Consider the following 71,194-nt stretch of genomic DNA (forward strand, 5'->3'; position numbering starts at 1 on the left):
GATACAGCATAGGTAAACTGCGCGCACCGAGCAACAGCCAGCTCATCTGTAACAACATTAGAAGCCACAACTTCGAGCGACCTCCACGCCGGCGACGCGCCGCGTGTGCGCTGCCAGTGCTATCATGTTTCTGCAAACCGCGAGTTGACACTCCAGACAGACGACAGCTGTGTCGAACACAACAAGATCGGTGCTGGTGTTACTCATACATGTTGCTTCATGTGAAAACTTTACCACTTAAACGCACCGTAATGAACTTTACAAATCGCCGCAGAAGCCAGACTACTCAACGCGCCAGAAAAGTCACGAGCCGAAACGATGACGCGAAAACCTAGTTATAAAAAAACGTTACATAACTTTTTGCTACGCCTACCGAAAATGGCAAGCAGTGGCCATGGAATATTGAAAAATACAAAATTCACACTGGGTTTTATGTGCCTTGACCTGGACAATGAAACGCATGGAAAAATGCAATTTCTTTACGACACCACGGTACTCTTTACGGCAACGGAAGTGCATCACATGTGCAATCGTTTTCATTTTTCGCCTGGATCCCAAAACGGCCGTCGCACAGGGAAACCAAATCATCTCTATAAAGCCCTTCAAATTTACCGTAAGGCCCCGGGTATCGGAGAACGGTTTTGGCGCGGGCTTCTTACGGCGACGAAAAAGGCATAATTTCATGGCCTTTACTAATTGTCTGCAAACACCTATTTTTTACAGTCTGCGCCCCCCACCCCTCGAACAAAAAAAAAAAAACAAGAAGTCCAGGGATCTATCCTTTCGTGTTCAACCGGGCTATGGCCGCAATACACACATGAGCCGGCTTGAAATGTCGTCGCTGTTCGGCTTGCGTGACCGGTGGCCCTAATATTCCCATCGCATTTGCAGTTGTTTCCACTGTTGCACGAACCTCGAAGCACACATTCGATGTCAGCGGAAGCGAACGTGGTCAAGGAAGTGTGAACGCTCGGAACTAAGTATGAACTACACAGACCAGAAGTCAAAGCGCGGGACCCCAACTTGTTCCGCGGTCAAATTCCTCGCACGTGCGCGATAGAGACAAATCACCGTACGACAACTCGCCGCGCGCGAACTTTTTCCACTCCTACTGCGCATGTGCGCGCGAGACATTTTTGAAGGTTTTTCGGCTTTCGCCGCGTCGTCGGCCACCGCAAAAGTAGCTCGTGGGCGATTGTGTGAGGAGGAATACGCGCATGCGCCGCAAGCCACACATATCGCTCGGAGCTTCACGATTGCCTCCCTTTTTTATTTTATTTCTGGCGTCAGGCTGTCTGCTAGTTTATAGCCGTGACACTGGCCGTTGGTGCAGCATATAAGCGTGATGCAACCACCTGAGGTTTTGTCACGGAAAAGAAACCTGTCAGGGCCTCTTATATCACGGTATTGAGACTGCCCGCCGCATACAACTAGGACGCCATCCGGGACGCGACTAAGAGTGTAACCTAACTTTAAGGCGCTTATTATGTTTCTGCTTACGCCATCTACGCTGTATGCTGCGATAAGCGTCCCACAGATGATACAGGTGGGCATCTACTAATTCAGCAGGTATTTCGGGGTCTACGGGATTGAGTGCGTTTGTTATCGAGAATTTGGCTGACCCAGGTATGATACGATTCAGAGGATATTTCAGGGGACTCTGACACTGCACAGGTTTTCCTAAAGGCATCCCAATCTGTCAGGTATTTCTGTCGGGGTCGGCGCAAGATTTCAGATTGGAGGCGTAGATCGAGTCGTATAATGAAGTGGTCGCTGCCGAGCGTATGTGGTGTGCAGAGCCATTTAACTTCTGGTATCCCGCGTGAGAAAGTAAGGTCCGGGGAAGTATCTTTTTGCACGCTATTGCCAATTCTTGTGGGGGTGGAGGGGTCGGACTCGATTGTAAAGCGCTGACCCTGGCTGAGCTCCCATAAGAGAAGGCCCTTGCGGGTAGTGTGTGTGTAACCCCAGGCTGTGTGGGGGGCATTGAAATCACCTAATACGAGCAAAGGGTGAGGTTGCGAAGCTTGAATAGCAAGGGGAAAAAGTTGCTTGAATTTGTGTGAGTGCGCACGGGGGCTACTGTACACGTTGAGAATATACAATCGGGAGGCTTTGCGCTTGAGGGGGTAGAGGACAACCAAATCATATGGAATATCAATGCTGTCAAATTGTGAGCGTTCACCGGGAATATTACGTTGAACCAATACTGCAGTGTATGGGTTATCCGGAGATTGGAAGGCCTGATAGCCCATCAACTTGACGTTAGATCCAGGTTCTTGTAGTGCTATTGCAACAGGGGCTTTTTGTTCAGTGGAGAGAAGTAACTGCAGGTTGGGGCGTTTGCGGGTAAAGCCTCTGCAATTCCACTGCCAAACAGAACACTCGGGGTCCCGCTTATTCATCGTAAAACTCACTAGGCGGAAGGGGGGTATTTTGCGGCAAAGTGTGGCCGCTGGTAGTGGCGGCGATTCCCCGCATGCAGTTGTGTATATCGGCACGAAGAGATTCACTGGTGGCCTGCATGGCTGCCTGGCTGGCTAAGAGAATTTGGTGGAGCTGTAAGTATTCTTCTTTCTGCTGCGCGAGAGCTGTCTTGCATGCCGCCTCGATCCCTGCGAAACGATCGTCTGTTAGGGTGGGTGTAGTGTCGGAGGTAGTAGGGTTAGCCGTGGCTTTCCGCTTAATTGGTGGGGGAGTGGAAACCTCCTGGGAGGCCGGAGTTGATTACTGCGCTGATTGCACAGAGGGGATAGCGGGACTAGTGTGCAGTTGTTGTTTTAGGAGGCTGTTTTCGCGTCTCAATGCTGCATTTTCTTGCTTCAAGGTTAGTATTTCTGCCCTGATAGCTTGCAATTCTTTGAGAATTTCAGCTTGCGTATCAGAGGAGGTAACGTACGAGGGTAATGATGATGGCGATGGAGCACTGAGAGGCGAGCGCTGGCAGCTCACCTTTTTCTTGTCGATGCCCGATGGAGGGAGGTGTGCAGCGCCGGCGCGACACGGAAGGTCTGGTCGTCCACAGGAAAGAGTACCTGAGGCCTTGGCAGGTTGCAGCGGTGGAAAGTCCGTGGCACAAAGAGTCCCTGAAGAAGTTGCAGCCTTAGCGTATGACATGGCAGGTCGGCACGGTTGGTAGCGCTTGGGACACGCCGCCGTTCCAGTAGCACGAGGCCCTCACAAACGATGCATTTTGGAACACATGGGTGATTTTCGGGGGCATTGACGATTCCGCAAGTTGAGCACCGAGAGAGGGCTTGTCCAGTTGGGCAGACGTCGGGTCGATGTCCTGGCCGCCAGCATAAAGTGCAGGCTTCTGATTTCTTGCGAAATGGCTTGCAGCGGTATGTTGCAGCGCGATACCGAACCCAGTAAGGGACTGTAGTTCCATCGAAGAGAATTTGAACTATGTTAGAGTCACTCAGCCTCCTGGCGTCAAGGACTCCGAGTCCAGGGTTGAAGTGGCAGATGCTATGGAGTATTTGTTCTGGGGTTTCTTCGGCTGGGATATCGAAAATGACACCCGTCGCTGTATTAGACGGGGCGGGTACGTGCGTGGACAGCGGGTATTCTTTGCCATTCAAAGTTAACGCCTCGAGCTTCGTATACTTCTGCGCTCGGCTTTCGTCCGGGATGCTAGCGATGATGAAATTCGCCATCGCGTGAATGCGGATTTGATCTTCTTCATGGAGAGGTAGTCCCGCTTGCTTCTGCACGGTGCCAGCCAGAGTAGCCAGAGGGACTTGGGTGAGGGATAGACCACCTCTCGGTCGAAAAATCACTTTGATGTCGTCCTCCGGCAAGGGGAGCACCGGGGGAATCGATCGCGCCGGTCGACGGCGGCGTCGGCTGGAAGAGGCATTATGAGAAGAAGATGCGATGGTAGAGTTGGCGCAACGTGGGTGACAGCACAGGGGCGACGCGACAGGCTTTTTGGTGTTCGAGTGGAGGAAAAAAAAACAATTCTAAGCGGGCTTTGTTTGTGTGACGGGGCGACTTAGGCCTAGGGGTTGGCCGAACGATGGCCCCGAGGACTAGGGACGAAGACCAAGTGCAGTGCCAAGAGTGCCTGCGCTGGTGCTACTTGGGAGAGACCGAGTTTGAGCGTGTGGCCGACGCTAAGAAGGCGCCCTTCGAATGTAGTCTTTGCGAACGAACAAGACAAGGCTTCGAGCGCCTCGAGAAGCAGTGGAATGCTAAGGTGGAGGAGCTGGAGGGGTACCTAAAGGTGTTGTGCCACCAAATTTTAACTCTGTAAAAAGCCGGCTGTAGGCTTCCTCTGCATGCAACGACCCTCAACACGAAGTGCTGGGTACAGCAAGCGCTTAATATATATTTTAATTCGCTTCTAAAAATTACCTAAATGCTCTTCTGGAAATCGGGACCCATCGCTAGCGCTACTAACCATGACGTCAGTGAATTGCCAGCACAGCAAAGTTTGTGACGTCATACAACGTTAGCGACTCGAGCGACGTCAACGTGAACTCCAGTTACCACAGTTTGGTCGCTTGGTCGTATCGACACACTATGCCGATACGAAGGCGACGACGACGCGACGCCGACGAGTCGCCAAAACCTCGGCCAACTGCCAAATTGCCAGACCGCGTTGTCACACTACGCCGACGCGACACAAACACGTCGGCCGATGGAAAGTCGCCGTAGTGTGACTGACTCGCCGACCGAAGACGCCAACAGAACCGGTCGCCTGACTGGTCGCACGACGCGTCGTCAATCGACCGAGAAGCGAAAACTGCGCCCCGACAACATTCGTGCCGCAATGAACGCGGCTCTATTTTGTTAGTTTCTGGAGGGTAATAAACTCAGTAAGTTCCATGAAGCCCATACAACTCAACACTAGCGCTAATGCGATCCGTATTTTGGCGTTCGACGCTTCGGCCGTGCTCTCCGGCGACGCCGCTACCCCGGAATGCGTGTGCGATCGGCTCGCCTGTAGAAAATATAAGGTCAGTTTCGTGCAGAAGAACAGTTACGTAGGGTAATTTGGGTAATAAGAGATCAGTATCGGCAAAGGTTTTTAACGTAAAACGTAAAACCAAAGTACGGCAAGCACTATCCCTTCAGTGCAAAATCGCAGTCGCAGCCGGGCACACGTATTTTTGCGGGCGCTTTCGCAGAAGAGCAGAGTTGATGGCGATAAGCTGTCGCGGGGGCTTCGCGGAACCTTGCTGCGCAAGCGCTATTTAAGAAATTTGAGTTTACAAGCCAGGAATTCTGTAAACTAGCTAGTAAACACCGACGTACGACTGCAAGGATGGTCCTCCATCTAGTACACCGGCTATATCGCGGTGAGAAACCGTTTGTTCGTTGGCCCAGACGACTAGGCTGGACGCATCGGGGGAAGTTAACCAGCCAGTGTTGGCGGGACCTCCCGAGGCTGTGCCAACAAATCCTGCAGCGGGGAAGAGTGAGCAAGTGGAGCCCCATACGGTGCCACCTGGTCAAGTGATAAGTGGATCGACAAGTGATGAGCAGGGGGAGGCGATTGGCATGGATTCCGCGACTCCCATTGACGCCTTGGAGGAAGACCATGCTTCAGTACCACTGCCTGCCAGCGATGATGAAAGGAGCGACTTGTCTCCCGGTGACGTTGGGGGCGATGCTTCCGTTACTTGCCCCATGGAGATTGCTTCATCATATTGGGCGGATGCTGTGGCTTTGCCTGACGACGTTCCGGGTGGTAGCAGCGGGCCGATGAAAAGGCCTGCTCCTGTGGATGGCGAGAAGGCATCCATCGCGGGCAAAAAGCAGGCGTCCACCGTACTGGACTCCTCAGACGCTGCTGTTCTGGCTAGTGGTCTTGTGCCACTGGCTGGTTCCAAGAAGCCAGGAAAGGTACTGTCATCCAAGGCCATCCGCAAGGGTGGTTTATCTGGAGGTGACAAGGACACGTAAGATGCTCCCACAGTATGGCAAGTGTCACAGCACTGCACGCTGCCACACTTAATGTGAGAGGCTTGAGGAACAGGAGACGACAGTACCAGCTTTTGCGCCTCCTTAAACGGATGGACGTGAGCATTGCGGCCATTCAGGAAACAAAGCTCTGTGGAGATGAGGACATATCGGCAGCATTAGAGCCCTTCTTAGAGCAGTACAGTGTTTGTGTTAGCCACTCCGCAGGCTTGTCTGGGGGATGCTTTGTCTTCATCAGCAAGGGCATAGGGTTTTCTTGTCTCTCGTGTAGCACCGATACTTCGGGGCGGTTTATTTGCTGTGACCTTGTCATTGCAGGTGTTGAGTGGCGTGTCATTTGCCTCTACGCCCCCGTGAACTGTCGTGAGCGTACGTCGTTTTTTCTGTCGGTTCGGGATTTTCTACGTACGCAAAGAAAAGTCCTCCTCATGGGGGACTTCAATTGTGTATGTAATGTGCAGGATCGTTCTAGGCTTAGCGTGCAATATGACCGCAGCGCAGCCATCCTGGCTGATCTAGTGCACGAGCATGGTCTTGTTGATGTTGGAGAGAGGAAAGGGAGTTCCGTGCACTTCACTCACTTTCAGTGTACCTCGAATGCACGCCTGGATCGAATTTACATTTCTGCAGAAGAAGTTTCTGGGATTTCCGACTATACTGTGCGCCCTATTTTTTTCACCGATCACTGTATGGTATCTGTTTACTTCGGTAGCTCAAAGCCGCGTGGTGTGCTGCCTCAGTGGGATCTATGGAAGCTCAACGTCTCCTTATTGGCCGATGAAATCTTTTGCAGAAGTATTTCGGAGTGTTTACACAACACTTTTGCAATAGCTGAGCTTTCATTATATCAACATTGGGATCTTTTTAAGCAAGAGGTGCGAAACTTGGCTATAGAAGAGGCAGCTCGTCTTGCGTTTCTAAAACGCTTTCATGTTCGTGAACTTTCCCGTACACTGGTGGACCTTCACGAACTGGAGGCAGCAATGCCTGGATCAAGTATAGATGAAATTGGCGTAACTAAAGGACAATTGCAGCAATATGTTACTGAAAAATACCACGGTGCATTAATTCGGTCCAGAACACGAAGGTTTTATGACAGTTATCCCACTCGCCGTTCGCTGTGTGATGAGCGCCAATCGGCTCTTGCAAAGGAGATAATTGAGATTAATTATAATGGTACTAGGTATACTGACTCAGCTGATATTGCCGGTGCATTCCATGCTCATTACAGCAGGTTATTTGGTGGGTCCAATGTCGTGGGTCAAGAGCGTGGCTTTCATTCTCTCATTGGGGCACTTCCAAGGCTTGCGGATGATGAGTGTGCCGGGGTTTCCGGCCCTATTACACTGGAAGAGGTTAAGATTGCCATCTCTTCGCTTAAGACAAACAAGACCCCTGGACCGGATGGACTGAGCGGGAAATTTTATCAGAAGTTTTCTGATATCCTCGCTCCAGTCCTCTTGGACATATTCATAGCCGCATACGATCACGGTGTTTTGCCCCCTACCTTTTACTTAGGGCACACAGTGTTAATACCAAAAACTGCGGATGAACACAAGCTGAGATCTGTAGAGGGCTATCGGCCAATCTCTCTCTGCAATGTTGACTATAAAATATTCGCCAAAGTTTTATCTAACCGTCTTCAACACGTAATTTCTAGTTTAGTTGGTTCTCACCAAACGTGCGGTATTCGGAACAGAAGTATTCAAACGAATATACATATTGCTCGTTCTATATTGGAATGCGTGTCTGATTCGGTTGAACAGGTGGCCCTTATCCAAATTGACCTTGCAAAAGCATTTGATCGGGTGTCTCACGACTTTTTATTTGCACTTTTGGAAGCGGCTAATGTAGGTGATGTGCTATATAGAGGCATTCAGCTTTGCTACAAGAATTGCACTACACAACTTGTCGTCAATCGCATCCTCTCGAAGCCAGTTCAGATCAGATCGTCTGTTAGACAGGGCTGTCCTCTATCGCCGCTACTGTTTTCACTGTACATAGAGCCTCTTTGTGTTAGCATACAAAAGAGTCAAAGAGTACGTGGTTTTTCGTTAGCGTCATGTGAAGTTAAAGTTCTTGCGTATGCTGATGACATTGCCTATTTTTGTGTTTACAAGCGTAGTGTTCACGAAGCCCTTGCATTGACTAAGGAGTTTTGTGACGTGTCTGGAGCGGTCATGAATATGGAGAAAACTAAGGGGTTTTGGCTTGGCCTGTGGGGAACCAAACCTTCCAAATTTGCAGGTATTAATTGGGACAGCACACCGCTTGAGTACCTTGGCGTGCCTTTGCACCAAATAAGGAACTCAGGACCACACTGGTCTTCAGCACTCACGCATGTCAAGCGTGCCTCGCAGGCATGGATGGGGCGAGAACTTTCTGTATTTGCCCGTGCGCAAGTCTGCAATGTCTTCTTGGTAGCAAAGCTTGTTTATGTGCTTCAGGTACTGCACTGTGCGCGGGCGAAAGTCCAGGCTCTACACAGAGTGTTTGCTACCTTCGTGTGGGGATCTGAATGGGAGCCAATGCGCAGAGATAATTTGTTTCTTCCTTTACGGTCTGGTGGTGTTGGGTTAATGCATTTGTTTGTGCACCAACTTGTGTCTCGGTTTTTCTTCTACAAGTCGGCGGAGCATCCATTTTTACGTACTGTAATTCAAGAGCGCATAAGTTACCATTTGCCGTTTCTCCTTGTTTCTACGGGTGAGGTCAACCAAAAGCCGCCATGGGGTTTTCTAAAAGAAGTTGTAGATACTTTTCATTTCCTTACTGCGCGGTTTTCTCTGGAGTACCTGTTTAGTCTTTCAAGGACAGCTATGACGAACACTTTAATTCATAATCTATTCCCCGTGCCTCTTTATCGCCAGCCATACTTGCGGGACCATACGAATAATGTTTTAGACCGTGTCAAGCGTATGTGCGTGCCGCCAAATGCCAAAACGTTTTTCTTTAAGCTTCATTCGCAAACGCTTCCAGTTAAAACATGGCTGCGAGACAAAGGAATGTCGATCCCTTGGTCAGACAATTGCCGCTTGTGCAACCAACCAGAAACTATTGACCACTGTTTTGTGCTGTGCCGTGACGCGGTGTTTTTCTGGGACGTTTTGCAACGGACACTAAAAAAGGACATTGACATCACCCCATACACCATTCGCTTCTTGCCATTTGAGGACGTTAATCGGGTGCCGTATGACGTTTTTGTGCTCCTAGGTTTGTTTAGCTTGTGGAAGTGCCGCATGACTGATCGGCATGCTGAACCCCCTAGGCCGACCAAGGTCATTTTTCGGGAACAGGCGGCGTTGGTACGGAGCGTTTACGTCGCGCAGAGTGATCCACCAGAGTGGCTGCATCTTTTGGATGCGTGCGTTTGCTTGCCTGAGTTTTGAATTGGTGCCGACCTTTGTTAGACTGACGGGCTTACCATTTTCTGTCTGTTAGTGTTTATATTGTGTGTCAATTGTCTTGGCTGACTTCTCGCTAAAATTTCCATGTATTAAAGAAAAAAAAATTGTTCGTTGGCCCAGTGGTCTCGCGCGTTCCGCCCGTCCGGTCAACGTTGTCGGTTCGATTCGCGGCGGGGGCAGCTTTTTTTTTTTTTTTGCGTTTTTTTTATCATTTTCATGGTTTGCATATCCATGGTTTTCATTTGTCGGCATCCGAGGATGCAAACAAAGAATCCGCGTCGGAGCTGTCGCGGCTTGACGTGACGAGTCGGCGTGTTTACTTCCGTGGTGAAGCACGTATGTGGGGGAGCAGACGCCGCAGTAAAGTCGCAACGTACCGCAGCGCCGCTGTGGCAGAGTCTCCTCGCAACACTGTGACGTCACTGCTTGAATCGGCGCCCAGAAACCGAAACCGAATCCTGTTCACATGAATCGTGCGATAATAAATTTTTCACTCAGAATATGTGCATGTGAGAGCATGTATCATGCTTTCTAACGAATTATAAAACGTTTGCAACAAAGAATGCACAAGCAACAAATTTGGTGGCACAACACCTCTAAGGGAGGAGAGAGAAGCGCGGGTGGCTCTCGAGGCGCGGGTTGCCGAGCTTGACAAGGCGGGGCAGGCGAAGACCGCCCAGTTGGTGCGCACGATGGCCGAGATGGGCGAAGCGCGAGAAAGACAGGCCCAGTTGGAAAAGCGGGTGGGAGAGCTCGTCACTCCGGCGGTAGGAGATGACGTGAGTGCGCGGCATCAGCACGATGAGCGGCACGCCGGCAAGAACGAAGAGCCACAGGGAGCGACTGATGCTGCGCGCAAGAGCGGTGTCCGTCAACGCAGAGCGGACTCGGGTCGCAAAGAAAGCCCCGAGGCTTCGCCGGAAAGTGGTGGATCGCCAGCCAGGTCGTTTGCTGCCGTGGTCAACCACAGTAGCCCCCGAACACCTGCAAAAGGGCCGGTTAAAGGCGAGAGGGGGCGCCAAGTCATAGTTGTCGGCGACTCCAACATGGCCAGGGTGGGAGAGGTGATTAAGGGGAGGGTGGGAGACGACGAACGCGTGAAGGTGAGTAAGCTTCCCGGAAAAAGAGTCGGGGAAGTAATGCAACAGGCAAAGGGGCAACTCTGGGATAGAATAGGACCGCAGCTTGGTAGTGATAATGGGGGGTGTGAACGATGTGTTGCAGGGAGGCGGGGGAGGGTTCGCAAAGCAGATTGCGAAGGGGGTCACCGAGCTGAGGGCGGTCTCGGAGGATGTGCAGATTGCGGTTTGCACGGTGCCGGAGGTGCAGAAACAAGGGGTCCACGTAGAAAGGGCGGTGGTTGCAGCAAACAGGGAGCTTTGGACCCTGGGTAAAACGATGAAGTTTGAGGTGGTCAACCTGAACCGGGACCTGGTCCGTGCAGGCCGCAACGGGGCGTTTGTGTTCGACGGCATACACTTCAGTAGCCATCTAGCTGAGCATGTAGGGCACCGACTGGCAGCCCGCGCACTGGTTTTTTTAGGGGGGCCCCGAACGTTCAAGAAGAAGGCGGACTGAGTGGAGGCGGTAGCGAAGGGCAGGAGGGAGGGGGCACTGATGCACGGCGGCGGAAACGTAAAGCAAAGAAAAGGAAAATAAATCGCGGAACTAAAATTAGTTATATAAACATGCAAGGTGGCCGCAAGCAGGAAAAATGGATTGAGATACAAACCCAACTCGAGAAAGAAGAAATTGAAGTGTACGCCCTGACTGAAACCCACCTGAGAGATATGGAGGAGCCACCAGTGATGGATGACTACGTATGGGTGGGGTGCAACAGGGCAGCGGGAGAGAGGAAAGGTGGGGGCGTGGGCATGTTAATTAGGCGAGGAGGGAATTGGCAAAGGGAGAATCAGGGCTGTAAGGAGCACTTATGGGTTTGTGGAACGGTGGGTGGAAAAAAGACACGGTTGGAAGTGGCCTATCTGTGGACAGGGAATGACGCCAGAGAACAAAATAAAGAGTTGGTGGACTGCCTCAGGTAGGACATAAAGAAATTTAAAGAATCCGGCGAGGTGATAATGCCCACATTGAGGATCTAGATGGATATACGGGCTATAACGGCTCGATGGTCCTAGATATGTGTGAAGAACAGCAACTAGTAATAGTTAACCGGGAGCATAAATGCGACGGGCAGATAACGTGGCAAAGCGGCAATAGACAGTCTTGCATAGACTACGGCCTGGTCTCGGAGCACACGTACGAGCGGTTGAACCAAATGACGATAGATGAAGAAGAAGAAAACAGCCTGGGCAGCGACCACAGGCGTATACTCCTGAAATTTGACAGTGGAGGGGCTAGGCAGGAAACACCGGAGGTTGGGCTCCCGAAATTGAGCGAAAAGCAGGTAGCAGACATTGTCAATAGCATCGAAAGAGAATTAGAGGCCGAGCCCACGAAGGTGTGGGAATATGACGAGGTTGTGAATTGTATACAGAAGGAAATACACAAAGTAAGGAAACAAAACCGCTGGAGGGGTAAAAGGAAACCACGAAGCTGGTGGGACAAGGAAATTAAACTGGCTATTGTAGAGCGACAACGGGCTTCTAGATTGCACAGAAAGGCAAAACAAATGGGATATCAGGATGAAGAGGTGCAGTTACGGTGGAGCCGGTACCGAGAAAAGAAATTTGAGGTGCAAAAACTAGTACAAGCAAAGATTAAAACTGCGAGTGAGAAATGGGTATCAGGTATACGTAAGAAGGATAAGAGCGCCCCCCAAAAATTCTGGAATCATTTAAAAGCATTGGGAACAACGACTAAAGAGGTGCAGACTCAGATACAGGACGGGGACGGTAACGTTCTGGGGACAGCGCAATAAAATACCTACATGGAGTCATAGCAAATACTTTCGGCCAAACACGCGAGATATCGGCTACCCGGACACATGTGGCCAATAGAAGAGCGACAGATAAAGAATTTAATATCGAATTTTTGGACTGGAAAAAGGCAGAACACAGTGTTCCCAGAAGTACGGCAACAGGACCGGATGGTATCCCAAGAGAGATCATCAACCATTTGGGACCAGCGGGAAAGACGCACTTGTATAGAGCCATCGAGCGCGCTATAAAATCCGAGAGGATTCCCACGCAATGGCGCGAAAGCAGAATGAGTTTGATTTATAAAGGCAAGGGAGAGAAGGACAAGGCGAGCTCTTACAGGCCGATTACAGTCACGTCAGTGCTCTTTAGATTAGCTATACAAGCCATCAAAGTCGAGTTGTTGAAGTGGGTGGAAAGTAACGGTATTTTAGGGGAACTGCAAAATGGATTTAGGCCGGGTCGACGCTTAGAAGACAATATTTTCGTAATAACCCAGACCATCGAAATTTCGGCAGCACAGGGCAGACCAACATGGCTACTGCTTCTGGACATAAAGGGAGCCTATGACAACGTAGATAGGGGATTGCTGTGGCATATATTGGAAGAAGAGGGGATTGGGTCAGAATTTGTGGGGCTGCTAAGGGCAATATATGAGGATAACAAGGCGCATATTACGTGGGAAGGACGTACAGGCACAGAGCCCGTGTACATTCGAAGAGGTTTAAAACAGGGGTGCCCCCTTTCGCCATTGCTGTTCACACTGTACATTAGAGGAATGGAAAGACGATTGGAGGAGAGTGGATTAGGCTTTGACTTGTCGTACCGAAGCAATGGAGAGTTGGTGGAGCAACGGATTCCGGGATTGATGTACGCGGACGATATAGTGTTGCTGGCAGATAATGCGGAGACCTTCAAAAACTGGCCGACATTTGTTTTGATGAGGCAACGTACCTAGGCCTACCTTTTAACCCACAGAAATCTGCAGTCATGGTGTTCAACGAGGAAGCTCATACAGCACCAATAAGAATTCGACAGGAAGCCATACCATTAGTAAATAAGTACAAATACTTGGGGATCTGGCTTAATGAAGGAAAAGGCTACCTGAATGCCCATGAAGAACACCTCAAACTGAAAGAGAGACGAAATGCAGCAGTAATGAAACATAGAGCACTTTGGGGTTACAAGGTAGTGCGAGGCATCTGGAAAGGGGTAATGGTGCTGGCGCTCACGTTCTCTAATGCCGTATTATGCTTAAAGTCCGATATCCTGTCGGGACTGGAGATTAACCAAAAGGCAGTCGGCAGATTAGCACTGGGAGCTCACAGTAAGACTACAAATGAAGCGGTACAAGGCGATATGGGTTGGGCTTCATTTGAGGCGAGGGAAGCGCAAAGTAAGATACGTTTTGAGGAGCGGCTTAGACATTTAGATGAGAAGAACTGGGCAGCCAGAGTGCACAGGTACGTGTACCTTAAAAGTGTGGACACCCAATGGCGAAAGAGGACGCGAAAGCTGGCGACTAAATATACCTTGACCGCGGCAAATAAACAAGGGAGGGCAGTTAAAAAGTAAGTGAAGGAAACAGAGACGCTCATGTGGAAAGAGAGGATGGAAAAGAAGGGATTGCTGGGAATCTGCAAAGCAAGCAAACAAGAGATCCGGAAAGAGAACTTTATGACAACAATAAAGGTAGTGCGTTGCTCTTTGAGGCGCGGGCTGGCTGCTTGAGAACTCGAACTTACATGAGCAAATATTCGTCCCAGGATGAGACGTGTGTTGTATGTGGCAGGGATAAAGAAACAATCGACCACATAGTAATAGGATGCCAAAAGATTCAGCCGGATAGAATTGGGGGGAAAGTCCTACTTCCTGAGGCACTGGGCTTCGCAGTAGATGGAAACATTAACTGGTCAGCAGTAGGTATTACTAAGCAGCGGCTAGAGTATTGGTGGAAAAAAAGCAGGGAAGTCGATAAAATAACATCCCAGCCAGGGGTAGCGGCAGGGCAGAATTAAAAAGAAATCTGAGTTGAGGGACTAAATTTAAATTCAAACTACTAAGATAGGCTAGACGGCGCACGCCGTCACCCCGATTCAAAGGGGAGGCCTTTAATCATCATCATCATTATCATCATCACTCCAGCGCAGGAGGCCTATAATCCCCAACCACATGGAGCGATTTTGCAAGCGACTAGGGGAGCGACGCGACTAGCGACGAACTACTTTTCGCCGCGGACCAAGTCGCTCATCAAATCGCTCGGTTCTGGTAGAGTGAACTAGAATAGTTCTGGGCCGCCAGGAACAGTCACTCGCCTCCCGGAAGTGGCCTCAGCGACTAGCCAATAGGAGAGCCCCTACGTAAGCACGCAACCTCCGGTTTTGGAAGAGAACGGGGGGAAGATTTTGCAAATCCAGGCAGACGGCGTTTGCGGTGCAGCGGCAAAGAAAGCTTTGCGTGGCAAAGCTTGTGTACACGCTGAAGCAGAAGCAAGAAGGCTCCCGCTCACACTGGGTGAGACCTGTGTGAGAAAAACGACGTCAAGAAAGCGAATTCTTCACGGCGTTCATGTTGGAGCCGAGAAACGAGGCGCAGAAGGAAAAGCGTGCGCTATCGCTAACCCAAACCAGTTTTAGAGATGCAATGAAGTGCAAAAAGCAAGGTAGAAAGGCGTAATACTTTTTAGTCGCGATAGCGCACGCTTTTCCTTCTGCGCCTCGTTTCTCGGCTCCAACATGAACGCCGTGAAGAATCCGCCTCTTGCATTGCGGTGTGCTGCCACCTAGCGTGCCTAGCGGAAGTTGAAGCTGTAGGGTTTGCCGGCGTTTCCTCCGGCTGCGTTCTCGTTGTATGCACGGCAATCCCACATTACGGCGAGGAGCAGCCGAAGTTTTTCTTCTGTGTTGGTGTTATAACGCCTTAAGACGACAGCCTTTGGTCATCACATAATACCAGGCGGCTTCTTATCACTGAATGAGGGCTGGCAGAGAAATCTCGGACAGATCCGTGTGCCGTCCGAGTAGCAGAGCGAGCAGTACTTGGAGTCGTCTGGCATGAAGTGCGATCGTCAGTTCAACAAAGGCCGGCAGTTCGCAAAATGCCTTTAAGCGCTGGACACATGTACGATTGGTACACGCGATTCGCATGCGACTGATCGTTACGACTGTCGCCACTAGTCGTACGCGTGAATTTGAGACGGCCCGATGCGCGCATGAGATGCGTCGTCGGCGGCGCTCCGCCCACTGTTTTTGCTCCATGGTCAACTACGATGATCGCTGAGCTGAATTTGTAGATTCTGCGCGTTTGTTCGCAAGAAATGAATAAAGCAAGCAATCGTGAAGCGTTTTCTGCCTTCGGAAACAGTCCGCGCACAGAGGAGAGAGAAGAACTTTATTTATAGATCCGGCAAGATGTAGTCAGCGGCCACGCAGGGCTCGCACTACGACTCTAGTGTGATTCGAATAAAGTCTCTTGTCACACCGGGCCTTGGACCCGAGGGAGGGGGGTGCCTTGACAGGGGTATTTGGGTCCCGCTGCCGGTGAGTCCGGCGTGTGGTCTCCCGTTCTTCTCTGTCTTGCCAGAGCCTCCTCGAGTTGCTGGATCGCCCACTTTTGCTGGTGGTAATTGTCCGAGCGAATGCACCGCTCTAGTCCCTCCGGGAGCCGGTCTCCTGGCACCCCGGCTCCCGCCACGCAGTCTTCGGCTTCCTCGCCCCGTGCGGGATCGCCCGTGTTAGCATTTCTTCCACACCTAGTGATGTGGCACAGAGTCGCGAGTTCACTGTCACATACACTGCACACAGCACTCACGAAAAGTTCGGGACACGCGTGCCTGGCCCACGCGGGAGTCAAAGCACACTTCACTTGCAGGTGTCTTAGGAGCACCGTCTCCGCTCGAGAGAGGTCTCGATGCGGGTTCGGGTACTCCCTCCTCGCCTCCCGATGTCTTCTGAGGATATCCCCGTAGTCCGTCAGGACGGCGCTCGTTGCTTCTTCGTCAGGATCCGCGGTGACTTGCGTTTCGCCGGCCCGGCACATGGTGAGCTCGCGGGCTGCAGCGTCTGCGTCGTCGTTGCGGTTTTCGACGTTTTCCAGCCGGCCCATGTGAGCCGGAAACCACTTGATGGTCGTTACGGGGCTGTGGGCTCGCGGATCCCGCGAGGCCCGTCCGAGTCTCACGATTCGTTCCGCTCCTTCCCATACCGTACTCCTTGCAAAATTCCTGATCGCCGTCTTTGAATCGCTCAGGATCGTCTTGACTCCGGGTGTCGCCAGCGCCAGGCCGATCGCCGCTTCCTCGGCTTGGCCCGGGGTCTTCGCCCTCACCGACGCGGCGTTGATCAGCTCGCCCGTGGACGATCTGACCACCGCTACGGTGAAAGCGTTCGCTGTAGTCGGGTATTTCGCCACGTCCACGTAGGCCGCGGCGTCGTCGTGTCTGTAGATCCTGGCCAGGGCTGTCGCCCTTGCCAGGCGCCTTTCCCTGTCCCTCTCCGGGTCTACGTTCTTCGGCATAGGGAACACGATGATTCCCCTCGCCTCCTCGTCTCCGAGCGGTATTCTGTCGCTCGTGTCGCTGTTCTCCCCTCCTTTGGGCGGGTTGATGCCAGCCATGTCGAGGATGCTCCTGCCCGTTCTCGTGCAGCTCAGCCGCACCAGTTGGGACATGCGTTGGGCCTCGCTGATCTCCGAGAGTGTATTGTGCACTCCCAGATCCAGCAAGGCCGACGTCTTCGTCCCCGGGAGAAGTCCCAGGGCACTCCTGTACGCTTTGCGTATGGCTGCGTCGATCTTGCCCTCCTCCGATCTCGTCCATCGGTGGAAGGCTCCTGCGTATGCGACCTGGCTAACGACGAAGGTCTGCAGAAGGCGCAAGAGCCCTCGCTCGTTCATGCCGTTGTATCTCGACGACACTCGCTTAACCAAGCGGGTCGTTATTCCAATTTTCGTGATCATGTTTCTCAGCGCCGTGGTGTTGGTTTGGACACCGTCCACGTGCATGCCGAGAATCTTGATGCCGGGGACGTGCGGGATGAGTTCGCCGTCTTCCGTTCGTAAGGCGATGTTCTTGGCCGCCTCTTGCGCCGCCGTCTTCCTGTATCGCCCCGGTGGCGGCAGCACCAGGAGCTGCGATTTTTGCGGTGAGCAGCGCAAGCCTGTGCTCGAAAGAGCGGACTCCACCACTCTAACCGCCTCCTGAAGGTCCGATTCGATTTTCCCGTCGCTCCCTCCCGTCACCCAAATTGTGACATCGTCTGCGTATATGCAGTGACGGACGTCGGGGCCCAGCGCCTTCAGCCGTTTGGCGACCTCGATCATCACCGTGTTAAATAAGAACGGCGAGATCACTGAGCCCTGCGGTGTTCCTATGCTTCCGAGTCTTCTTTCCTCGAGCTTTCTGTCTCCCAGCGACAGTCTTGCCGTGCGATTCGACAAGAAAGCGCGGACGTAATTGTAAGATCTTTCGCCCAGGCCCAGACGAGAGAATTGCTTGAGGATTGCCGAGTGTTTGACGTTGTCAAAGGCCGCCTGAAGGTCTAGGCCCAGGATGGCTCGGTTGTCCTTGCCAGGGACGCCTCCCGGGGGGTCTAGTACCTCTCTCTGCAGAAGTAGCATGGCATCTTGCGTCCCCAACTTCGCTCTGAATCCGAGCATCGTGTCGGGGTAGTAGCCGTGCCTTTCCATGTAGTCGTTCCACCGGGCGTTGAGGACGTGCTCCAGGACCTTGCCCACGCAGGACGTGAGCGAGATCGGTCGCAGCCCCTCTATACCCGGTGGCTTGTTCGGCTTAGGCAGGAGAATTGTCTTGGACGTTCTCCACGCCTTGGGGAGAGTTCCGTTCCTCCAGCACTTGTTAAAATATATCGTGAGCTCCGTGATGGATTCGTCGTTGAGGTTTCGAAGGATCTTGTTCGAAACACCGTCCGGGCCCGCCGCCGACTTGCCTTTGAGGGCTTGCGTCGCCCGACGTACCTCCCATTCTTCAATGTCCCGGTCCAAATGTGCGTTTGGAGGGCCATCGTAGTCCTCTTGTTGTTCCCTTTTCGTTTCCGGTAGGTATCTGTCGTTTAGCTGTTTATGCATTTCTTCTTCTCCTAGCCTCCTGGCCGTGGTGTGGAGAATTTGTGTCATGCGCGTGCTCTGGAACTCTCTGCCCTTGGTCTCGTCCATGAGCGTTTTCAGGAGTTTCCAGGGGCTGCTGCGGTGTAGTTGCCCGTCTATCTTACTGCACAGCGCAGACCATTGTAGGTTGCACAGTCGAGCGCTGTGTTTCTCTATCTCTCTCCCGAGCTCCGCGATGCGCTTGCGGAGCTTTTTGTTGTGTCGTTGTCGCTTCCACCGCATCTGTAGCGACCGTCTGGCTTCCAGGAGGTGCGCTAGACGCGAATCTATCGCTTCCACCTCCTCGTCCGATTCGATGGTCTTCGTCGTGTCCTCCGCGGCTTTCTGAAGGCTTTTGATCCATTCGTCGATGTTTCTTACGCGGCCCGGCTTGAACTGCCTGAAGGCGTCCCAGTCCACAATCTTGTGCTCCTTGTTGTTACCTCGTCGGCCCTTTTCGTGGGCCAGCGGGATTTCCACCTCTAGTATACAGTGGTCGCTGCCGAGGTTGTGGCCGGTGTTGTTCCACCTGGCCGCTCCTCCCTCGGGAACCAGTGCGAAAGCCAGGTCTGGGTTAGTGTCGCTTGCTACCGACGTGCCCACCCTCGACGGCTGCGTCGGGTTCGTTAGCAGGGTGAAGCCTGCATCCGCGGCGTCCGCAAGCAAGTCCCTGCCTTTGGCCGTCGTGCGTTTGTACCCTAGCTCCAGGTGGTTAGCGTTGAAGTCGCCGCACACCAGCGCTATGGCATTGCCCGTGCCGGCCATTTCTCTCTTGGCCAGCTCTTGCGTTGCTCTGATCTTCCCAAACAGAGACTTGAATTTCTGTTTGCGATCGTACGCACGCCGGCCGCGCCTGCCAGCTCGGCACACTCAGCGGCTCGAACCGGCGCAGACCACGGTAGCAACCGCGCTTGTCGCTGCTCTTCTGAATCAATCTGATCGCTAAAAAGTTCCACATGCGAGAAAGTAGGTGTTAGTGTGGTGAAAAATTGCGCTAGGGATTGTTGTCAGGGCTTATTTTAAAAGCGGCGATCAGATATATCTGCCGCGATGCAAGCCTACGCTGACCGGTCGCCGCGGCGCGCGGTGCGCCGAGCAGCCGAGAGATGGCGATACCTGCGCGGAAGCATCGAAACAGGCTACGCAGATGTCTTGGTCACCGATCGCTCAAACGGCAGTTATAACTTAAATAGAGTTCCACATGCGAGAAAGGGGATGATAGTGTAGTGAAAAGTTGTGTTGCGGATTGTCATTCGCAGTTGCACAGATAGCATCGATCAAATATCCGCCAGGATGCTAAGCCTACAGTTGCCATCACCCGAGCCGACGCGAGCGACGCAAGCCGCCGTAGCCGATCGCGTGCGGCCGACGGGAAGCGATAGAAGCCGACACCGTTCCCCTTTCGGCACTCCGAGTTACAGCGGAACGCAGCACAAGTTGTGGGCATTGTTCCGCGCACAACGAGCGCACACAAAAAATCAAACGATGTAAATACAACCACGACCCCTTCCCGCTTGTGCGGGAGCTGTGGGGAATGTCGTCTGCTGCCCCTACTGGACTGCTTAGGGACTTGGCCGCTAGGGGATTGCGCATGCGCAGTGGGGTTGTGAAAGAGGCGGATTCACTTTCTTGACGTCGTTTTTCCCACACGGGTCTCACCCAGTGTGAGCGGGAGACTTCTTGCTTCTGCTTCAGCGTGTACACAAGCTTTGCCACGCAAAGCTTTCTTTGCCGCTGCACCGCAAACGTCGTCTGCGTGGATTTGCAAAATCTTCCCCCCGTTCTCTTTCAAAACCGGAGGTTGCGTGCTTACGTTGGGGCTCTCCTATTGGCTAGTCGCTGAGGCCACTTCCGGGAGGCGAGCGACTGTTTTAGACGTCTAGTTAGTCTAACTAGACGTCTAAAGGAATAAAGCTTCGTAGGCTGTCTACGAAGAACGCAGCATACAAAACCATAACACACAGCGCAACGCAAAAAAAAAAAAAAAAAAAAAGACAGAAACTGGGCACACGACCCGGCGCTGCAATCGGGCTCGAGGAGTGCGAAAAAATTATTCGCGCTAGGAGTGCGGATAGGGACAGCCGAACGCGCGAAAGTGGCGATGACAGCGCTTTGGCGCGAACGGCAGCGGGCCGAATGAGGTAAAGAGCCGGCGGGCAGCCAAAGGCAGCCTCGACTCCTGTCGTAGGCGTCGTTCGCGCTGCATTGTGGGATCGGCGCTAGGCTTGTCTGCGTGGTGGTGCCTCCTTGTGCGTGCGGCGTAGCGGACCAGTGTGAGAATGATCAAGCTCTTTTCGCTCAAGCAGCAGCAGAAGGATGGCGAAGCGGCCGGCAACAAACCTGCGAACCAGAAGCGTGCCTCGGCCGCCCAACTGCGTATCACGAAAGACATCAACGAGCTGAACCTGCCCAAGACCTGTCAGATGGAGTTCCCCGACCCGGACGATCTGCTCAGCTTCAAGCTGGTCATCTGCCCCGACGAGGGCTTCTACCGCAACGGACGCTTCGTGTTCAGCTTCCGCGTCAGCCCAAACTACCCGCACGAGCCGCCCAAGGTCAAGTGCGACACCATGGTGTACCACCCGAACATCGACCTGGACGGTAACGTGTGCCTGAACATTCTGCGCGAGGACTGGAAGCCCGTGCTGACGGTCAACTCTATCGTGTACGGCCTCCAGTACCTCTTCCTCGAGCCCAACCCCGAGGACCCGCTCAACAAGGAGGCCGCCGAGGTTCTGCAGAGCAACCGGCGGCTCTTCGAGCAGAACGTCAAGAAGGCGATGCTGGGCGGCTACGTCGGCTCGACGTACTTTGAACGCTGCATGAAGTAGTTCTTCCATTTCTCCTCCCTTCGAGGGGTCTGCGGGGGGGGTTGTAAAGGAAATAAATTGCGCGCGATGCTGGTGCTGACGCTGCTGCCGCCGCCGCCGCTGCTAGGTCCCGTTCGACGTGCCTCATGTTGCCCTTTCGCTGTGGATTCCTTTGTGTCGCTTGCCCCCTGCCCCCGAGCGCCGCTTCGCGCGAGTGTGCACACGTTCGATGCCTCTCCAAGTGCCAGCGCGCATTCTTTGCGGGAGCAGCGGTCAGAATGCAGACAGTGAGACCTGGCCCCAGCCGACGGCCCCGCACGTGCCGTCGCACCCACTGACGACGCCCGCCGCTGAAGCGGGAACGAGAGCCTACAACTGGCCCCGCTGCCCCTTTCGGGCCCGCCGCGCCATGGGCAGGCGCGGGCCACGCTTTCCCCGTCTGGGCACGGACGACCAGAAGCGCACACCGAAGCACTGCACGAAGAGAAATTCTGCTTGACAGGGCCTCCAACAGCCGCCAAATCGCGCACTCTGCTCTGGGATGTTTGTACTGTCGTGGCCCTTCAGAAAGCGTCGTTTGCCGTGCACAGCCTTTTGCTGTAGTTTGTGTGTTTGGCCTTCGCGTACTACGGTGCATGTCACCTTGGCAGACAAACCTTTATTTACCCTTGTCTTATTAATAGGTTGCTGTGTTAGGAGAAAAAAAATGCTCTTACTTATAGCACATGTCCGTGTTTAACCCTGGGTCGAGTGAATAAAAAGAACACTGGTTGCAATTGCAGGCCTGTGTTGTTTTCAAAACGGCCACAGCTGTAAATGGGTTACGGGGCCCAGATGTTACGGGGCCCAGAGCATTACTCCCAAGGGCGTTTTCGTTAGTTGCCCCTCAAAGAACAAGAGGTTTTTAAAGACGATAGTCTTTCTTGGGCTACTTAAACCCAGAAATTTTGGTCTGTCTGTATGTCTGTCCGTCTGTCTGTCTGTAACTCGATTCAGCCACCCGGCCAAAGCAAAACAATGCCTGCGCAATAGTCTTATATAGTCACAGCTACATCTACCCGTCTATGTCTGGTGTAATGTTCATACTTGTCAACATTGTTTAAGAAGAACAAGACATTACGCAAATATGAGACAACAAATCAATACAGCAGTGATATTTGCAGTGTTCCTTTATAAAAAAATCAAACATGCTTGATTTTGCGAAATTAAATATTTCATCAACTGCAGAAAAAGAATTCACTCCGCCGTCGCCTGCTGTCACCCGCGCCACTATAGCTTCTGGTGCCATTTTAAGAAATCAACCGGCAACAGTTACGCAAGGTTCCACTAGATAGCTTACACGTTCTGCTTGCAACGCACGTGGAGTCGGGAAACGCGGTTCTATAAACGTTGAAGTAGGGCGCCTCGATTAACGCGCGTCTTCGCCGTACGGCAGCGTTCGCATCGAGACACCCGGTTTGGAGCAGTGGAACGCGGGAAATTTGAAATGATTTAAGCAAACCTTTGGCATCTTTACCTTGCGAGGAGCGCGACGCAAGAGGAACAACATGAGTGGTGAGCGGGAAAGCGAAGGGAGGCATTTACTTCGCAAAAGCCGATAAAGACTCTTGTCTTTTGACGGCATTTGCAACGAAAGGAGCACATACACGGCCAATTTTTTAATTGCACAGTTTAGGCGGCACAAAAGCTGTGAAGCTGCTTCACCAACAAATGTCTACGACTGGCCACTGCACAATGCTCTCTGGTGAAGGCAAGAGATATAACTTCCCGCTGTTCGCTGAAGGCATTACCGTTGGCAAGGTCCTCGACTAGTTCGCTAAGTTGTTCTGGGGCGGTATTCTCGAGTTTTGTCCCTTTTGCGTCCCTTTCAAAAGTGTCCCTTTTGGCGAGCCCTGATTGGCTAAAAGTATACAACCGGAAGTGACGTAACGCAAGCCCAACAAACCTACTGCCAACACCCACTGCTTAACCGGAAGTACGTCACGATGAAAGGGACTCAAAAGGGACAGTCACGAGAATACCGCCCCTGGTCAGTGTGTCTGCTTGTGCATGGTTTCTGTATTGTCAGGTGTAATGATGCATTTCTCAAGCTTCGTCTGGTTACTTGGAAATATTTCTACTTTACAGTGCACTGAAAAACTCTTGCGCCCAAAGACGACCATAGTGGAGTGCATGGTATCTATGTCGACTGAGCCTGGAAAAATTATTTCGAGATACATACCTTCTGAAGTCACCCCATGGCTGCACCTGACATCAATGTTTCTTTTCGGCTTCTGTTGTGCCACGATGCTTTGAAGCAACTGCAAAGCAACTGAACAAAGTTGACAATGGCCAGTCATCAAACGTTGCTCAAGGCCCTGCCGAGAAGATGCTTTGCTTGTACTTCAAAATGCCCACCCAGCTGGTTCAGTCCACTGGCTTGGCTGAGGAAATGGCGGCTAAAAAAGTGGGTCTGCGCTTGCCACACACTGGCATCTTCTAGCAGCCTATGAAAGGTCATCCAGAACAAAGGCCCGAGAGAAGGATGGATGTAGCCTCTTTTCAGTCGGTACCCGAGCTTGTCCTCCCAGCAGTGGTTGCGAGTGCCTCGGGGCTGGCTGGCCGCTGCACAAGTGAGCAGTGGTGATGCCGTCCGAAGGATTACACAAGTTCTCCGTACGATAGGAAGGCTCAGTTGTGTCACAATCAAAGGAACACTGAATATGACAACAGGCGTATTTACGCACACAGTTGCAACTGACTGTTCACAGGAATTCCCAGCGGTCTAGCCGTGCCTTTCGACTGCCCTGTCACACGAGCGCCTTCTCAATTCACCTTCCCCGATTCACCAGTAGCCATGGTTTCCATGCAGTAGCACCATTAGCCCACCTTTGATGGTTTCGTGGAAAGCATCATTCGTGAAGCCTCCTTTGTTTTTCCAGTTTATACATCACTGACGCACTGGTTGATATGCAGCACTGAAAAGGGGAGACACTGGCATGTGGTGGCTCCACGTTGGGTCTAACGTTTCGATTTGAGCTCTCACGTTGGCACCTGCAGCTAGACGTGTTGTTATGTGGAGCCTATTCACGAGACGCTGTTTAACAGTGTTACAATTTTAAGTATAGGATCGTCAACTGGTACCCACAGGAAAAAGTACTGGGGTGCCGGATACGGCAACAGACCTCATATCGCAACATTAGGCCTAAGCACCAGCACAGTTGCTGCTTTTATGCCCGACGGTTGCTCCATTTATTCCAGCAAAAGGATATGGCACAGCACATACCAGCAGTGGTGCGGTGGTCTGCAGAAGACCTCGAAGTGAAGCGACGTTCCATGCCCAAATAGGTACAAGCCCGGCAATTCCTGTGTGCGGCCAGCGCTATCTACTGGTTCACAAGGATTGGATTGGATTGATTAAACTTTATTTAGGCCGGCAGAACGACGTTTTTACGCGCCGCGACGCGGGCCTCGGCGTCGTCCTGGTGGCTACTCATCCGAGACGTGAGCTCGCCGTTGCCGACTCGCGAGTCTCATGCCTTGCGAGCGCCCGCAGGACCTGCTGGACGGCCCAGTGTTGATTTTCGTAGGTGTAGCTCCTTGCGGCTTCTGCAAGCCGTGGCGGGATGGTTCTTGACCTCGCTTCCATTGGGCTCGTGACACAGTTCCATAAGATGTGTTTCTGGTCTGCAGTCTCCCTGCAGCAGAGCTGGCACATGGCAGTAGGGTATGCTTCCGGATACAAGGAACATTCCTCCTATTCTTTTGAGCAACTACTGAGAAAGAGAATAAATCTTTATTTGTTGTTCATGGTGAAACAAAGCTCGAAGAAACGACGACAACCAAGAGGAACAAATACAACAGGACAAAGCGATTCTTTGGGATTCTACTGCCGTTGTATTTGTTCCTCCTGGTGGTCGTCGTTTCTTTGAGCTTTGTTTCACCGTGAACCCGTACCAACTCGTCCAGTTTTCTTTGTTACTTCTTTATTTGTCGTCCCATGAGAAGCATCCCTAATGTGGGATTCCTTGGCTTTGACTGGCTGTCCTCGCTCGGGTAACCAAGTTGAGCCCAAACCCGGACACCCAGAAACTGCTGAAAAAGCTCCACTGTTCAGCCTCAGCAGCCTAGGGGTAGAATCATGTGTATTGGAACAAACACCCTGGGTTCAAGGCACAGAATTTTTTTCCCCAAGACGATTTTTTTTTTGGTATAAAATATTTTCTTGGCTCAATTCTACACATTCTTTCCGTACATAAGCTAGGTTGGTTGGGTATCTCTTAGGTCACTTTAGAGGTTGGGCGTGGCATATTAACATGTTTCATGAACATTCTACATCACGCTGGAAGTGCCTGGCTTGTAACGGAACATCACAAAACAAAGTGTGTGCGTGCCCGACAGTTGCTGCTATTAGTCCGACAAAGTAACCACAGAGAAGTACATTGGTGTACTGGAGTGTGTTGTACACTTTATAAGGAGGCTGGGGCCATCTATATTTTCTCCAGAGCTGAGTAGGTTATCCAATTTCAACCACCCTTTGGAAGCCTGTGAAGGAGGAGGAGGAGAAAAAACTTTATTCGACTGAAGAACTGGTAGGTGGGCGGGGTCCTTAGTCCAGCACTCCGTCGGTTCCACCCGCTGTCTTCGCCCTTTCGGTGAGCCATAACTGCCTATTTGGGTCAGAGCTGGCAAGCTCACTCTCCCACTGCTCGTAGGTAGGACTGGGAATTGGTTTCAAGCCTGAGTTATTCTGGCACTCCCAGACCATATGATATAGAGTAGCACGTTGGCCGCAGTAATTGCACGGGGGGTATAGAGTGTGGGGTGAATGGCGTGCAGTCTCGTGGGGTGTGGGAACATGTTTGCTTGTAGACGGCGGAAGGTCACTTCTTGTTCTTTGGACAGTGAGTCAGCTCCTGACAGGTAAGTGCATCGGGATAGCCCGTAGTGTTGTGTTATGTTGCTGAAAGTAGTGGGAGTCTGCATGGTTGTCAACCTGTGAAGCGACTCCCGTTTTAATTCAATACCCAAAGCATCCATGTTGGCTTCATGCCATGGGTTGGTGCTGGCTTCTCTGGGAGCGACAGCCGCAACCAGCATCCTCTGTGCAAATTTGTGTGGAAATCTGATGAGGCTCAGATACGAGCTGCCTGCCAAGTATGCCTCCCAGCCCCTTCACTGCTACCCAGGAGGGAGCCCCACTAGCAAGCCTCCACGTCTAAGCACATCTACTGCCTGAAAGGGTTTTCACTGCAGCCCAGAAATGGCAGCGGGTGCCACAAAATTTCAGCTGGAAAATTTGGTGCGCCCGTTAGAAGAAAAATTATTGAAAATTCATTAAAATGGTCCCTTTAACGTGCTTCCAAGGATGAACCAAGGAGTTCTTATGGCCCTTCCAGGGCTGTCGTGTGGTGTCGGAGGAAGTGCTGCTGGGACCTTGGCCAGACGCGAAGCGTTTCTACAAGGCATTTAAAGCTGTGCTGACATTTCTGCGCAGCAGCGGCCTCTCAGAGATATTTTAGTTGAGGCCCGTCCGGCTTAACTTTAACACATACACCGTATCGGTATAGGCATCTTGTATACATAGCCCTGTATTTATTTCTCCACCATCTTCATCTCTCTCGTCCTCTATCCACACTCTTTCCTCCACTTTCCCTTCCCACACACAGAATAGCTGGCCCAATATACTACCGTCAGGCCGACCTTTCTGTGTTTATTTCATTTCAATAAAATTCCTCCCTCTTCCAGGGCTACTAAGCAATGATTGACTTTTTACTTTAAATGCAAGATCTTGTCTTTCAGAACTTTCAAATTCTGTTTCATGAAAAAATTATGCTTTGTCTATTTAGAAAAAAATACGGCCGGCACCGTTTCCCTTCTTTATGACGCGTCACATATAGCGATGAGAGACCACCTATGACTTCATTAAAGTCCGGAATGAGCAGGAAATACATGCGTGATTCCACTGCACGATGGCAGCTTGCACCAGAAATTGTCATACAGTTGAACCTCATTAGGCATGGATGTAAGAGATAAATGGGTATAAGAGACACTATTCATCCACATGAATGGCTGCCCTATCTTTGCCATTAAATTGAGCTCTTTTATAAAAGAAATCGGACGTAGAAGATCGCTGGTTATAAAGGACAAGTTATCTTTAAAAATGATAAACAATCTTGCTTGTAACAAACATTTTAATTTTAGATGCGGTGCCATTAGTCCACTAACTCCAGTTGTAGAATCAAAGGGGATGACAGGCACAACTTCAGCAAACACACACTGGTTCAGTCAGCTGTGAAATGACGACAAGAAGCCCTGCCAATGAAAATGCAACTTACAGAAGAGGCTAAAGCTTACCAATGTGCATATGAGCGTGACCGCATGCGGGCTCCTGCGCAAGCCAAGAATACTGGGAGTGCGCAGTGGGCTCTCCCACTTGCGTAGCTCCCAGTCAAGAAGCACTGCAAATGTTGAGTCCTGCAAGTGTGATGAACAGCCACAGCACACAGTGGAAGACGCTGTGCACTATACTCATCAGGCTTGTGAACTCGACATGTGCTATTCATCTTTTGCGAACAGTGAGAGGAGAGAAAGCTTATCTTTCAATTTTGGTCAACAATCTCGCTTGTAACAGACATTTTAACTTTAGATGCAGTGCCTTTGTAAAAAACAGCGTAAAAGCTGTTGTAAAAAACAGTGTAAATGCAGTCATGAAGCAAACAAAGATTCAGAACGATTTCATAAATTCTGGGGGCCAAACATAAATTACAATGAACCTTTTACAACATGCTGTAAAATTCTTTTGGGCTCATTTCAGTCGTACGGGGCCCACTTTGAACTAGGGGTTGATTGTTTAGTGAAAACATGGCTCCCTGCTGATAAGAGTCCTCTCATATAAGAGACAGAAACTGGTCCCCCATACATGTCTCTTATAAAAAGGTTAATCTGTATTTTGTCATGGGGGCCAACAAAGGCAATCAATGCCCCACAATGCTATGACCCACCACCATGCAGCCTGTGCGGGCTCGGTCATGGCCACCTTGTAAATATTGTAAACAGATCGTTCATCATCCCCAGCCGTGGCTTGTGTACTGCCACGTGATGATGATGGTTGGTTTTTTATGGTGCAAGGCCGACTAAGGGCAATGAGCGCCAGAGAAAAGGTTATTTAATGAAGTGAAGTGGTTACCACAAAAAGGTAGGTAAAAAAAACGTGTCAACCGAACATAGTAAAATCAGTCAAAGATAATGGTGATGGCTGGTGTATAGGGCCAGATTTGATTATGCGCGATAGGAAATGAGGTTTAAAAACTTAACGTCTGACAAATACTCAAACACACGTTTCACGGAAACCATGGCATCGTCACCTAGAAACAGCGATGGATGTAGTGGGATATGTTGTCTGTAGAGTTCTCTGAAGTGTTTGTGTCGTGTTGTGTCAAGTGCCTTGCATTGTATGAGTATGTGGATTACGGATAGGCCCTCTGCACACCTGCCACACAGGGGTCTTGGAGATCCCGTGGGAATGTGTTGCATGCGTGTGGCCCATCCGTAATCGAGCCAGGGTAACTTCGTTGTGCCTGTTGTGTGTGTCAGTGGTGTATGCTCCCAAGAGTGTCTTTATAATGTGTAGTTTGTTGTCAGTCTGTTGATTCCAGTGTGCCTGCCATGTTGTGTCTGATGTGTGATTTGAGGTCGGTGTAGGGTATTGTTGTTATGTCAACTGTAGTTGTAAGGGAAGCAGCGGCCGCCATTCGGTCTGCGGTCTCATTACCTGGAATTCCAGAGTGCTCTGGCACCCAGCACACGGTAACTTCAAGGTTTAACGCATACACAGACATAATAGTATTAATGAGAGCATTGACCACATGGTTTTTAGACTTCTGTGAGGATAATGTATGTACAACACTTAAAGAATCAGTATAAATTACAGATTTCGGAATTCGATTTAGAACAATATGTTTAACTACAAGAAGTATGCCATAGGCCTCTGCCATAAAGATACTTGTATTTCTATTCATAGTTCTACTGACATTAAAGGTGCCACCATGTGCAGCACAGGAAACAGTTGTGGCAGTTTTTGAAGCATCCGTGTAAAATTCAGCACACTTATATTTGTGCTGCAGGGACAAGAAATGTTGCACGATCGCGCTTCTAGGCACTCTGTTTTTCTCGACACTTGTAAAAGATACATCACATGGTATCAGGCGAAGCTGCCACGGTACTAGAAGTTCAGTAGCGGAGGTTTTGTAGGTGTCTGAGAACATGACATCAAGTTGTGACGCTTCTTCTCTTACTCTGAAAGCGAAGGGAGCAGAGACTGACGGACGATTAGTAAGAAGTTGAGGTATGGATGTATCATAAAAAACTGATGTAAAAGGATGGTGAGGCATTGATGAGATTTTAAAAGCATAAAGCAGGTCTGTGTAAGCTCGCTGACGTTCTAGGCTCCATTTGTTGCACTCTACATACAGACTTTCGACTGGACTAGTCCGAAAGGCACCACACGACAAGCGGAGCCCTAGATGAAGCACAGGGTCCAGCATTCTGAGGGATGTTTTAGTGGCTGACCCATAGACAACGCTACCATAGTCCAATTGTGAACCTATCAAGCTGGTAAAAACACGTAAAAGAAGTTGTTTGTCAGCACCAAAAGAAATGTATGACAGAACCTTCAGGATAGTCAGTGTTTTTAAGCATTTAAGTTTTAGTTGTTTTATGAGTGGGATAAATATGAGCTTTTTGTCAAAGATTATACCTAAAAACTTGTGTTCCTTTTTGACAGGAATCGAGACACCATTGAGATGAATGTCTGGATCCGGCCGGATGCCACGCCTCTTGGAAAACAAGGCACAAGTGCACTTCCCTGGATTAAATTTAAAACCGTTGCTATCTGCCCAACCAGCTAGCTTGTTAACACCAAGCTGGACTTGGCGCTCGCAGACAGACAGGTTACAAGACTTAAAGGATAATTGTACGTCGTCTACATAAATTGAGCAGGAAATCGACGGTGGCAATGCCTTCCTAAGGGAATTCATTTTCACAATAAAAAGGGTGCAACTTAACACTCCACCTTGTGGCACTCCATTTTCCTGCACATGAACCCTAGAAAGTGCAGTTCCAACTCGCACGCGAAACGTTCTTTCAGACAGGTAACTGGCAAGCGTGTTCATCATGTTACCTGACATGCCAAAGGACTTCAAATCGCTGAGGATGCCGTACCGCCAAGCAGTATCGTACGCCTTTTCAAGATCAAAGAAGACTGTCATACAGTACTGCTTGTGGAGGAAAGCATCTTTGATATAAGACTCTAATGCAACGAGTTGATCGTTGGTAGATCGCCCCGCCCTGAAGCCTGCCTGGCAGCTCTCGAGAAGACCATTGTACTCTAAGAAGTACACGAGTCTCCTGTTTATCATCTTCTCGAAGAACTTACACAGGCAGCTTGTCAGGGCAATAGGACGATAACTGGCAGGAGAGGAAGGGTCCTTCCCTTCCTTTAGGAAAGCCACTACTATGGCCTCCCTCCAAGAGCGTGGAAAGTGCCCCGAAAGAAATATTTTATTGTAGAGGTCAAGAAGTGTTTCAAGCGTGTCTGCATGTAAGTGTTGTATCATTGTGTATGAAATCCTGTCTGCACCTGGAGCTGAAGGTTTACAAGTACCGAGTGCGAATTTCAGCTCATGAAGTGAAAAGGGGGTGTTATTAGATGAGTTCAACTTATTACTGTCTCGCAAGGACTTCTTCTCACATGATGCTTTGTGTTTAATGAAAGTGTTGGTGTAGTGTGCTGAGCTGGACACGTGTTCGAAGTGTTGTGCAAGCGTGTTGGCCTGGTCTTCGAGTGTGCCCCCTGTTGTGCTAACCAGGGGCAGGCTGTGTGTCTGTTGTCCTTTTAGTTTGCGTATTCGTGTCCAGACTTTGTGAGTGTCGGTGTATGAGTTGATAGAAGTGAGGAAGGCGCGCTAACTCTCCCTTTTCGCCTCACGACACACACGCTTCCCAAGAGCCTTTGCCCGTTTAAAGGAAATGAGATTATCTGGCGTGGGGTACCGGCGAAGGACACCCCACGCCTTGTTCTGGGCCTCTCGTGCCCGCCTACAGTCCTCGTTCCACCAGGGCCTCCTTGGGTTGCGGGACGCACTGGAGGCCTGGGGCATGGACTTTTTGGCGGCGTCGAGTATGTGTGCCGTGACGAGTTGGGCTGCTTCCTCCACATTTAGGTGTTTTATGGTTGTGTGGTGTAGTTTAGATGTTTCTGTGAATGTACTCCAGTTTGCTTTTGATTCATTAAACCTGTTATGGGAAGATGGACTGCATGGGCCTTTACCTACGTACGTTAGGGAAGTGGGGAAGTGGTCACTACCATATGGGTCCGTGCCCATGCTCCACTCAAGACATGGAAAGAGAATTGCAGAACCAATAGCCAAGTCAAGATGCGAGTATGTATTGTGCCCTAAGTTATGGTAGGTGGGCTGTTTTTTGTTGAAAAGGCATGCTCCGGAGGATGTAAGAAACTTCTCTATCAGGCGACCTCGGGCATCCGTTCTAGAGGAGCCCCAAAGAGCGTTGTGTGCATTAAGGTCGCCTGTTAGGATGTATACGGTTCGGGCAGCTGGTCGACCAGCGCCTCGAAATCAGAGCTCGAAAGTGCATGATCAGGAGGAATGTAAATGGAGCATACCGTTATCAACCTATTAAATATTATCGTACGGATTGCTACAGCCTCAAGGACAGTGTTCAGAGTGACAGGGTGGCAGGCTAAGGATTTCCAGGCGACAATTGCCACACCTCCTGAAGAGTGTGTGCAGCCAACCCTGTCCTTTCTGAATACCATGTACCTATTTAAGAAATTTGTTTGTTTAGAATTGAGGTGGGTTTCCTGGAGACACATGATACTTGGCTGACTGGCATGCAGAATCTCATACGCATCGTCAAGATTTTTAAGGAGGCCTCTGCAGTTCCATTGGATGATGTTTTCTTTTCCCATTATTTAAATTGAAGGATAACTGGAGTGTGTGTGTGTGTGTTCATGTGTCGTCTTTCGGGGCTGTTATTCTAGGATTTTCAGGCTTTTCTGTCGGCTTGGACATCGAAGGCCACTCCTTGCGCTGCGTTGCAGGCAGGAATGGCGTGACATCCATCTCCTCATCGGATGCCAGAAGGGTGCCCGGCGGACCAGGCCCCCCGGACTTGGCCCCCTTTCAGGAGCCCTTCGTTTGAGCCGCCACCGCCGAGGGCGTCCGGGGCACCAGAGGTGGCACGGGAGGTGCGGTGGCAGTAGGAGCCGATGCGGGGCCCCCGGTGTCCATCTGGTCGGCACCCTCCAACGCACTGGAGGACGGGGAGGCAGAGGCGGGAGCGGCACCGGTCCCTACAGAAGAGGTTGTCACCACAACCACTGCTGCCTCAGCAGGCGGCGTGGCAACGGATTGGGATGCCTGAGGCACCCCAGGGCGGGGCGGAGGAGGGACCAGGTCAGACTCACTGAACTGGGTCCCTGTGGACACCAGACGCCGCTCCGCCCCCCGGCGAGCCGCGTCGGCGTACCTCCCCAGGGGGAAAGAGGCGAACCTCTTCCGCGCCTCTGGGAAGGTGATGTTCTCAGTGACCTTCACATTTATGATCGCCTTCTCCTGATTAAACTTCTCGCATTTTCGAGAGTAGGCAGCGTGGGGTCCCTGGCAGTTGGCGCAAGTGAGGGTTGATGATGGACAATTGTCAGATGAATGATCATGCTGAGCGCACTTTGCGCAGGTCAGACGGCCCCGGCAGGAGTTGGTTCCGTGCCTGAACCGCTGGCACTTAAAGCAGCGGCGCAGGTTCGGAATGTAAGGACGAATGGAGCATCGGATGAACCCTACGTTGATATGGTCAGGAAGTGAGGAGCAGTTGAAGGTCAGGATAATATGTTTCGTGGGGATTATCTTATCATCTCTACACATCGTGATGCGGCGCACGGCTGTGACACCCTGATCCTTTACACCTTCAAGAATGTCGGCATCTGTCTCGTTAAGAAGATCTGCCTCAGAGATCACACCCTGCGAGCTATTCAGGCTGCGGTGGGGTGTGACCCTGATGTCCAGATCGACCATTTTCGTCTGACCAAGAAGTGTGGTTGCCTGCTGCTGGTTTTTTACTTCAACAAGGACCTCACCTGTGCGTTGTTTTTTGGCATTATAGGTTTTCCCAATTATTCCATCAAGGTATTTTGTAATCAAAAATACTGATTGTGAAGCAAGAGGGCGGGCTGTGTCAAGAGATTCGATAACAAGGAAACGAGAGCATTTGTCTGGCTTTGGGAAGCTCATGCTTGGAAGTGGAGGAAAAGATACTTGGTGCGGCCCCTTTTCAGGGACCGATCACGTTTGGAGGGGGGTTTTGAATTTTCCATACAGCATAGAAAAAAGCAGGGGACGGGGGTACTTTCTTCTCAAACCTTACCCTGATAGCCTGAGAGGTCCCGGAGCTCCCTGCCTGGTAAACAGACAGGGAGCCCATCGGCCGGAGCTTGACCTGGGCTCCGACGGCCACCGTTTGAGGCTTCTACCCTTCACCTTTAAACACATCACCACGGTAGGTTACAGTTTATGTTGGGGGCTCGGGGTCCGCGGTGTCGCCAACACCGTCACCATGAATACTCAAGGTGCCCCGTACTGCCACGTGATAACAATACAAATAGACACTGGCATTAACAAGAGGCAACAGCTTCGCATTCACCCACATAAATATTCCGCGTGCAGTTGTACAACGCAAAACACTTCAATGAGATAAAAACTGGAACCAGTTGGAATCTTATTACCAGTTAATACCACTAGCATTATTGAGCACAATCTTACCCCCATCTGTCGCAAGCCTGCAATTCTCGGACAGTCGGTGATTTTACGCAACCCTGTCTGACCCTGGTATTCTGAGTCCTTCCTCCACTCTAACCACCAGTGGAGGAGGCCCTTGAAATCGATTCCCCTATGCATAAGCATTGCGGAATCTTCTCCTCAGCCCAGTGGAGGGAGGAAATGGAGTGGAAGAGGGACTCAGAATACGGCCCTTACTCAGCTAACATCGATGGTGCTAATGTCAGCTACCTGGCAACATTTTGCAGCATGTCACCTCTTTCTTTAAGGCAAGGTTTTACGTAGCTAGGCAAAAGGAAAATCCAGCAGTCCTGTGCACCCAGAAACCTCCCCAGGTGCAACCCTCTGTGCATGTGTGAAGAAACCCGGTTGGAGAGCAGTTAGAGGAAAGGGGAGAGAGACTGGCTGGGTCTATCTCTCTCGCAGCGGATCGCGCGTGCAGTGAGCTAGCTCTAGAGACAATGGCCGGCGGGGGCAGTGCAGGCGGCACAGTATCAATGCGGCAGTGACAACCACCAGCTGCATGTTACTTCCCAATATGGGTAGGCCATTGTCGTATGTACGCCCGGGGAGCAGGCAGCTTGCGATCAGCAAGCTTGTCTCCACCATGCCAATGGCTGGGCACAAGCTGTGGTACTTCCCTTGTGCTAAAAAAATACCGAACTCTGAGCACTCGTGCGTGTATGTGTGTTTTGTTTTTCATTTATTGTTTTTTTTTAACAGGCACACCAATGTGGTTCGCTACATCATCAGCTCCGGTGCTGATTTCTGTGTGGAAGCTTTCAATGGTGCCACTGCTCCAGATATTGCTTGCTTCCTTGGTTAGTGACACTTCCACGTGCATTCCTGGATGTGACCTGATGAAAACATGGGTCAGTCTTCGTTTTTCTCCATTTTCTTCCAGAAAATGGAGAAGCCAAGGTTATTCAGATGCTGGCTGAGCAAACATTTGCCCAGTTTATGTCATCATCGACATTATAAAATGAAAGGCACATGCCAAGAGCATAAAATCTTTCCTACTTGTTCATTTTTGACCAAGACTGAAGTTGCTAAGAAATAGACCAGGACAATTAGTCTTCTTTACTTGCAGATTAACTTTCAGGGAATCAAGTGACTTGCAGCAAGTGAAGACATTTAAGGTGAGCAACCTGAACAATAACTCCTCTATCTGGATTTCTCTGTCTACTGTCTGACAGGTGTGGGTACAAATTTACCCAGACAAGCAATGTGACATCACATATCACTCTTAAATAAGAGGCGTTTACTTCACAAATGGCACCACCTTTCACAACATTTGCTACTGCACAGGAGAGTAAGAGCGAAGTAAAAAAAATGTTTTATCACTGTGTAGAGTACTAGCAGAAGCGCATTAGTGCTTGTTGTTGACACCAATATTCATTCAGACTGCACTGAATTGAGCACAAATGCAGCATCCAACATACTTGGTTATCTAGTGGTTATCTATTTGCTTCTAGTGCTTATTATTGCAACAACAACAACAACAAAAAAATACACACACACACACAAAGTGAAGTGACATGACCACGAGCCAAGTACTACTTGGGCCAACACAACTCGACCTGTTACTTTACTCTACCTTTGTCACACCTTTTGTGGTAGCCATTTCTGATTGATTGACTGTGGGGTTTGACGCGCCGACACAATGCAGGCAATGAGGCGCGCCGTAGTGGAGGGCTCCGGAATAATTTTGACCATCTGGCGATCTTTAACGTGCGCCGAAATCTCGTACACACGGGCGTTTTTGCTTTTCGCCTCCATCAGAAAAGCGGCCGCCATGTCTGGGAATTGAACCCGCGACCTCGTGCTCAGCAGCGCAATGCCTTGGTAGCCATTTCTAGACCCAAAGCCAAATATAAAACTAAAACTGACCCAGTTTGTCGCTTTGCGCACAAATTCAACAGTGCAGTTATCAGTTGTGCGAAAAGATGAGGCTGTCTCGAGCATCTTGTTGCATGCAGTAGGTAATATGTGATTGGCCCACGTCATTTTGGAGCAGCAATATAGATTTTGTAGCTGCCAAAGCGAACAATTCAGAGCAACATAGCAAACTTTGAAGAAGCAAGGAGTGTGCGCCTTGCACAGGTCAAATGGGCTGTAGCATGAAAAAAAAAAAAAAAAAAAAGAAAAAAAACCCCACAGGGACACTAAAATGCATTTTTTAGCCATTAAAAGAATGTGCTCATGAAATATTGACATTTGTTATGCTTGCAGACTGTTTTTTTCATGCCTCAGACAGCAAGTTTGAGCATAAGTAGCTAGATGTAAATTAAATGGTGCAATTACCTTTAAAAATCAATCTGAATTCTTTTTGTTTCAAAGCGGCTGAAACCCTAACAATGATACAAACTTCTGGAAGACACCTAAGTCTGCTAAAGCGTGAAGAATGTGAAAGCATGGCTATGCTGCATGGTGTTTTCGGGATTCATTTGCGATTTGGCCACACTCATTCGGTTGCAGCAGCCACATCAGCTGATGCCGAAAGAGCCGTAGACGTGGAGGTTGAAACAGAGGAGAGTGGCAGCAGCTGGAGTGTACGTGAGGCTCGGTGTGGCACTTGCTGAAATCATGTGTGCTAGCCACGGGAGGGGGAGGCGCATACCCACGTCTCCCCTACCGCTGGGTCACAAGTGGTTTGACTGGCCCTTAGCGGTGATGGTGCACCATTGCCAGTCACCCCTGTTAGGCTCATGTTTAGGCTTAACATTTGGCAGCCCTCATTTTAAGCTGACCGACCTGCCAAGCTTCATCAAACTCATTGTATGCCAAGCTGCGGGTATTGCTTAATTGACAGTGTTTGATCTTAAAGCGTAGCGTTAGGCCTAATGTCAAGGTGGTGCAACCCCACCACTCTGCCTCCTACGTATACCACCACCAATCCAGCCGGCCACTCAGCGACAGTTTCATTGTTGCTAAGGCTTAATGCTTGTATCCGCAAAATCCAGGAAGGTAGGGTGCCTAGATGCCGCGGCACTAAAAATGGTTCTTGTACTGATTGTCCAGTTTTCTATACGCGAATTTATTTACCTTCACCCCCACAGCTAGCTAGTGCTATCAAAGTTCAACGGGTGAACAGAACTGCATTGAAGGAGACTAGATATATAACAGGCCTCCTTGCTGGCAGAAACTGCACGAAGGAGGAGCCCTCTTCCTAACACGTTTTTGAGCCAGCATGAGCACAACCTAAAGCTTTTTTTATTTCATCTTTTTTTATAGCTCTTCTAACACATTTTCTTTCTTCTACACACTCATGAAGGAAGGGCTGCGCGCATGCATGATGAGCAATGTCGCTTCCGATTGCAAAATACTACAACGAGCTCAGGTGGCAGTTAGTTTGTGTAAATAAGAAAAACCAAGGTCTGGAGCACGTTTGGAGCGATGCAGCAGGATTTACCTTTTGGCGTAGCAGTCACAGCACTGCTTAGGTGTTATCTTTTTGCACAGTGCCAGCATATACTTATCGGAAAAAGCAGTGCAACAAAAACGAGTAGAAGGAAGACACACGTGATAGCTTGTGTGTGTCTCCTTCAGTGCTCATTTCTCTTGCACTGCTTCTGTTTTTTTTTTTTTTGCCAAATATGTCTCAACAACATTCCCAAGCAAGTGAGCATTCATGATCAGTCTTTGCCAGCTAGCCCACTTGCTGGTTTTGCTGAGACACAGCACGGGTCCTCAGCACCCTTGGCCACATTTGAGCACAACCCACCAACATCAGCGCATGTACGTATATAATGCAGTTTTCCACTCGCTAGGGAAATTTGATTGCAATTTTGACTCGAATTTCAGCTGATATGTACACCCTTTCTCTTACTGTATTGCTTTTTATTGGCTACAATATTAGGGCTGGATCGATCAGCTAATGCAGAAGCTGTCACCGTGTGAAAGCCGACCACATCTGCAAAGATCAACTGCAGACTTACCATGGACTTCCTCAAGCTTAAGTTGTTCACGTGCCCTGCTGCTTCCAAATCACAGATATTTTTCACTTTCATTAGTTCCAACTTTAATCAATTCAATGTAAGATGGCTTCCCCTGGTGGTTCGAATTAACGAGCTTTTACTATTGTGTCCAAGACGCAAAATAATTTCGAAGGCATGACCCTGTCCACGCCTGAGAGAAATAAAATTCGCTCACACCTTTCGCCAAAATTCTGTGTCACGTCTATGTCATGTACTGAAAGGATTCACTAGAAATCCCCCTTCACGAAGTAGAATGACCCATAATTTTTTGCATATTAGGGCGCAGCATTTAGGTGCCCGATCCTGTGGTTTCGTGGCGCCGTCATTCCTCATTGTAACCGAGCAAACGAAGGGGAAACAGAAGGCAGATGAGATACAACGAGCAGAAAACGGAGGAGGAAAGTGTGAGGAGGATGGCGGTATGCCGTGGCGGCTCGAGACGCTCCTCAGCGGTGATGCGCTACGAGATAATCGAGATTTTGTAAAAGCTTTCTACCTCTACCAGCCAACGGTTGTGCACCACAAGAAACTCCCAACCATGCTAAATAAACGTACTGGCACTGCCAGGGATTGAACCTGGGCCCGAAGAGAAGCGGAGCCAGAGCCCGTAGTCTTAGCGACTAAGCTACACCGGGACCCACACGTGGAGGCGGGGAAACAGACGCTGGTTTTCATTTAGCGGCTGAGGAGGGGGAAGGCGCTTTGGAGGTGACACATGAAACAAGAGGAAGAGGGTAAGAGAGATGTCGTAGTAGCTGCGCGTGCCTCCCTTTTCCTCACCCTTTCAAAGACGCTCCTCTCCGTTTCTTTTCTGCCGACCGCGGCCGACGCTGCTGCGTTCAGGACGGCGCCCCCGCGAATCCCAGGTAACGCCTGGCAGAATCTCTGCATGGTTTCACTCTTTGTAGAGCAACGTGTGTGACTTCAAGTGATGTCACGTCGCATGGGCGATTGTTGTGGGTGTCGTTTACAGCTTTGCTTTGCAACCACCTTCACAGCATAGATTGGAGCCAATTTTTTTTATTATGAGGTTTAATGCGCCGACACTACACGATGAGGTGCACCGTAGTGGAGGGCCCCGGATTAATTTTGACCACCTGGGAATCTTTAACGTGCACCGAAGTCTTGAGCACACGGGCGTTTTCACTTCCATCAGAGAAGCGGCCGCCACGGCCGGCAATCAAACCCGCATCCTTGGGCTCAGCAGTACAACGCCTGAGTCACTGAGCCACCACGGCAGGTGAATCGAGAGAAGAGGCCACCAAAAAAGAGCGCACAGGTAAGTTTGACAGAAACGTCTTTTCCAGTGAAAAGTTCAGTGCTCAAACTCAAGAGAATGGATCAGCCTGTAATCAGAGGCCTCTTCCCAAGCAACCACCGGATGTCTGTAGGCCGTCCACCGTACGTCCATTCCGGCTCTAGCAGACGTTCGAAGACAGTATATTTCCGGGCCGATGGACGTATTATGTACGTTTGTGGGACGTCCGGATTTAACACTTCCGTACGTCCAGTCGGTCGTCCGAAAGTGGCTGTAGTTTGGATGTTCAGTAAAAATTTCCAGAATCACATAACGAGAAGCTTATGTTCGTACAGCGAATAGTACACCGCACAAGACCAACGCACTAAAGGCAGACAGCGGGGGAGGGGGGGGGGTAAAGAGAATGTGTGAAGAGAATTTATTACAACCCAGATGTCAAGGCGCAGCGACTAGTGATAACAGCCGCTGCCCTAAGTACAGAAACTTATCCAATCAGTTTTCATGTAACGTGGTCATTCTACACACTGCGCAAAAATGTTTGGCTTGGGCAACAAGATATATACTACAAATGAAGTCACACAAAGTCCACCAGCATTCAAAGAAAGAGTTCATAAACTATACTGAACTCAGTACGGCACTAGGGAAACGCTCAGGATGTTGCTCCTGACCACTATAAAGCGCGTAGACCAACGCAAAAGGAAGGCTTCTTCCCCTAGAGCTGCCAACTCATGCTCCAAATGACTCATGAGAATCGACCGGACACGCCACAGCAGAGGGTACATTGCCCGTTGCGGCCGGGCTCGAAGACATGCAGCACTACGATTTCTCCACTAAAGAGAATTCATACATGAACACAATGAACTTGCTTTACATGTTTAGTAGTTATCGGTTCTCGATTTTTGTATATTCTTCCCCAAAGACATCATCGTTGGAGCAGGGGTTTATGCAGAATTTCGATTTTGGGGGGGTGTCGGTGGAATGTTTGGGGGGAAATCCCGTATTAACTCTATGGAAATCCCTAGGCAGGGTGCTTGCCGTTGTTAGATGGTGGAGGGTTTGGCACGTGAGTGCCGCACCCCAGGGCTACAGAACCCAGCCCATCATCACTCAACTACTACGCCACTCAGTATAAGCGCCCCCCCCGAAGGGGAGTATATTTTTTTTCTGAGTGGTGGCCCTTACCCCTGGGCATAGGGGGGCGATGGTCTGCCGTCTCTTCATTTCTGTACGAAAGGGGAAAAACCGTTACTACCGCGATACTTACATGGTGTCAATCTGCAAAAAAGCTAGGAGAAGCATTAGAATGTGACAGAAATTTTTCCCCCAGCCTCCTCGAAAATTACTGCCGGTGAACACCAAGTGGAGATGAAGCCCTGGGCCCCAAGCCGCCGCTGCTAGGAAAGGAATTTTTATTTTCTCTTGTAACAAAAGGAAGTACAGAACACTCGTGGTTACGCTTTTCCACGTTTACATACTCGGTCCGTCCGTTACATTGCAGGACGACATCTCTCCTTGCTATTAACAAAGCAGATACGAAATGAGTGAAAAACTAACATTGCATGAACACGAATGCAAATGACATACACTTCTTGGTACATACATTGTGCACTGAGAGGACAGCCTGTGTCCCGGGAGGGGGGGGAACTACTCCCCCACCCCAAGCACCAGCTCCCTTTACACAAGACGTTTCATTTACTCGGGTCTTCCTTGCTACATACGCAACTTCAAAACATTCAAATGCAAAAACAAATACAAAGGAAACCGACCATTGGTTTGTTGACTGTACCGCATACACTTATTTGGCCCACCTTCCCATTTGGGGCCACAAAACTTATTGGATACTCTGAACATGACCTTTGTTTACATAATGCACTTGAAACTGCCTTTGGCAGTAGCAACACAATCACGCGGTTTACATCCGCACCACATGGCTTACACCCGTAAAAACGCAAGTAAGCGGCTTACGTTTGCGAGCCCGCTCACTTTGTAGTAGAGTGAGGCACCAAGTGCACAGGTGCAGGAGGAGAGTCTCCCCCGCTCGAGGCGCCTGCGCCTTTTAAAAGCCTCCCCTTATGTTCCCGTAAACTTGACCCGTACGTTATTGGGGTGCAACTCAAGTGCACTCACCTTTATGATCCTCCCGTTATTTCCCTGAAATGTAGCCCATGTATTGGAGTGCGGCTCAGGCACACCCGCTTTTATAAGCCTCCTTTTATGTTCCCGTGAAGCGTAACCCGTGTATTGGAGTGCAGCTCAAGTGCACTCGCCCGTTTTGAACCTCAATGAAAGGACAAGACCATTTTCTCAAGAATTCTTCTTCCCCTAAGAAGAAGAGCTCTGCTTCCAGGTTTTCGGTTAGTTTTGTGTGCATGTGGATCAGTAAGTTCCACTGGTTACGTCGGGGCATGATTGCTTAACAGCAATATGCCTGTTTATCCACAGTACATAAAGACCAATCGTTATGATAAGCACAGCTAGAGGGTTTCTTGGGCACCGTCTGCCCTCCAGGAAGTCCCGAATGCGGAGTTGTCTATATGCCCTACTCACTATAAGCCAAAAAGTTCTGGCGACTGTACATTGGACCATTGCGTGTTCATTTGTCTCCCTCTGATTACAGTGCACACACTTGTCTGTTGTTGTTGTACCCCATCTCCTTAAGACCGTTCTCGTCTGCAAGACTGACCACCCATACTTCCATGTTACGTCTTGGGCTTCGCCCGGTACATTTGCATTGATTAGCGTGCGCCAAGGAAAGTTCTTTTGTTTCTCTTCTAGGTTTTCAGGACTCGTCTCATCTAATTTCTGAGCCAGTTCTATGTTCCTCATATCTTCTACTTCTCTTTGTGAGTTATGTGTGGTTAGCTTCTTATATGCTGCTATTACTTTGGCGTAAAAGGGGGGTGGCTGAGTTGCCTTGGGCCCATCCGGAGTATGCTGGGGAAATAACCTAGCTTGCGCTCCCAAGAAGTATACACAGAGCTGCCTTGCTGGATGCCCCGTCTGCAGATCAAGGACCCTAAGAACACTTTTCAAAGCATAGGTCGCGGCATAATTGGTTACAGAGGGGATGTTCCACCCCCCGAATTGTCTGGGCAGGCCCAGTTTCCCGGTTTTGACCAGGGCTGTTTTATCCGACCAGAACAGGCGCAATACTTCAGATGTAATTTTAACCGCTATGTATCGAGGAAGGGCAGCTGTCCCGGCTATATACCATACTTTCCCTGTAAAAACATTTAATGCCAGATACCTTTTAACCGCGTATGGAAAGTCGTAAGCTATTAGGCTTCGTTTACATCCTCCCTGAGTTGTTTAAGTGTCTGGTGCCATGTCTTAAGTGATACCCCGCTTGACGTGTAAGTAACTCCGAGGATTTCTACATGTGTGACTACTGGGATGCCATATATGTGTTGTTTTTCTAATGGACTTAGGCTTAAGGCTTTACTTTTTGTGCGCCGCTGCTCTCTTTGCAGGTGAAACCAGACCTCTTGGTTGTGGAATCTTTTTGTGGGGTTGTCAAAGTCCTTCTGGGGGGGGGGTGTTAGGGGGGGGGGGTGTATAAATCCCTGCGTTGGAGTTAGTGAGGTGCTTCGAAAAATTTTAAAAATTAGGCTTAATATCATAAACATGTAGATGAACCTTGCAATATACAAGCTAGGGTGTTGATGTACACAACCTTTTTAATTGAAAAGTAAAGTAGCTTTTTCGTTTTTCCTTTTATATTCAATTCACGCCATTGTTTGATGCTCGTAGTAACTTTGTACGTCCACTGGCGGATGTCATTTGGACATGACATCCGTTTCTGGATGTCCACTGTACCTTCGAAAATGTACATCCAGACATGGACGTACAGTGGCCGTCCAAACTGGGCCTTGGATGTTCGGCTGTATTTTGGACATCCGTGGTTGCTCTGGTTGGGCCAAGAAGTGTTGACGACAATGGGCAAGAGAGGAACGTGTCTCAGTAACACGTATATAAAGCCAATACCATCCTAATCAGGTTATCGGGGCGAACGCGCAGTTGTCTGATGCACCACTTCTTGCATCCTTTCCTGATGGCACGCGTCATTTTTATTTCCCTCCGCCTCCGTCTTAAAAACGCTCTTCTTGGAACGAACGAGCGACTAGACTAGGTGGTTTCACCCATGGATCCTACTCCGTGGTTTCACCCACCGTTTAACTGCGGATTTGCCACCGCGAATTCGCTCGGCGGCCGAAGTGTGGTCGGCGGCGCTTCCGTCGGCGCGAAGAGCCGCACGTGGGCTTGCTTGACCTTGAGTGCACGAAACGCTTGCTTGAAGGTCAGGTGAACGGTACCTGGCGTTTCCTGGGTTTGTACCTGAAGGAGTAATAATGTATTGACCCGCAGGGACTCGAACCCAGGCCGTTGCGCCAGTACTGCATAACTCCAACTCGAGGCCACAGAGGCCGAACGGCAGGCTCCTTTTAGCAGTTGCTCATGCATGGAATAATAATAATAATAATAATAATAATAATAATAATAATAATAATAATAATAATAATAACAACAATATTCTTTGTTTGCGGAAAACTTGGCCCTGGGACGTGGCACGCAAGGCTAGACAGAAAGGCTGAGGCCCGTACGCTAGTGCGTCTGCTAGCCTGCAGCCACCCAGGGCAGGTGATGCCGAAACAAATGTCACACACACGCAATCACAACAATGACACGGGGGTAATAGCGCGCGAAGTGACATGTCACGTGATTGGAGGGGGGCGGGGGGAAGTGGTGGGCGGCGGAGAAATGTGGGAACGCATTCGCGGTCAGGTTCGCCTATATCGTTTTTCCCCATTTTCCTAACGATTCAGAGTTACTTTCCTTCGACTCCCCTGTTTTGGTCTCGGCTAATTGGTTTCGTTGGCACCTCGAACAAATACCCCTCAGCGGGTACGTCAATTTTCTGTGCGCCATCATCATGATCATTATCATCCTCAAAACTCGCCAATCGGTGCATTGGGAGTGGCGAGCTCCGATAGGTGACCGGTAAAAAGCGCAAAGGCTCATGGGTGCATTGTCTGCTCGTCTGCTCCCGCGGAGTCCCGCCACTTTTGGTTCGAGTTCGGTTCGAGTTTTGGTTTGGTTAGGAAAGCTGCCGGCCTCCCGTAGGCCGGCGGCTTTCACGCGCGCGTGTGCTTGTTGTTGATCTGTTTCAACCGAAAAAAAAAAAAAAAACGCTCATTCATCGCACATTAAATGAATAACAGCGAGGAATTCTACTAGGGGCTCCTCTACAAGGTAAGCAATCTGTGACAAATAAAAAACGCGCACACACGCGGGTGAAAACCGCCGGTGTTCGGGAGGCCAGGTGAGATCTAGAACCGGAAGTGCTGGGAGCAGACGACGTCCATATGAGCCTTTGCGCTTTTTTATGGTCGAGGCCTGATTAAAAAGGTAGTGGCAACAATATCATCATCGTCGTCATCAAAACTCGCCAATCACTGCATTCGGAGTGGCAATCTCCAAGCGATTGGTGGACGTGGCTCGCGTTAGACGATAAAAGCAGGTGTGGCAATCTCCAAGCGATTGGTGGTCGTGGCTTGTAAAAACAGGTGAAGTCCGCGCGGTCAGTGACTTATTCCGCTTTTTTGAGTGCCTGGTCTAAAATTGTCATCCAACATGCGTGAAATCGTCCACGTCCAGGTCGGACAATGCGGAAACCAGATCGGCTGCAAAGTAAGATAACTAGATTTTGTGCCGAAAAGTGACTTCCTCCGCGTCGATGTCAGGTGGTGCTGTTAGGCCTAACGTAATGTCCAATTCGCGCTCGCGGCCATGTTCATTCCGCAGGTATCAGATGTCTTTACTGACTCATTAAATAATCTGATGAATGCATGCTTTTCCAGAATCTTGTTTAAATCCACATTTTGTTCGTTGTCTTGCGCCATATATAGTCCCGAAGAGGAGAAACTATCGAAAGTCGCGCCCGTTTACACCCGTAACGGTTGGGTAGTGACGTTTAGCAGCATATCTTTGCGTGTGTTTTATGAGCGCAGTTTTAATTCGAATTTCTGCTCTCTCCCTCGATTTAAACTTCCCCATCCCTTTTCCCAGTAATGCCCAGAGGTTCGCACGCCAAGAGAGCTGGTGGAGCTGTGATTTGACAGTGTCCTTATTTACGCTTTCTAACAGCGAAGCTGTACTTGGTCGAGGCTTTCATGGGACGAGGCATGATAACGCGGGCGCAGCGATGTGCAGAGGACATAGCTTATTACGATGAGGGAGAGCAAGCGCTGGCCAGCACACGTGCAGCAAGTGAAAAGAACGCTTGTTTCAATTCTTCCGTAATAAAGGAGAGGAAGAAAACAGGCGTATTTGAGGCCATATATTTGCATTGTTTATTTAATTAAAATACATGGCTGCTCGATTTTTGCGATACCAAATAAAATACAACTTAAAAATACAAAAAGCACTCGCAGTGCACCCTTGTGGCTGTGTTTGAAATTCAAAAGTAACAAAAGGTTCCAGTAGATGGCACGACCACTGGAATGCGGCAAAATTGAATTGGTGCGCATGGGAATCGATCTGCTGGCATTGAGAAGTTCTATGAAGGTCAGCGTTGCGATTACGGGATGCCGTGCAGCTTCGCTGTTAACATCAGCGTTCATGACATTAAGTCAGTAAAGCTGGGCAAATTTTTTTGAAGACGATGGTCTTCCTTGGGCTAATTAAATGCAAAAATTTTGGACTGCATGCCTGCCTGCAGGCCTGTGGCCTGTCCGAACCTCCATTCAGCCACCCAGCCAAAAATTGAAAGCTCCCATGTAGGCAAAGTCGCTTCATCGCCTCATTTATCGGACCGTCGGTAATTAGCTTTATCTCATGGTTCGACCAAATTTGTCCCGAAGGGGCATTAATCCTTACTTAGAATTTTCTTCGGTTAATTTCACTTTTCTCCTGATCGAGGTTCACTGTTTCGCCAGGGTGTGACTTAGTTTCAAGAAGGCTGTATCAATCTATCATGACCATAGTGTGATATTTTACGGCAAAAGGTGTTGCCAACCTCGCTGATGGCAGGCATTCAGTATTCACTGGGTGAAGGTGTACTTAAATAATTTCCACCCTTGATGTTCTAGCATAGCGATCTGGGAGCCAGATAGCTTGCAAAGTGATGACATTTTCGAGCGGGCGTAATTTTCATTTTGCTTTCCCGCAATCATTAGGAACAAGCCCTCTTGCAGGATTGACGCAAGCCTGGTGCTGACAATATGGAGGAGAGTATTACAGCATTGCTGTGGCTCTTTCAAGCAGCACTTCTGAAAAGTAGATGCTGCAATTTTAAATTTCAACTGGCACAACGGCCGTGGATAAAATTTTTCGGGGGCTGTCTTCCAGCCCTTGCCATACAGCGGCTTTCCACGTGCAGTGTCTGCTCATTCAAGGGCCTCCTCCTTTGTCCCCTGAATGGCCTGCACGGGGGAATAACAGGGGATGCACATCAAGCAGCTAGCCGTTTAGTGTCATTTCATAGTAGTGCAACTCTCGGTTGCGCTGGCTTCCTGATACTGTGGAGGGAATGGTGCAGATGGAGCTGTTCAACAGCTGTGAGCTCATGCAGTGCTTATGTAGGTTTTATTCGTGGTTGAAAGTACGGGTGGGCGATTGATCGATGAACTTTTTGATTAATCGAACAATGCCTTAGTCGCGATTAATTCTTTTTAATCGGTTAATCGCTTGAAGCGAAATGAAAGAAAAGTGTCATGGTTAAATTATGCACAATCGTGTTGAGGATCATATTCGTGTTCAAGCAACCCGCCTTACATCACAACGAAAAGCGATTTAAGTATGCTTGGGGATGGTATACTGATTAAAACCGCAAGCTGATATCCAAGGTAGATGGGAAAATGGTATTATAAAAACGGCCAGTGGGAACTCCAACCGTTTTATTGTTATATGAACCAACTATGGCGTAAGTAAACCACAGTTAATCGATGCTTCCTGCTATAACGGCGCGTGCCAATGTTCCCGATTCTAGAAATAGTGTGAGTGACGAACGCAGTGATAAGAATCCCACCTGCATTAGCGCCATGATGATCTGCTCAGCTCATCTGGGGTGCCTGTGATGGGCTGGCCTGACTTGACCCTTTTTTTATTCTTCTTTCTTTCTGCTCTATCTTTTCATCCCATTCTACTCCCCATCCCCTGTACTGGGTTGTATGCAGTTGGACTCCGTGCCGAGCTCAATGATATCCCCAGTGTGCTTCCTTTCCTTTTCCGTTCTCCCAAAACCACTACAAAAAGCTTTGAACAGGCCTAGGAGCAGAGTGATAATGTTGTTGTATTTGGATAATTATTCAAATGTTAATTTCATCATTTTCTTCTTAAACCAATGTGACCAATTAATATGTTAACCAATTAAAGCCTACCAATTAATCGGATTACAATTTTTAACCGATGCCCAGCTCTAGCCCTAGTTGAGAGGTGAGGCAGACAACGCCTTACCAGGCTCTTTTACCCCCAAAATCCTGTGCCTCGACGCACTTGGGCTGCTTTTGTCATGCTCTGTAGATTTGTAGTTGGCTGTCCCGTAGCCCCCCCTCGAACAATCTGTTGCGTCATTTGAGCTGCATATTCACGCTTCTGTGGACACTTAAGATCCTTTCTCACCCTTCTACTTGTGTGCAGTTCTGGGAGGTGATCTCAGATGAACACGGCATCCTGCCGAATGGCAGCTACCACGGGGACTCTGACTTGCTGGCAGAACGCCTCAACGTTTATTACGATGAGGCCTCCGGTAAGGGCTTCTGCTCTCCGCATTGTCCTCTTGTGCACAGTGTTTCCCGTAGCCCAATTAGAAAATATTTATATACTGGACTTGCATACCATAATACACGATGCTCCCCGATGCTCCCCAAAGCTTACAAAGAACTTTGCTTGCTTACTTTACTTACAAAGAAAGCTTAAGTGATGTCACAGAGTATTACATCTAGCTCAGCCTAGTTGGTGCCCATCCGTGCTGCACCTACAGCAGTCAGGATTACATGGCTGGTCCAGATTCATTTTTCCTGTCCTGTTCCAGGCCCTTTTTGCCTTGCTACATCTCTGCTTGGCAGTGTTTGTGGCCTGTGCACGTGTGTTCTTCAGCTGACTGTGCACCTGCTGTTTTGTTTTAGGAGGGAAATATGTGCCGCGGGCCATTCTGGTGGACCTGGAGCCCGGCACCATGGACTCTGCCCGGTCTGGACCTTTTGGCCAGCTCTTCAGGCCTGACAACTTTGTCTTTGGTGAGAGCTCCAGCCATTATCCTTGCCTGCCCTATTAATCATATGGGCTAGGTCAATTGCTGCACATTTAATCGCCACCGTTAACTCTTTAAATTTTCATATTTGCCCTTTTATATCCTGGCTGACATGCTCCAGGCATGCAAAATTGCCGATTCTGCCTGAGGAGTGTCCTCGTTGTGGGATCTCGCAGGCCAGAGCGGTGCCGGCAACAACTGGGCCAAGGGCCATTACACCGAGGGTGCCGAATTGATCGATCCCGTCCTTGATGTGGTTCGCAAGGAGGCTGAGGCGTGCGACTGCCTGCAGGGCTTCCAGCTCACCCACTCCCTTGGCGGGGGCACCGGCTCGGGCATGGGCACCCTGCTCATCTTGAAGATTCGGGAGGAGTACCCCGACCGCATCATAAACACTTTCAGCATCGTTCCTTCTCCCAAGGTCTCCGACACGGTGGTGGAGCCCTACAATGCGACCCTGTCTGCGAACCAGCTGATTGAGAACACCGACGAGACTTTCTGCATCGACAACGAGGCCTTGTACGACATATGCTTTCGCACGCTGAAGCTGACCACTCCGACCTACGGGGACCTCAACCACCTTGTGTCGGCCACCATGTCGGGCGTCACCACCTGCCTCAGGTGGGTTGCCCTGGAGACGGCTCAATCGGTTCTAGCTTCCTTCCTTTTTACAGCGCAGTCAGTGCACGAGTATTAACGAAGTTTTTCAATAAGAGCATCTTCTTGGTATCTGCACCTAGTCACTCTTTCAGAACTTCAATTTTTGGGTCCCCCAGCATGTGGCTCCTTCCATTTGTAATGCATGCAGGTTCCCAGGTCAGCTGAACGCAGACCTGCGCAAGCTGGCAACTAATATGGTTCCATTCCCGCGTCTGCACTTCTTCATGCCCGGCTTCGCCCCGCTTACCGCCAGGGGCACGCTGAAGTACCGGGCCCTGTCGGTGCCTGAACTGACCCAGCAGATGTTTGACGCCAAGAACATGATGGCGGCTTGCGACCCCCGCCACGGCCGCTACCTGACTGTGGCGGCCATCTTCCGAGGCCAGATGTCCATGCGCGAGGTGGACGAGCAGATGCTCAACATTCAGAACAAGAACTCGTCCTACTTCGTGGAATGGATCCCCAACAACGTCAAAACGGCAGTGTGCGACATTCCGCCTATTGGTCTCAAGATGTCTGCTACCTTCATCGGCAACAGCACCGCCATTCAGGAGATCTTCAAGCGCATCTCTGAGCAGTTCACAGGTATGTTCTGGCTTTCACGGCATGGTCTGGTAGCCTAATTCGTATGTAAGGTGTACATGGGTGGAAGTGCTGCGCTATTTGCACCACGCTGCACCAATCTGCTCTTCCCGCGCAATCCTGCTCCAAAAGGCGGTATTGCGCTATAACTGCTCCACAGTGCCGCATGATGTGAGGCAACTGTGAGGTGATGTTTAATGCCAGTCGCGTTGAACAGGGAGCAGTAGGGACTCATCCGTTCAACTGCCATTCACAATGTAACGCTTGGGCAAACTCCCTAAAGGAATAACGCTCAGAGCTGCGTCACTCGTCACAATTTTCCAGACCCTTAATTTAAGTAGCGGTGCGGTTTCACGGGACTTGGGGGTGACCTTGGGTGCAGGTGAGTGGGTGATGCACGAACTTTGCCCCGAAATGCAGCTTCACTGCGTAGCGCCATGATGAATGGGTCGGCACCAGCCGTCATTGCTATCTTTCCGCTTAGTGTAGAAAGCCAAAAGCAGAAGTTTTATCGTTCAGTCGGACCCTCATCATTTTATCTTATTGTGAGTGTGCTTGCCATTCCAACTGCTGTGTTGAACAGGATGAGATAAGAGGGGACAAGCTAGCAGCTATATGCAAGTAATCAGCTCCGTAGGTGTGTCTTGTCCAACCCCGCCTGTTTCTTGGGGGGGGGGAGGCACGTCCCACTCCCGTTCTCCCTCCGGTAAGCCTGCTGTTTACGCTAAAAAAAAAGTTGATACACACTGGTTTATGTGGATAAACATGACAGTTGCACGGTATTTTTTGCTTAGATAGACGAATGTATAATACTTGGTCAATAATGCGAACAATGCGCTAGGATATTTTTTCCTTTGTTCTGTGAATGTAGTCAAGCTGGATTATCTTGTTTCTTTAGTTTCTTTTCCTCTTAGGTGCAAGACAGACCATTTTGCCTAGCTCTGGTGTTCTCTTGGTTTTTTTTTTTTCATGGCTGTAATGTTGTTATTTTTCACTTGTCTGAAGTAAGCATCGCTTATCTCTAGTTTCTTCTTGGTGACTGCTCTGTCAGCTGTGATGCCTCAACTCTTTCGTTACCGCGCCTATTCAAATCGTTCAATTTGAATGATACCTCGGGACCCCTTTTCGTGGTGTTCCAGGCATTTCTGGAACAAGTAAAGCTATTTGCAGTTAGCTCAGGAAAATCAGGTTTTCTTTTATTTTGCAACAAAAATGTGATTTTTGACAAGTGTGTGCATCACCTGGGTGTGGAAAAGGGGCGTGGTCATCGCGCGTCACTGCTACCAAAGAATGCGTGCCGCTCATAATTACTTGTATCAGTGTTTGGTTTTTGTTATCAGGGCACGAATGGTGAATCAGAAGGCTATTTTCAATCGTCAGGTTTGCACTCTGACAGTAACAATTCCTGGAATCGGCTGAAAATATCGAGCAGTGCCTGTCTGCAAAGCTATTTTATGATTTTAGGCAGTTATATTGCTTTTGCACACGTTGTTCTAAGTCGTGTTGTAGTTCTATATGCCGCAGGACCAATCTAAAACAGTTTACAACAGTTTCGGCTTTGTTTTTGCATCGCGAAATTTTATATTTGGCGCTACAACGCAGGTAACCCAACCTCAAGCTTATCTGCCATGGCACTTTCAGCGTCCGGTTCTGATCCTCGAAAAAAGCATTCTGCTCCTGATTACGCCCCACCCTAGCCCAATTCCTGGGAAAAGAACTTCTGCTGAAGGAAAAAGAAACACCCATTCGCCTGATATCAGTTCCGACGAGGAGAGCGCTTCAAACCGGCATTGCACATTGCCAGCTGTTCGCCGGCCAGTTTCGTTTCCATACGAGGGTAGCTCTGGAGGTCCAGCGTAGAACCGTGAATTTGAACGTATTCAACAGGTTTGGTATAGGTTAGGTGGCGCTGCAATGCAGAAAGCTTGTAGTGCTGAACTCTTTCTTTGCGCAACAGCTACCATGGCCAAAGTTTGCAGGTAACGACACTAGCGCATGGCACCTCATTCCTGCAAGCAAGGCTACAATAGCGAGACAGAAGATGATAATAAACCGCAAGTTTGTTTGGAGAGATAACTGACAGTGAACTTCAACAAGCATCAACCACGGAGTTTCGGTTTCGACTCCATGCAGATTTCTCTACATCGTGTGCTTGTCCCGAATACTGTACTGGCCGCAAAATGCAAGGTCAGTCATTGACAAGATGCTTTTACGTCACGTGGGGACAAATTTTGGTGTCTCTAATATTGTCAAACCACTGGATTTCTTCCAGAGAACCACCCAAAATTGTCCATTTTGAAATTAAGGTTGGGCTTCACCGCATGGCACAGGCACCACGCGTGCTGAGATTTAAAAAAAACTCTCAACAGTTCAACAGGGCAGCTCAACAGTTTTTTCTGGGATGGGTTTTTGAAATGTTTACCTACAAAATGTATATTCGAAATTTTTTCTACTATTGTGGTTTGTTATACACAACTTTTTTTATCATTTTCTTCGACAACTTGACAATTTTGATTTTGATATTTTTTTTCGTAACTACGAGGCATAAAAACATTTAAAAAACTGGTGTTGTTTGAAAGGGCGGTAAGTTATCTGCAATCCCCTTACAATCGGTCAATTTCCCACGGTAACAAGAGTTAATTCTGAGAAAGTAGATATATTTCTAACTTGTCAAAAAAGTGGTCTGCCCAGTACTGATTGAACATAGAGTAAAAGCCATTTTAATTATTGTATTTACCAGAAATGAAAAATAGCAAATAAGTGATATTTGAATCTAGAAATCTGCTCCAAAACAGACTTACACTGCTCCAAAATTTTCCTTTTGGTGCTCCAAAGCTGTTCCAAAACTACCCTTTTAATGCTCCCTGAGCTGTTCCAAAAGGCTCAAGTCCACCTCCACCCCTGTATATAACCAAAGGTAGCGCACACATTTTTCATTCAGGCAGTTTTGCACTGAACTTGCGCACGCTGTTAGCATAAAGACTGCACAGGTGCACATTGCCTAAGCTTCATGTAGCAGCTAGCACCTCTCGCTCATAGCTAAACGAGTGCTACTTTTAGAAATGCAATTAGTCCTCCAGACGTGCACCACTATATGTATTTGTGCTTGTTTCAGTTTGTCTTAATGCACTCTTTTTTGAGGATGCTCATTCAGCATTTCCTAAGAGGTGACATTAGTTGCATTCATGCCAAAAATATTCCTCAATGATCTTGACCAAAAGACAAATGTGCACAAAGGAATGTGTCTCCATCTACTCGGTGTGCCAGCTGTCAGTGCTCTGATACCTTGTGACACCCCCCCCCAATTTCTCGTGTTCTAACTATGCAGCCATGTTCAGGCGCAAAGCTTTTCTCCATTGGTACACTGGAGAAGGTATGGATGAGCTGGAGTTCAGCGAGGCCGAATTGAACATGAACGACCTGGTGTCCCAGTACCAGCAGTACCAGGAGGCGACGGCTGACGAGGAAGGAGAGTTCACGGACGAGGACCCGGAACTTGCAGAGGCCTAAAGAGCAACCGCCTGTTTGCAGCTTGTTTTCTTTTTTTGGGGGGGGGGGGTTTCTGTGTGTGTGTGTGTGTGTGTGTGTGTGTGTGTGTGTGTGTGTGTGTGTGTGTGTGTGTGTGTGTGTGTGTGTGTGTGTGTGTGTGTGTGTGTGTGTGTGTGTGTTTGTAGTTCCTTCTCATTTCCATGTTCTGCCTACCTCTCTTTGCGTTAATAAATTGTCACCCTCTTCATCGTGTGCGTGAGAGTTGGTATGAACACGGCCGTCAGTAAGGGAAAGCCTTTCCACAACTCCCTTCTGTGAAGGCAGCCTCTTTGGTTTTGCTGAAGTGGGAAGCAGAGACATGCAGCCTTAACCAATAAGTTGCTTCCTCTCCTACCCATTCCACTTCCCAAGAAATTTGAAACAAGAGAGCATGACCAGGCCAAGAAATCGAATATGGACTTGTTGGCACAGGTCTCGCTTCACTGTACGTCGCTTGCGGCACAAAATTCTGAAGGGGATGGACCAAATGTGGCAAGCACTAGCACTGCCTGCCATTGGGGACGTCGTATGTTGTATGTGAGTATGTTGTAGATTACATGTCACACAGCTGGAAGATTGAGGGCGCAAAATTATTTCTCGTCTTGCTGGGGAACAGCTTTCACACACTGGCAAGTAACGCGCTTCATGTGCACTGTAAAGTTCTGCACATCCACATTATGCTTGAGCGGCAGTGGGGAGGAGCACCTAGGCTGGAGATGGTGGTAGTTTGCTATTGTTTCCACAATTTTCACAATGGTTCTTGGACTACGTAGTGCATGCTCTCCAAAGAGTTTATTTCTTCAAACATGTGCAGTTGCTGCCTCGTTTCTCGAAGCGTAGTCATAACCAACTCTCTTCAATGCAACAGCTGAGCATCGAACACGCCTTTGGTAGCAGATCACTCCTTTATTGAACAGCCAATGACGAAACAATGCTGCGCAGCCGCATTTTTCTACGCCTTGAAATTCACACTGCCGAATGGCTATAAAACACGCTTTTCCATCGAAACTCTGTTGGACTGCTAAAGACCTCTTGAAAGATGCTCTTCAAATGTGCAGAAGCATATTTGCAGTGTTGGGACGTCTTGCTTGAGCAATTCGGATACTATCATTGTAATAAGAAAATTGCTACGGTTTTACCTAACAGTCCTCGTGTAAGAGCATGTTAATTTCTTTATAAATCGTCGCCTCGCGTTTATTGGAGGCCTAAGACGTTATTTTGGCTGCATATTTTTGGCACTTAAAAATGCGCTTTTTTAATGCTAAAAATCTGGCCTCTAGTCATCACATTCAAATGCAGTCTTAATGGAGCCATGAAGACAAAATACAAGTTTGTGTTATTCGAAATATTTCTTGTTTTATAGTGGCCCCAGCGCTTGTCCGAATGCAAACGATGCTTTATTCACAAAGAAATTAATTACTTTAAGTTAAAATTTTGATTTTCATGCTAAATCGTGCGTTTGCATTGTCTGCAATGACATCACAGGAACTGAATGCTCTGCTATGGTCCCTAGAAAGATATTTCTAGGGAACATAGCTCCGCAGCCGATTGGGAAGCCTTGTTTGCCATTAGCGAACCTAGATGGCACCACCATACCGTAGCAAGTCGTTTTCTGCCCTTGGCATGGAGCAAGAATTTCTTTCTCCGTGGCCTTTGGTTTGTTTTTGACCGTATTTAAACCTGGCTTGTTTTTGTTCGTGGAGAAAATATTCCTTTCATGAAACATAGTGCTCCCTTGACAAATATGGTCACGTAAGACACCATTCCTTGCGTCAATCGGCAAGTGTAGTCTGAGACAACCCCAAAGCCCCGCAGTCCTGAGCAGCTAAACCAAGCCTAGTGCGCGCAGTACCAACAGCAGTACGCATCGGCACTTCTGTTTACGTGTGCTTTTGTAACTTCCACTGTTTGTCCCACCACTCTTATGGCTTTGAAAAGAATGTGCCCTAAATTTAAGCGCAAATGGCTCATTTGGCAAGCTTACTAGCTCTGCCTAACTTGAGTTTGCTTTTGCCGCCCTCCGCCAATCCCAAATGTGACATCATAGGTTCTGTTGCGGGAAATGAGCTGGTGGGTCACATGGCCATTCTCTTTTTTTCCTAATTATGTAGCTTATTTGAGCGAAGTTTACGTTGAAAGTGGTGTCAATATGATTCTAACGAGGCAATCTTTTGAATCAACCAAACTTGTGTTTTCTCTTCATGGCTCCTTTAAAAAAGGGCAACCGCATGAAGCGGTTCTTGCGGTCGATGCGACAGTTATAACTCTATGGGTACCATGACCTAGTGAGCCAGCACACCCTATAGCTGACTTTAGTCTCATTGTGGGACCTCAATCAAGGTTAAAGGAATCACTACCAAAAAAAACTGCAAAAACACCTGCTTCTGCATAGGGTTCATGAACCCACAGCACAGCCCATTAGAATGCTCTACACGGTAGAGAACAGGAGCCACGGATTGAAAGAACAAGACATGGTCTGTCTGGTGCAGGCCTTTGTTGCCTCCAGAATCATTTACGTAGCGCTCCCTATACAGTCCTGTGGGCACCAGAGCACTAAAAGGTAGGTGCACTCTAGAGAAAAGCATGTAAGCAAGCCCTTACACTCCTCATAAGCACCTCTATGGTCTAAATAATGGCCTTAAGCCTGCCCAGTACCATCGAACTGATTGAGGCCCGCCTAACAATGCAGAAAGTGAGACTGAGAGCAGCCACCATGGGAAGGGAAGCGCAAGACAAGCTTAGATATGTGGCACTCGACATTATGGAAGATGTGGTAGACATCCCTCCCCGCCCGAACACAAGACCCTGAGTCCGTGTTTGATCAATCGCCAGGTACACATCACCTCAAGGTCATCAGAGAAGACACAAAGTGAGGGCCGCTGCACTAGAAAAGCAGTCTAAAGATGAAGACCACATTGTTAAAACTGACATGGCAGAAAATCCCAGACGCAGGGCGAGATAGGCAGTCAACACCTTGGAAATGGATCTAATTACAATCCTGGCCTTAGTCGTCTCGCAGGTGGAAGGCTACCACCCTCGGTAAGACAAAGGCCAAAGCAGTTATCACCGACTCTCAAGCAGCCTGCCGAGCAGGTAGAATTACAAGGCAAGTGTTTGGGGTTCTCTTCCAAAAACCCCCGCAGAAGCACGTCAAAATCATATGGACACCATCCCACTCTTCTCTCCACTGTAACTAGACAGCACACGTCCTGGCCCAACAAGTTGCCCACCTGGCACCGCAAAAAGAGTCTGAGCGGATCTGGCAATAACTTCTCACATGCGTAGATACCTTTTAACACTACCAACTAACGAGACAACTTTATACCTTCCAGTAATCGATCAGCTCCCGAAAGAACAAGTAATCCTGAGACAATACCAAATACGCACATACCTACCCACAACCAACCCGCCATCCATCCCACACTCGACGACTCCCTCTGCCTTCACTGCCAACCCCTAGCTCTCCCCCAACCCCTCTATCAAGCAGGCGGGGAGTGAGCTGGCTACGCAGCTATTGCTCGTGGAAAGGGCGTACACAACTAATGCCGAACGTCTTTGGTTAAAGTTGTTGCTAGGGGATTGACGACTCTAGGGACCAACACACCCATTCTCTCTGGGCCTAGCACGGTGGACGACAGCGACAAAGATAGCACTGTGGCCGACACCCTCCGTCGCCGACTTTTGTCGCGTTGTTCGGTACCGGCCAGAAGGACCGAGCAATGCTACAAAAGTCACGGACGGAGGAATGCCGGCAACAGTACTATCTTTGTCGCTGTCGTCCACAGAACCAGTACCAGGTCATTGCACCCATGCAGTAACGCCTGTCACGTCGTTCCTTAATGCAAAAATTACGCCCATCTTCCCGCGAGGGAACCCTGATGTGATGCGACGCATGGGGGGGGAGCGTTTGGACTGACTTTGGTATTGGATTGCGTCAGTCCACTCGCTGAAGGGACTGTTGCTTCCATCACGTCTTCATCGGAAGAATCAAGTCAAGCACGCAGTCGTCAAGCAAAGTGATGCGAAGTCGAACGAGAGCGAGCGCTGACTACCCGCTTTATATTCACAGCTCCTGAAGGAGAGACGCGCATGCGCGCACTTGCGCGACAAGAGCGGAGCGAAGCGAGCGAAGCGCGCGCACGCAGCTGTTTATGATAATGAGACGGAGTGAGAGTGTTACGCACAGCTGTCGGAGAGAAGGGCGGAGGAGAGTCGCGCATGCGCAGGTGGCGTGCGGACGCCGCCGACGCAGGAGGGACATGCCTCAGAGCAAGAGATGCGTCGCATCTAATAAAGGATTGCAAAACTGGGACAGATCCTACTAATTTTCCAATGAATCGGGGCAAATTACGCCAGCGAATGCGCCATTTTTTTTCTGTCTTTATGGAAAATTACTCCGTTCTTCGAATTATTGTCAGCGCTGTGCGGCGTCACCTTTTTTTTTTCTTTTTACCCTGTGTAGTATTTGTAAGCTGATTTGTAAAGAAGTGAATCGCCCAGCACAAATAAGATGACAAGCTCAATGTCGAAGAGAAAACCTCCGCGCAAGCAGCAGGTAATTAACTGTGCCGAAAATCTTTTAATGCAGTTAGCCACAGAGATTCGTAAACATCGACAGGTTTTCACTCACATGACAACGACAAATCGAAGGAAGGGAACCAGAAATGGGCGGTCTCCTCTTTGCCGATCACAGCAACGGCGACAGCCATCACCCACTCTTGTTGAAATACTCGTTATCCAGTTTCATCCAGCACGGAACAATTGCCTTTCGCTAGGCTGCTTCTTTAAGCGGTGTGCACAGTGAACACTTGCGTTTACTGGATAATTGTTTACATGTCATTTCCGACAACATCCTTGAACTATGCTGCAACTTTTGAACTTCGTTTACAGGTTTACATGGTTTACAGGCTATCGGAACAATGTTGCCTCACCGAATCAACCGAATGCTGCAGCATTGCTACAGTGGCTAGAATAGCATTACCACAGAACAGGGTAATGCTACAGCCTTCGCGGCTTCACAGAACAGGGAGGATTTTGCGGCTTTGAGCATGGCTTTGAGTAAAAGCAAAAAATAAAAAGAAACAATTATGCAAGCTACAAAAAAAATTTCAGTTTGTCCTACATGTAGTTTTTAAAACAAGTATATTTTGCATCCATGCAATTTTCTAGTACGGCATATAAAATAAACGAGGCAAGAGCCCCGACCTCGGATTCTGTGGCAAACCCTCCCTGTTTTGTGCCCCAGTTCTGTGGGTAAACAATCCTCCCTGTTCTGTGGGTAAACGAAGGTGGAACCTCTGCACCCTGGCCTAGCTGGCCTCGTCGTAAAGATTGAGTGCCGTTAGACGGTACTGCAGGCCCTGCGTTTAAATAAACAAGAATTACAGCTGTTTTTTGCAACCATTCTATCAGAATTGTTCCGAGTCGTGCACGTGAGCACGTAAAGCCTGCCTGCGCGTGCAGGCCTGGCAGGCCCCACCCCTCGTGCGTGGTGCGTGCATCACATGACGTGCTTAAATGGGCGACCGGTGATGTGCGCTGATGTGCGCGTGCATCACGTGCATGAGCTCAATCAACACCCTCTCAATTTAATGCGCGTGCTTATGACACCGGCCAAAACGTCACTCCAGGAAGCCTTCATTAAAACGTTTCTGGAAACGAAAAATTCACGTTCTGCTCTGATTTGTCATGGATTTGTCCGCCCATGCTTCATTGTGAAACCGAAACATTTACGTACTCTGTAAAAGTATCACAAAAATAAGAAATAAAAATTACAATTTAACAATAACACAAATAAAAAACAAGTATACTGACATATATGTCCCGAAATAGTAATTTTTTTATTTTAGCGTTGGGCGGAGCGTAGGGCCGCCATAACAATCAGACAATATTGTGTAGGGCGACATAGCGTTTTTTCTGTATGTAGGGCTACAGTGAACTAGAATATTGTAATTCCAATATTCCAATTAAGAATAGTATAGAATATTCTATAGAATAGAATAGAATAGAATATTCCAATATTCCAGTTCACTCTAGTAGGGCGTTTTTTCAGGCGCGGTTGGCAACACTGGTTCATGGTGGCAATGCCATAGAAGGCATTCAGGGAGAGCTGGGGTGGTCCTCGTTTGAGGCCAGAGAGGCCATTGCCAAGCTCTCCTATGAGGAGCGCGCCTTCCAATTACCGGAGGACAGCGTCGTGCGATGGGTCCTTGACTACAGTGTGTACAGGGAACGTCACACGCGCTGGTCGAAGAGGACTCGGAAGCTGAGGTCACTTTACGGGCTCGCAGCACCGTGCCTCGAGGGTGGTCAGCCAGCCATGACTCCCAACACCCTCAGGAAGCTGGCGAACCAGAGGGAGGAGGCGAAGTGGCGTGATGGAGCGGGAAAGAGGGTTACCCTGGCAATGTACGTCCGAGAGAAAAGGTCGATACGCAAGGCGACTTGCTACGATAACTCTCGGGGCAGCGACCTGCTGGCGGAGGCGCGGCTGGGAGCCCTGCGCACCAGGGTCTGGCGGAAGAGGACGGGTGGTACACTGCCTACGCAATGCGTGGCGTGCGGTGTGGTGGAGGAGACGGTTAAGCACATCCTCCTAGACTGCACGGCAATTAAACCAGCACCGTCGGCCGCTACGCTGGAGGAGGCGCTCGGCTTCAGGACACAAAGCCCGCACGGAGCCGCGCATGGTGAAGCAGACGACGGCCCCACCGGCCCGCCCTTGAGCCTGGCGAGCGGGGCGACATCGCGTGAGGAGATGGCGAACGCTGCAGCGGGAGCGACGCTTGCACCAGGGGGCAACGCCATCCAAGCGTCCAAGCGGCGCCTGGAGGACTGGTGGCGAATGTCCCTGGCGTGTTGGCAAGCGCCATGAACATTGCCGAATGTAGCGGACGCTATGGTTTTTGTTTCTGTTACTTTGTGTTTTGAGTTTAGTGTGTGTTTCAGTTTTTATTGCCAATTTTTTATTGCTAATTTTTTTTTTACGTATAAGTATAAGCACTGGCTAGGCACCCGTCGCGGTTGCCGCCCGTTACGAAGGGAAGAGCCATATCCACATCCACATCCAGCCGGCGGCGCCGGCCGAAGTAGCAACGATGTTGACGATGTCGTCTTGGACTGCGCATGGTGACGAACCTCGCTTGCGGCCGTGCGGCCCCCGGTGACAAGCGGGGAGCCGCCAGGTCGCTGCTAATACGCACATGTCGTCGGCGGCGACCAGCACCTCGCAGAAACTTAAGCAGCCAGCGTAGCGTATCCCGCCAAAGGACTCGACGACGACCCGAAATGTGAGTGTCCTCCCCGTCGACACGGCTACCTTCTTCACATTGTGGCTGTTTGGCTGGTGGACATCGCCGCAAACGACCTGAGAGGGCTTTGCGTGCTCATTTCCGCTGCCACAGGATACAGTGCAGAGACAAGGTCTATTTGTCGCTTCAAACCTGCCACGGGTCGAGTTCGTTCGTTGGCTGTTGCGTACTTGGCGAACACGTTGTCCACGCTTCGTTAGCCTCTGCACCAGCCGTACCCCAATCGATAGGCCTCGGAGTTGCGCTTGAGTGGCCTAAGGAGGGTGATGGTGATCGTGGCTATAACGGCCGGCCGGCCGGCCAGATTTGGTAGTGTAGTGAAAGGCTGTGTCTAGTCACTAGAGCGTGGCGTCCGCGATCGGCTACCGGCGGTCCTAATCCCCCGGAGGGCAGTGCTGTTAACTTTTTGGGGGGCAAAGTCGCCAGGACGCTTCCTAAAAGTCGCCAATTATAACGAAAAGTCGCTAAGCACTGATCATGATGATTACTTTTTTTCGGAGATTTTTAGTTTTTGACTGGATTTTTAGTTTTTGACTGGCTGAGTGCTTGGAACGGCTACTGACGGCCACCTGCGGCCGCATTGCACGCTAAAGATCGCAGCGCCACAAAGGCTTGATCCTGTTTTGGCCATTGGTTTTGGCGTCACTTTTCGAAGCTTGTTCCGAGCACTACCCTGTTTCACAATATTTTATGCCTGTTTAGCACACTGTAATTCAATTTCTCAAAGTCTCCAAAAAAGTCGCTAAGACTCCAAAGAGATAGAATTGTCGCTAGCACGACTGAAAACACGCTAAATTTAGCGACTTTCTCGCTAAGTTAACAGCACTGCCGGAGGGAGCGTAAGTTGAAAAGGGGGCGTGGCCGCGTTTTTCGCCGCACCGCGGCGCGCGTAGCCTAAGGAATTTCGGCAGCCCAGGGCAGACCAACATGGCTACTGTTTCTGGACATAAAGGGAGCCTATGACAACGTAGATAGGGGATTGCTGTGGCATATACTGGAAGAAGAGGGGATTGGGTCAGAATTTGTGGGGCTGCTAAGGGAAATATATGAAGATAACAAGGCGCATATTACATGGGAAGGGCGTACAGGCACAGAGCCCGTGTACATTCGAAGAGGTTTAAAACAGGGGTGCCACCTTTCGCCATTGCTGTTCACACTTTACATTAGAGGAATGGAAAGGCGATTTTAGGAGAGTGGATTAGGCTTTGACATGTCGTACCGAAGCAATGGAGAGTTGGTGGAGCAACGGATTCCGGGATTGATGTACGCGGACGATATAGTGTTGCTGGCAGATAATGCGGAAGACCTTCAAAAACTGGCCGACATTTGTGGTGATGAGGCAACGTACCTAGGCCTACATTTTAACCCACAGAAATCTGGAGTCATGGTGTTCAACGAGGAAGCTCATACAGCACCAATAAGAATTCAACAGGAAGCCATACCATTAGTAAATAAGTACAAATACTTGGGGATCTGGCTTAATGAAGGAAAAGGCTACCTGAATGTCCATGAAAAACACCTCAAACTGAAAGGGAGACGAAATGCAGCAGTAATGAAACATAGAGCACTTTGGGGATACAATAAGTACGAGGTAGTGCGAGGCATCTGGAAAGGGGTAATGGTGCCGGCGCTCACGTTCTCTAATGCCGTATTATGCTTAAAGTCCGATATCCTGTCGGGACTGGAGGTTAACCAAAAGGCAGTCGGCAGATTGGCACTGGGAGCTCACAGTAAGACTACAAATGAGGCGGTACAAGGCGATATGGGTTGGGCTTCATTTGAGGCGAGGGAAGCGCAAAGTAAGATACGTTTTGAGGAGTGGCTTAGACATTTAGATGAGAAGAACTGGGCAGCCAGAGTGCAAAGGTACGTGTACCTTAAAAGTGTGGACACCCAATGGCGGAAGAGGACGCGAAAGCTGGCAACTAAATATACCTTGACCGCGGCAAATAAACAAGGGAGGGCAGTTAAAAAGTAAGTGAAGGAAACAGAGGCGCTCATGTGGAAAGAGAGGATGGAAAAGAAGGGATTGCTGGGAATCTGCAAAGCAAGCAAACAAGAGATCCGGAAAGAGAACTTTTATGACAACAATAAAGGTAGTGCGTTGCTCTTTGAGGCACGGGCTGGCTGCTTGAGAACTCGAACTTACATGAGCAAATATTCGTCACAGGATGAGACGTGTTGTATGTGGCAGAGATAAAGAAACAATTGACCACATAGTAATAGGATGCCAAAAGATTCAGCCGGATAGAATTGGGGGAAAGTCCTACTTCCTGAGGCACTGGGCTTCGCAATTGATGGAAGCATTAACTGGTCAGCAGTAGGTATTACCAGAGTCCTTCAATGCTTTTCTGGTCACGAAACTCCGGCGGAGGTTTCATTCAGGGACAAAAGCTGCCGCTAGGATCGCCCCTGTTAACGTGCAGGCTTCGCCGGCGGGCGACGACGCTTGCGGGCCGGCTGTTTCTTCGTCGGCAACGCGCCTACTTTCATCTGCTCTTCATTTCCACCTGTAAAAACGCGAGCGAAGTGTGCATGTTTTTGAGTCAGTTGTTGTCGCATAGCTCAGCTGTGAAATTGAGGCAAGACCACAGATGTTACTGAGGCGTGTATGTTGCAGTGTTCGTTCGTTGCGGCAGGAACCGCTACGTTCTCGCTATGAGAAGGCGGACATCTGACGTTTTCAATTTTTGACTAGCCTTTGCAGCCGCCTGCATGATTTGAGTTAAAGTTAACTAGCGCCAGAATTAAATTGTATTCAGCTCTGGGCGACATGCTGCGCTGAGCAAATAGGTGTGCAAATATACACATACAGCACGTTGGGTTAGCGCTGTGTTTGCCCTATTTTATAGCGCGCTAATAATGTAAAAAAAATATCCGAGATTCGGAAACTTAGCGTGAACAGCAGGAAAAAAAAAACGCTCACAGAATGGAAGCAGCATAATGGGCGCGCGGAGGGGCCAGGGTAGGAGTAAATTCTACAGCCTTGAGCGACCGCGGCTGTCCTCATAGGCATAGGGTGTCGACAGATAAAAACTCACCCGCTCAGTGCCTGTCACACCCCTCCCACCCAAACGGCAAGTTAAAAAACATTGACTGATTGATTATGAGGTTTAACGTGCCGACGCTACACCGGCAATGGGGCGCGCGCCGTAGTGTAGCGCTCCGCATTAATTTTAACCACTCAGGTATCTTAAACTTGCGCCGAAATCTCGAACACACAAGCGTTTTCTCTTTTCGCCTCCATCAGAAAAGCGGCTGGGAACCCGCGTCCTTGGGCTTATCAGCACAACGCCTTAGCCCCTGGGCAAGCGCGGCGGTCAAGTTAAAAAAAAATATATATATATATGCAGGCAAAGATAGCCATGCTCCGCTTTCCAAATTCAAAATGTCTGATTGGATAACCAAAATCACAGTAGCTGCAGTCCCATTGTTGTTCAGTGCCTAAACACGACGACATTTTGCAGACGGATTTTCTCGTTGTGAGCGCGACCGTGGCTAGGGCTTCGTAAAATACGCCGGCAGGTTTTCAAATATCTGGGGTATGGCATCGACGCGGAGCTTGAGCTTCTCGCACTACAGGAGCACAGATTGCCCACTTATTTTAAACTCATCGGCTCGAATAATGCCCGTAGGGTCGAAATGTTTCTCGCACACACGAACGGCCTTCGACTCGAAGCTGAAAGCGTCCGTCTCCTGTTGTGGAATGGCTCGTTTCCACCTGTCGCGTTGTTCGCGGTCGCTTGGGAGGCAGAACACCGAAGCCTTTTCCGTTGTACTCCGATAGCCAGAGCGGCAACCAGGTACACAGCACGTCAGAGGCATGGTAGTTCACATAGTTTGCCCTTCGTGATGAGTGTAAACAGCTATATCACACAACAAACAGCAGCAAGCTCGCGCTCCAACGCACTGCAAATGCGGCCGCCGCCGTTCAAGCCGCCTTCACCGGACTCGTAGCGCCACCGTGCGGGAGCTTTGGTCCCCATATGAAGCTCTCCCATAGCGTTACGGAGAAGTTTCGTGACCAGAAAAGCATTGAAGGACTCTGGTATTACTAAGCAGCGGCTAGAGTATTGGTGGAAAAAAAGCAGGGAAGTCGATAAAATAACATCCCAGCCAGGGGTAGCGGCAGGGCAGAATTAAAAAGAAATCCGAGTTGAGGGACTAAATTTCAATTCAAACTACTAAGATAGGCTAGATGGCGCACGCCGTCACCCCGATTCAAAGGGGAGGCCTTTAATCATCATCATCATCATCGCTTTCCCTGGCGCGGGCGGGAGCAGGGGATGAAAACGCTGCCTTCGCAGCCTGTGTGCAACGTTTAATAAAAAGTACCGCACACCAATGCAGGAGAGAGTTAGCAGTTACTGGTGCCATTAGGGTAGTTACTGGTACTTTTAAATTTTCTACATAGACTACGTCCGGAGTGACGCATAAGTTAATTCGTTGCACAACAGTATTCCTTTTTACAGCCACGCATGGTTCCAAAAACAACACGTTTTCAGATTTCTGAAAATCTCGTACATGTTGTTTCGAACGCACGGAACGCATATTCTGTGCGTTCCGAGCGAGAACCAAATTATAGTAATTCAACTGACCGAAATCCAACCATTAGTAAACACGAAAATACCCCCATGTCGTTTTCTTTTTTCTCCTTTAAATGTGTGTTTTTTGCAAATAAAGTAGATGACGTGGCAACACTACTTGAAAAGATTGGCACAACTTTTAACGCGAGTCTATTTAGAGACGTGGTATACTTCAGCATCAGAAGCGTATACTGTCCAAATGACTATCGGTATTTCTTCCGCAATAGGCAGATTAAACGTGCTGGTGTCGTTTATTGGCATGCATGCTTGCATATACAAATGCACAAAGAGACTTCCAGTCTACCATAAATGGACGTGGTCTAAGTAATGTCATAAAAATCTTTGCCCCAGTTTCGATTGGTAGTTCTCCCCTTGATTTGTTTATTCACTAATATCCCGAACAACTTACTTACAGCCGATGTTGTGCATACAGATATTAGTGATCACCTCAACTGCTCCCCGAAAAAAATAATGCCCTTAATATGTCATGCCAACAAATTATGTGCAGAATATTACCCCAGCAAATCTAGAAATTCAGAAACAGACTTTCGAAAAAATACACATGTAGAGTCGATAGCGGTGTGAAACGCATGGCGGAAAACCATGACTTTTTCACTCATGGCAAATAATTTGGCATATTAAAATAAAACACAAAAAATGATTGATTCGTACCCCTGGAAGCCTAACAGATTATTTGACTCGTAGTCGCCTGCCTATAAAGGATACACGAGAGCTTATCGGTATTGCGCTGTTTTCGCGTGCACGCACACGCACGCACGCGCACACACACACAGGGAGAGAGAGAGACCCAGAGCGTTCGAAATGACTTCAAAGGCAAAAAAAGCATTTTTCGCGCAGCAATATCGTGTGAAAATGCTGTAACAGCGGAAAAAGAATTCAGCACGCTGGCATTCATTCTGCCCGACACGACAGAACCCTGGGCTATGATGTTTGGCTTTCAAACTACCACTAAACCTGCGTGCAAAGGCAATCGTGGGTGTTAAACAACACAAGTTAAGCAATTTTGTAGTTGTATGGTCGAGTCAAAACACATAGACCACATATTGGGAGTTTTCTGGCATGAAAAAGAGACAACGAAGGCTGATTTACAACCCAAAGTGGTGGCAGCATCGGCCAGACGAGCGTCTCTTCAGCCTTAGGCTAAGGCCGCCACCCCGCGGTGGGAATAGGAGTTTACAAAATTACACCTCTCCGCCTGGCTCCGCGCCGAATGGGACGGCCGGAGCAACGGCGTGCGGCCGGTGGCCGATCGCGGAGGCCACGACTAGAGCATTGAGTTTCATACTAATATATACTAGAGGGAAATCTGGCACCACTGTTTAGGGGAGCCGCGCTTCAGCGAGCGTTCCGTCATGTACTCGGCAGGTACAGTGGTGATCTCACTAAAGGTGAACACGGGAGCACGTGGCCGCCGGTACTATCAGAGCAGTCTACCGTGCCCAGCGTGAACCATCACGCATGCGCTGTGCGTGCCGAACAAGACTATGCTTTCAGCGCGCGCACAGCATCATCGGAGCGTCTGCGCGTCGTCTGCTATGTTTATGGCGCATGTAGCGGTGGAGCTATCAGACACTGTATGAATGAGTGGAAACTAGAATCCACGTGAAGAATGTTTCCGTGTGAGCGGTAATTCGTTCTTTAGCTCCAGTACAATGGGTTAGGCACAGCAGCGTAACTCGCCCACTTGTTTCAAACAGACTTTATCAAAAGATCACGCAGGTTTTAACAGCACTTTATTTTTGCAAGTGCCGACAAAAAGTGTTTTAAATGCACACAGCACGCAATTCAAGGCTTCGAAGGTGGTCACTCAAAGGTGGCGCAGGCGCTATGACCTTCATTCAATATACGGGGAAAACTATTATCCTTTACATTTTTATGCAAGGCTCCAGGAATCGCGGATCAAAGCAAGGCACCATTAGCAGATGACTGAGACGCAACATAGCAGACGACAAGCGGATGCTCCGATGACGCGATGCACGCGCTGAAAGCAAAATATCGCTGGGCACGCACAGCGCATGCGTGATGGTTCGCGCTGGGCACGGTCGGCCACGCGCTCCCGTGTTCACCCTTAGCGAGATCACCACTGTACGTTCCACTTGTCCTTGGCATGGCTCATGAACAGGCTGAACGTTGGCTATGGCTGCAAAAAAGCAACAATATTACTGTAGATGATTCATGAAATTTGTTTTGTCATTATAAAATTGAACCTCCAAAAGGTCAGTAGTTTTATAGAAGCTTAATGTATGATGAACAAGAAAGAATGTTACTTTTCTTCGTTGATTTTGGCTTCGGGACAAAAAAGAAGCCGTATGGCTAGCTAAGCCAAGCAGGCGAGGAACGTCGCTAGCAGCAATGGCGCCGCCCACGGCGGCCCGTGACTGCAGCGACAGATTTCCCTCTAGTATATATATCTATGAAACTCTATGCACTAGAGTGCCGTTCGACGGTACTATAAGCACTCCACTATATCGACGGCCACCGGCGTTTTGTAAAAAAAAAATTCTGCGTCTGGCACTACATCACTCTGCTTAACATAAAGCAAGGCAACCTAACCTAAACTGACATAAAAGGACCTAACGAACAGAAAGCAATCATTTAAAACACCAAAAACTAACCTAAGCCATAAAAATTATAGTTCAATTTAAAAGTGAAAAAACAAACAAACAAAAAAACGAGACAAATGCCAGTCTCGAAACACCGACCTCGACATCTAGAGACTATGACCCAACCCCTACACCACACCGACAGACATTTTGAGCGGTGTTAGTGTAATCCTAAATATTCCAGTGTCGTCGGACGGCACTCTAGCCATGCCTGCTGCGCTGAGCTAGAGTGCTGTCGTACAGCACTCGAGACACTAGGGCAATGAAAAGCGGAGGAGCTGGCCTGAGCCCGCCATCCTCCTGGCCTGATCCATCACGGCCTGGAAAACAGCCGGTGCACTCGCTATGCCACAAGGCAATCGCTGGAACCTGAAAAGGCCCAAATGCGTGTCCACCGTGAGCGATTCCTGTGCTCGCTCATCCGGTTTGAGCTGCAAGTGCACCTGTGAGAGGTCAATGACCGAGAACACGGTTCTGCCTTGCAGTACTGCGAAAATATCCTCGGGCAGAGGCAGTGGATAATGGGCCAGTTCTATAACCCGTTTACGGTGCAACGATAGTCGCCACAAATCCTCAGACCTATGCCGTCCTTTTTAGGGACGATCACTAGTGGTGTGGCTTAGGAACTTTGCCTGACACTATATATGATTTCTACTTTTTCCACCTTCATCAGTTTCTGCACTGCTCGCGAAGTGCGTTGCGACACTTGTCGCACCTTCCAGAACATGGGGCATGCTCCTACCTTGAGCACAATGCTACCTTTGAATCCTTTTATCGAGTCGTACCCCGGTGCAAATACGTCCCAATATTTCTCGTTTAGGGGTACAGTTGTGCCTCGTTATAAGAGACACGGATGTAAGAGACAAATGGGTATAAGAGACACTATTCACCCACATGGTTGGCTGCCCTATCTTTCCCATTAAATTGACCCCTTTTATAAAAGACATCGGATGTAGAAGACAGTTGGTTATAAGGGACAAGTCATCCTTGAACTTTAATCAATAATCTCGCTTCTAACAGACATTTTAACTTCAGATGCAGTGCCACCAGTCACTAATTGCAGTTGCTTCCATTGTGGAAACACAGGTGGACAACAGACGCCTGCAGTCGCTATTTATTATAACTTCTGCAAACACATAGTGGTCCAGTCAGCTATAAAATGAAGATGAGTAGCCCTGCAAATGGAAATGCAACTTACAGAAGTGGTTGAAGCTTATTGCCATCCATTGGAGCGCGACCGCACATGCGAGCTCTCCCACTCGCGTAGCTCCCAATCAAGGAGCATCGCAGATGTTGAGTCCTGCAAGCATAATGAATAGCCTGAGCCCACAGCGGAAGAAGCTGTGCGCTGTGGCTATTCATCAGGCTTGTGAACTCAACATCTACGATTCATCTTCCACAAACAGTGAAAGGAAAAAAAGCTTGTAGAATCGGTTGTAAAAAACAGTGTAAATACAGTCATGAAGCAAACAAAGATTCAGAACTGTTTCATAAATTCTGGGCACCAAAAAAAGGTGGTGGGTTATAACCCACCACCTTTTTCTCTGGTTGTTTCCCTGCCACCGACGATCATGTCTGTGCATCATTGCCTCAAATCCTGGCTAACAATGACAGATCTGTGCAAAAGCTGGCAAGATTTCTCATTCTTACTGGTATAACTCAGCCCTGTTTTTCTGACCTCGCAGGTTTAGATAATGTCAGTCCTCAACAGCCAACATGCACCGGACTGGTGATCCATAGAAAAAAAAAAATGGCACAGCTTGTGCTAGTGGTGCAAGGCTGGAGGATCCGCAGAGCTGGCAGTCCCTCTCCCTTTGTCGGGAACCCGGTTGTTGCATCATCATCATCAGCAGCAGCAGCTGACTAGGTCCATTGCAGGACAAAAGGCCCCTTCCATCGACCTCCAGTTCCTCCTCTCCTGCACCGCTTGAGTCCATTCTTTGCCTCAGAATTTCCTTATTTCGTCCCTCCACCGGGTAATTGGACTTTCTCTTTTTGTAGACCTGCCTCGACATCCACTCCGTCACCCTGTTAGTCCACTGATTGTCATTTCGCCCAATACGGGGCCAGTCCAAGTACATTTCTTTTTCTTTATTTGTACTATGATATCTTCTACTCTATTTTGTTCTCTGATCCAGGAAGCTCGTTCCCTGTCTCTGAGTGTTGCTCCGATCATTATTCGTTCCATGGCCTGTTGAGGCGATGTAAGTTTGCTTTCAAGTAGTTTAGTAAGGCGGCAAGTTTCCGCTTCGTATGCCATCGCCTGACTCGTATTTCTGAACTTGTCGCTGAAAGTTCGTCGTGACTGGCAGGCCCGGATTGTTTCGTCCACAGGCTTTCACATCTCTTCCAAAGTGCATCACGTTGCAACATAGGTTGGCAGCTTGAGATAAAGTAATTGAGCTGGAGGATTGCAGATGAACTAACGAAAGAGATGAATTTAGAACTACATGAACCAAACTAAGGAGCCTAAATAACAACTGAACTAACTGGATTACGTAATTACAGAGTTACAAAGCCAATTTCCAGCAAAGTAATGACAGTTATTGAGGCCCATTGAAGTGCAAGGACAGGGTGTCTACCAACCTGGAAAACAGGGAAAACCTGGAATTCTCAGGGATTTTGAGCAGTCTGGAAAAACTCAGGGAAAACTCATGGAATTTGTCCTTCTATCAGGGAAAATTAGCTGTACTTTATAAAGGAATCGAAATTCACGGTAATGCTGGCTCAAGTAACAGCACGTCAAAAGTGGACAGCTCTCCGGAGCTGTCGCTGATGGCGCCGTCTGAAGTCTTCGGTTCCAGTGAGAACTAGCTTCATACAGCTTGCGAGTCACTCCACCCCCCCTCCCCATTTCCCCTCCAGACCCCCTGTACGCTCCCCTTGTGTTCTGGCATGTTTTCCAGACTCCTTAAAGGTGGAAGAAAATTTTGCACGCCGGGATAGCTTGTTGGGGCAGCGTAAGGGAGTCTACAGGGGCAGGGGCAGTAGTAGCTTTCAATCCTATGCTGGAACACCTGACACCATCTACTGTGGTTTCTAGTTAGTTGACGCACGTTGCGAATCTTTGAGATGTGAATCTGGCGTAATAATAAAAACAAATTTCTCTTATTTTCCAATTTTAAAAAATCGCAGCTGTGTTCAAAATACTTCTTAAGTATCAAATATAGACATTGTACCCTGTTTTAAGAGTTACCTTTAACTGCAAGCCAGCACTATATTACGCTGCATAGAAAGACAACATGTTTCGGCTTCGTAGCTTTCGCTGCGTGCCAAAAAACTTTACGCCGAGTCACAATAGTGGGGTGTAGTTGAGGTGTTTCTGATTTCCAATGTGAATCCCAAATACTCTTCCCGCTCATCCTGCGCAGCACTTTGATGCTAGAAGTATGGTGGCATTTAACGACACCTAACGTGACGGTGTTTAAGATGCAGGTGTCCCTCATCCAAACCAAAA

General features: G+C 49.2%; 3 protein-coding genes across 4 annotated transcripts in view; all 3 read left to right on the plus strand.

The window, feature by feature from the left end:
- The first annotated feature begins 20,512 nt into the window (after nucleotides 1–20,512).
- Nucleotides 20,513–21,905, plus strand: LOC144137551 (NEDD8-conjugating enzyme Ubc12-like). Its single transcript, XM_077669486.1, has one exon. It carries the CDS (start codon nucleotides 20,599–20,601, stop codon nucleotides 21,148–21,150), a length of 552 nt encoding a protein of 183 aa, XP_077525612.1. The 5' UTR covers nucleotides 20,513–20,598; the 3' UTR covers nucleotides 21,151–21,905.
- Nucleotides 21,906–44,669: 22,764 nt separating this feature from the next.
- On the plus strand, nucleotides 44,670–53,413 carry LOC144137562 (tubulin beta-4B chain-like). The gene is made up of 6 exons (XM_077669490.1): nucleotides 44,670–44,885; nucleotides 47,835–47,943; nucleotides 48,323–48,433; nucleotides 48,624–49,068; nucleotides 49,256–49,692; nucleotides 53,018–53,413. The coding sequence occupies exons 1-6, from the start codon at nucleotides 44,829–44,831 to the stop codon at nucleotides 53,197–53,199; spliced, it is 1,341 nt and encodes a 446-aa protein (XP_077525616.1). The 5' UTR covers nucleotides 44,670–44,828; the 3' UTR covers nucleotides 53,200–53,413.
- Nucleotides 53,414–59,469: 6,056 nt separating this feature from the next.
- The window catches only part of LOC144166363 (uncharacterized), a 22,763-nt gene continuing 11,038 nt past the window's right edge, over nucleotides 59,470–71,194 (plus strand). For both annotated transcript variants that reach the window (XM_077695889.1, XM_077695882.1), the window contains exon 1: nucleotides 59,470–60,506. In XM_077695889.1, coding sequence (XP_077552015.1) covers nucleotides 59,537–60,091 — 555 coding nt within the window. In that variant the 5' untranslated portion in view covers nucleotides 59,470–59,536 and the 3' untranslated portion in view covers nucleotides 60,092–60,506. The remainder of the gene's footprint in view (nucleotides 60,507–71,194) is intronic.

This window comes from Haemaphysalis longicornis, unplaced genomic scaffold (genome assembly GCF_048455015.1).
Source record: "Haemaphysalis longicornis isolate Haplotype H1 unplaced genomic scaffold, Haemaphysalis longicornis Haplotype H1 scaffold_1, whole genome shotgun sequence".
Taxonomy (NCBI): domain Eukaryota; kingdom Metazoa; phylum Arthropoda; class Arachnida; order Ixodida; family Ixodidae; genus Haemaphysalis; species Haemaphysalis longicornis.

Coding starts and splice junctions, on each gene's coding strand:
- LOC144137562 (XM_077669490.1), top strand. CDS start 44,829: ATGCGTGAAATCGTCCACGTCCAGGTCGGACAATGCGGAAACCAGATC. Junction 44,886..47,834: donor GAAACCAGATCGGCTGCAAA/GTAAGATAACTA, acceptor ACTTGTGTGCAG/TTCTGGGAGGTGATCTCAGA. Junction 49,069..49,255: donor GGCGTCACCACCTGCCTCAG/GTGGGTTGCCCT, acceptor TAATGCATGCAG/GTTCCCAGGTCAGCTGAACG.
- LOC144137551 (XM_077669486.1), top strand. CDS start 20,599: ATGATCAAGCTCTTTTCGCTCAAGCAGCAGCAGAAGGATGGCGAAGCG.